General features: G+C 46.3%; 1 protein-coding gene across 1 annotated transcript; it reads right to left on the reverse strand.

Moving 5' to 3' along the window:
- Nucleotides 1-48,811: 48,811 nt before the first annotated feature.
- Nucleotides 48,812-55,378, reverse strand: LOC125528136 (transcription termination factor MTERF8, chloroplastic-like). Its single transcript, XM_087546238.1, has 3 exons — nucleotides 51,568-55,378; nucleotides 50,216-50,284; nucleotides 48,812-49,567 (listed from the first exon to the last, which is right to left on the reverse strand). The coding sequence occupies exon 1, from the start codon at nucleotides 55,254-55,256 to the stop codon at nucleotides 54,099-54,101; it is 1,158 nt and encodes a 385-aa protein (XP_087402364.1). The 5' UTR covers nucleotides 55,257-55,378; the 3' UTR covers nucleotides 48,812-49,567; nucleotides 50,216-50,284; nucleotides 51,568-54,098.
- Nucleotides 55,379-72,089: the final 16,711 nt, after the last annotated feature.

Below are 72,089 nucleotides of genomic sequence, written 5' to 3' on the forward strand. Positions count from 1 at the left end.
CAATCAATATAAGTGATATGATATGGCCATCATCATCTTGTGCCTTTGATATCCATCTCCAAAGCACTGTCATGATCACCATCTTCACCGGCTTGACACCTTGATCTCCATCGAAACATCGTTGTCATCTCGCCAACTATTGCTACTACGACTATCGCTACCACTTAGTGATAAAGTAAAGCAATTACATGGCGATTGCATTTCATACAATAAAGCGACAACCATATGGCTCCTGCCAGTTGCCAATAACTGTGTTACAAAACATGATCATCTCATACAATAAAATTTAGCATCATCTCTTGACCATATCACATCAAAACATGCCCTGCAAAAACAAGTTAGACGTCCTCTACTTTGTTATTGTAAGTTTTACATGGCTGCTACGGGCTGAGCAAGAACCGTTCTTACCTACGCATCAAAAATCACAACGCGGTATAGTGATTGCCTTTTGATCTTCAGAAAGAACCCTGTTCATTGAATCCGATTCAAATAAACTTGGAGAAACAGACACCCACCAGCCACCTGTGTGCGAAGCACGTCGGTAGAACCAGTCTCGCGTAAGCATATGCGTAATGTCGGTCTAGGCCGCTTCATCCAACAATACCGCTGAATTAAGAATCAACTAGTGACGGCAAGCAATATGTATATACCCATGCCCACAACTCCTTTGTGTTCTACTCGTGCATATAACATCTACGCATAGACCTATCTCGGATGCCACTGTTGGGGAACACAGTAATTTCAAAAAAATCTACGCACACGCAAGATCTATCATGGTGATGCATAGCAACGAGAAGGAAAGAGTGATGTCCACGTACCCTCGTAGACCGTAAGCAGAAGTGTTATGACAACGCGGTTGATGTAGTCATACATCTTCATGATCCGACTGATCCTAGTACCGAAAGTACGTCACCTCCGCGATCTCCACACGTTCGGCTCGATAACGTCCCACGAACTCTCAATCCAGTTGAGTGTCAAGGGAGATCTTCGTCAGCACGATGGCGTGATGACGGTGATGATGAAGCTACAGGCGCAGGGCTTCGCCTAAGCACTACGACGATATGACCGAGGTGGATTATGGTGGAGGGGGGCACCACACACGGTTAAGGGATCAATGATCAACTTGTGTGTCCTAGGGTGCCCCCTTCCCTCGTCTATAAAGGAGCAAGGGGGAGGTCGGCCGGCCCTTGGGGTGCGCCAGGAGAGGAGGAGTCCTCCTCCTAGTAGGAGTAGGACTCCCCTTTCCTAGTCCTACTAGGAGGAGGAAGGGGGGAAGGAAGGAGAGGGAGAGAAGAGAAGGAAAGGGGGGCGCCGCCCCCCTTCCCTAGTCCAATTCGGACTAGAGGGGGAGGGGCGCGCGGCCCTGCCTTGGCCGGCCCTCTCTCTCCACTAAGGCCCATGTTGGCCCATTAGTCCCCCCGGGGTTCCGATAAGCCCCCGACACTCTGATAATTATCAGGTGACCCCGGAACTCATTCAGTGTCCGAATATAGTCATCCAATATATCAATATTTATGTATCGACCACTCCGAGACTCCTCGTCATGTCCGTGATCACATCCGGGACTCCGAACTATCTTCAGTACATCAAAACACATAAACTCATAATACCGATCGTCACCGAACGTTACGCATGCGGACCCTACGGGTTCAACAACTATGTAGACATGACTGAGACATGTCTCTGGTCAATAACCAATAGCGGAACCTGGATGTTCATATTGGCTCCCACTTATTCTACGAAGATCTTTATCGGTTAAACCGCATAACGATATACATTGTTCCCTTTGTCATCGGTATGTTACTTGCCCGAGATTCGATCATCGGTATCTCAATACCTAGTTCAATCTCGTTACCAGCAAGTCTCTTTACTCGTTCCGTAATGCATCATCCCATAACTAAATCATTAGTCACATTGTTTGCAAGGATTATAGTGATGTGCATTACCGAGAGGGCCTAGAGATACCTCTCCGATACTCGGAGTGACAAATCCTAATCTCGATCTATGCCAACTCAACAAACACCATCGGAGACACCTGTAGAGCATATTTATAGTCACCCAGTTACGTTGTGACGTTTGATAGCACACTAAGTGTTCCTCCTGTATTCGGGAGTTGCATGATCTCATAGTCATAGGAACATGTATAAGTTATGGAGAAAGCAATAGCAAAAAACTAAACGATCATCGTGCTCAGCTAACGGATGGGTCAAGTCAATCACATCATTCTCTAATGATGTGATCCCATTAATCAAATGACAACTCATGTCTATGGTTAGGAAACATAACCATCATTGATTCAACGAGCTAGTCAAGTAGAGGCATACTAGTGACACTCTGTTTCTCTATGTATTCACACATGTATTAAGTTTCCGGTTAATACAATTCTAGCATGAATAATACACATTTATCATGATATAAGGAAATGTAAATAACAACTTTATTATTGCCTTTAGGGCATATTTCCTTCATAGGGTACACTAGTAGAAAAAGGGTCAAATGTGAGACACATTAGTCCCGGTTTGCATTGGAGCCGGCATTAATGTGTCCATTAGTGCCGGTTCAAACGGCTAGGCGGGAGGAGATATTTAGTACCGGTTAAGGGCAAACCTTTAGTACCGGTTCATGCCACGAACCGGTACTAAAGCGGCTGGGGCCGGGCCAGCCCCTTTAGTACCGGTTCATGGGATGAACCGGTAGTAAAGAGGTTGTGGCAGGCTGTTTTTAGTCCCACCTCGCTCCCCTAGCAAGATTTTTACCACCTTAAATATGTTACTTCTCAAACTATCACAAGCACTTGGTCTTCATTGAACTCTATGTGTAGAATTTGTGGTCGCAATATGAGTCTTCACCGGTTTCTAAACCGTTGAGGACTCATGTTGACAATTCAGATTGTACACAAAAAGATCATTGATAATCAATGTATTTTTTATGTATATTTTTACATGTTTACGCCCTCACTCTCTGCACTCACTCGGTCTCCCCTCAATCCCCCGCACCGGTCTGCCCCCGCCGGCCGCCCCTCACTCTCTGCAGACATCATTTACTCTTTTTCAGTCATTACCGATTTGTTTAGAGAGCTAAATGACCGTGAAATTGAAAATCACTACAAAATGAACTCTGGAAATGTTGAAACTTGGCATGGTATCATCATTTCGCCCACATAGCATGTGCAAAAGAGTAGAGAGGGTTACTACAAAAATTGGACGCAGTTCGTGTACAAACTGGACAATCTCTTTCGGAGTATCAGGGTTTCGGATGAGAACTCATCTGTTACACGGGCACTTCATTTTTTAAAACTTCTTTGGACTCCAGACTTTTTTTGCGTTCAGTATGCACCATTCAAAGCGACGTCATCAGTTTTCAACCCTTTCTAACATCATTTGCTCTTTTCAGTCATTTACCGATTTGTTTAGAGAGCTAAATGACTGTGAAATTGAAAATCACTACAAAATGAACTTTGAAAATGTTGAAACTTGGCATGGTATCATCATTTCCCCCACATAGCATGTGCAAAAGAGTAGAGAGGGTTACTGTCAGGGATATACCCCGCGATATAACCCGGCCGGAAGTATGACCCGGCCGCACTTGGCGCTTCATCGTGGCCCGCCGAAGGATTGGCGACTCATGGGTCTAGCAGTTCACTGGTGTGACGACTCACGAGCCTAGCGACTTTCTGATGGCCCCGATGGCGGGTCAGGCGGATGACAAGGGCCCAAGGCCCAGTAGGCCGGCTCATGTTATAGTGGGCCGGCTTAAGATGGAAGGCATGAGGAATATTTCCTTTACGAGGAAGCAAGACCCGTACTTGTATCCGACTTGTAATGAGAGAATAAGTTAGTTCTAATCCTACTAGGACTCTACATGAAAGCCACCCCTTCAACTTATATAAGAAGGGGCAGGGCTCCTCAAAGAGGGACAAGCAAGAAGAAACAATCGCTAGGGCTAGACAGAAAGGGGGAGCCGGCTTATGCGGCGACTCTCTCATGAGCATAATGAGATCTAGCCACAAACAACATGTAGGGCTATTACCGAACGATGTTTCCCGGGGCCCGAAGCTTTCTAAATCCTTGTGTTGTGTTGCGTCTCTCGATTCCGCTCAACCCCTCTCAAGCTACTACAAAGATGCGTTGGCCTCACGACTAAGTCCTCACACTAGGACATCTGTCGTGACAATTCCATGACAGTTGGCGCCCACCATGGGGCTCGTGCATGGTGGTGTTGAGTTCTTGAAGGGATCTTTCCTAGGGATCAAGGAGCTTGCAATTTTCCGGATGAAGAAGAGCCGGTTTTGAAAGGATTTGTATCAGTTTCAAAGTTCATCGGATGAGATTATAATCTGTGAGGTTTAAAGGTTAAACAAAAAAATTAGGGCTGGACCATGAGCCGCCACCTTTGCAAGTCAAATCTGAGAGGAGATCAAATTCTACTACTTCTACCGCACATTGGCGAGTCTGACAGGAGTTCAGGGATCTTTCATTTGATTAGGCGGCGTGCCATACGTCGTGGAATCGGTCCCATGGCAAGTTTCCACCGAGAAAACAAATCCCTGCCGCAACCGGGTAAACTAGTTTGGCTTTTCCGCTGATGCGTCATGGATTGCAAGTCCCACATATTTAAAAGACCAAGGGAAGCGACCGTCATTACTGATGTTGCTTTTTCTGGCGTGAGTATCGAGCCAAGTCCAAAGAGTCCTCAAGCACCTCCATTGTTCCCCACTTCCGTACATGGCAAAGGAAAGGAGGAACTGCAGACCGTTCCAAAGTACTACTAGTATCATGAAAAAAAGAGTCAAACCAACCACGACTGGAAGGAGGACACGGACGAGAGTCGATTAAGCTGGCCACGACACGGAAAGCGGACGTGGATTCGATCCTCCGCCAGAGTCGCTGCTGAGGGAGTCCTAGATTAGGGGGTCTCCGGACAGCCGGACTATATCCTTTGGCCGGATTGTTGGCCTATAAAGATACAAGATTGAAGACTTCGTCCCGTGTCCGGATGGGACTCTCCTTGGCGTGGAAGGCAAGCTTGGCAATACGGATATGTAGATCTCCTTCCTTGTAACCGACTCTGTGTAACCCTAGCCCCCTCCGTTGTCTATATAAACTAGAGGGTTTAGTCCGTAGGACAACAACAATCATACCATAGGCTAGCTTCTAGGGTTTAGCATCTACGATCTCGTGGTAGATCAACTCTTGTAATACTCATATCATCAAGATCAATCAAGCAGGAAGTAGGGTATTACCTCCATCGAGAGGGCCCGAACCTGGGTAAACATCGTGTCTCCCGCCTCCTGTTACCATCCGCCTTAGACGCATAGTTCGGGACCCCCTACCCGAGATCTGTCGGTTTTGACACCGACATTGGTGCTTTCATTGAGAGTTCCATTGTGCCGTCACCATAAGGCTTGATGGCTCCTTCGATCATCGGTAACGATGCGGTCCAGGGTGAGGTTTTCCTCCTCGGACAGATCTTCGTATTCGGCGGCTTCGCACTGCGGGCCAACTCGCTTGGCCATCTGGAACAGATCGAGAGCTACGCCCCTGGCCATCAGGTCAAGTTCGGAAACTTAAACTACACTGCCGACATCTGCGGAGACTTGATCTTCGACGGATTCGAGCCCATGTCAGGTGCGCCGCACAATCACGGCGAGCATGACGTAAATCTGCCGTCGGACAGTGTTCGGGAAATCACACCTGCAACTACTCTGGCCCTCATTCCGAAGCAAATCCCGCCATCCGAGGACGGAGGGATAGACCCCGCCATGGAGGCCGCACTCTCAGTGGCGATGGAGCCAGATACTGACTTCACCCCTCACAAGAGCCGTGTTGCCGAACCACTGGATTCGCCTCCGGCCACGGACTCCGAGCCGCCTGCGTCTGTGCCTATCGAATCTGATTGGGCGCCGATCATGGAGTTCACCTCCGCGGATATCTTTTAGCACTCACCACATGACATATACATGGTGGATACACCCAAAGAAAACAATGATGAAGAACAGCAGGATGCAGCGAAGAATAGCTCCCTCGAGAAGCAAGCAAAGAATCGGCATAGGCGCCGCTCAAAATCCCGCCTCGGCAAAAACAGCGATAACAACGCAAGAGAAAATAACACTCCAGTCGACTCCAGAGGAAACGACGACCACATTGACCCAGCGGCAGAGCATGATGAAACTGCAAACGGCGAACATAGTACGAATCCGATGTCCGAACACAGCGACGCCAAGGATAAACCTCATCAAACCCCCTCTGGGGAGGAAAACAGTCCGGAGGAAGATGCACACATTCTCCCGGAAAGGCACTTGGAACAAGAGAACCTCCGCAGAGGCTTATTGCCACAACGAGGAGTCTGAAGAAGCAGAAGCAAAGGCTTAAGGCTGCACAAAATACGCTCAACAGCAGGTGGAACAAAGTGCTCGACAACGAAGAAAAGTATGGTGGAAGTTACCACACAAAGAGCTATCCAAAGCGCAAGCTATTACCTGAATTCAACGATGAGGTCGTAGAGCCCACACAGCCGAAAAATAAAACGGCCAACCGGCCGGATCAACCACCTTGTGGCCGCGATAGAGAGGCTAACAAGGCCGCACATAAGTCAACACACGATCTATGTGAGGACTTGCGCCAAAAATCCAGTATGACCAGATCCATCTATGGATCTAGGAAGCGCGCTCCGGCACAAAATCAAAACCGAATACTACAACCGTCCGAATGCCATGATACATCCAAATACAGGGGTGTCGCACACCCCCTATGTTTCACCGATGAGGTGCTGGACCACGAATTTCCAGAAGGATTCAAACTAGTGAACATAGAGGCGTACGACGGGACCACAGACCCTGGGGTCTGGATGGAGGACTTTATCCTCCATATCCATATGGCTTGCGGAGACGATCTCCACGCCATCAAGTACTTGCCCCTCAAGCTTAAAGGACCAGCTCGACACTGCCTGAAAAGCCTCCCCGAAAACTCAATTGGAAGTTGGGAGGAGCTCGAGGATGCTTTTCGGGCTAGCTTTCAAGGGACCTATATCCGACCTCCGGATGCAGACGATTTATGTCATATAATTCAACAGCCCGGAGAGTCAGCCCGAAAGCTATGGAACAGGTTTCTCACTAAGAAGAACCAAATCATCGACTGCCCAGACGCTGAAGCCTTAGCAGCTTTCAAGCACAGCGTCCGAGACGAATGGCTCGCCAGACACCTCGGCCAAGAAAAACCGAGAAAAATGGCAGCCCTGACAAGCCTCATGACCCGCTTTTGCGCGGGCGAAGATAGCTGGTTAGCCCGCAGTAGCACCAGCGACCCAAGCACATCCGAAGTCAGGGATGGCAATGGAAAACCACGACGCAGTAAAAGCAAGCGTCGAAATAAAGAAGACAACCCAGATAATACGGCGGTAAACGCCGGATTTAGGGGCTCTCGACCAGGTCAGCGGAAAAAGCCTTTCAAAGGCAGCAGAGATGGACCGTCCAGCCTATACAAGATTCTAGACAAACTATGTCAGATTCATGACACCCCCGATAAACCTGCAAATCACACCCACAGAGAATGTTGGGTCTTCAAGCAGGCCGGTAAGCTAAACGCCGAACACAAGGGGAGGGAGACACCAAGCGAAGGCGAGGACGAACCTCGCCAGCAAAGCACTGGAGGACATAAAAAATTCCCACCAAAGGTTAAGACAGTAACATGATCCACGTGACGAAAAGGAGAAGCAAACATGCACTCCGAGACATATGCGTCGTAGAGCCCGTCACCCCTAAGTTCAACCCCTGGTTGGCCTGCCCGGTCACTTTTGATCGCAGGGATCAACCGACAAGCATCCGGCATGAAGGATTGGCTGCCTTGGTGTTAGACCCAATAATAAACAGATACCATCTCACACAAGTCCTTCTGGACGGCGGCAGTGGTTTAAATCTGATATATTAGGACACAGTCCGCAAAATGGGGATAGACCCGACAAAAATCAGCCTTAGTAATACTACCTGCAAGGGAGTAATACTAGGCCCAGAGTCCCGCTCCACGGGCTCTCTAATACTAGAGGTTGTATTTGGTTCACCCGACAACTGCCGAAGTGAGAAGTTAGACTTCGACATTTCTCCATTCTGAAGCGGCTATCAAGCACTACTCGGAAGAACAGCTTTCGCTCGTTTTAACGCGGTGCCACATTACGCTTCTCTTAAGCTTAAGATGCCTGGTCCATGTGGCACCATCACAGTTAGTGGAAATATTGCGCGTTCTCTACGCGCGGAAGAACGTGCGGCGGCTTTAACAGTCGAGCACTAGACGGCCTCACCAACCAGAATAAATGACAGGTCGTCAAGACCATGGACACAGTTAGACGAGTCCAGCGCATCAGTAGATATACCTGAGATTGGCTTGATGGTTAAACCCTCATAGACGGTACCAGGGGCTTCCAACATGTAATCAGGGCTAGTTCGGCTCAACTTGACTTATCTTGAATTTTAATGGTTTATCGAGAATAACCAATTTTTTGGCACGACAACTTTCACCTAAGTTCTTCTCTTTTACAAATGACAATCGTGCTGCACCCATCTAGGACACGGCACAACGGAGATGTAGGCGCAGATGTGCAGCAGGGACCCACTCAAAGGTTTCTTTTCAGATTAAGACCCTGCGTAAACCTTTTTTATTGTCTCTTGTTGTTCACATCCTCCGGATACTCAATACAACCGAGAAGGATGCTGACGTTATTGGCATTTCGCCACGTCAGAATATTGCACGTACCTGGACACTCGGGGTTTATTATTAAGGGCATTGTTCAGCCCGGCATATGTTATAAAGACCGAATACCTTAGGGAGTGTTCGGCGTCGCGAGTTTGGCCTTATATGCATCAGCTCCGAATCATGTCTTTGGTCAAATGTTGGGTTTGCCCGGCTCCCGTGTTTTGCTACCTTACGTTCCGCTCTATCGGCTAAGGCGGCACTGGGAGAACTACTGCGATTGTGCCCTGGTTCATCCAGATGAGCACCTCAGTAGAGAAAGCCGAAAACTGACCGTCATAATAAAGTGCGAGACTGGTCAACCACTCGATGACTTAGCGGAATATTCTGGATTCCTCCGCATTAACGGAGGGCCGTTTCCCGGTCATGTACGTACGCGCACGGTATTCGGATGAGCGCAGAGGTACCAGGGGCTATATAGTAGTCCCACCGTCAAACTCATATGGCTAAGTGAAAGTGTTAAAGCAACATAGTCCGATTGCCTCATTCGCTGCGCTACCACCTCCTTAATGGACCAAGACGTTGGATCAAGTGTGAATATGCATTTTTTGCGAACACCCCCGCATTATGTGCGTGGGGGCTGAAGCCGACGACTGCAAACTTTCAGGTTATATACATATATACATAAACGGCCGCACAGGAGGCATCATAATACTTTCAGGCAAAAGTATAAACACAGCCTTTATAATTCAATAAAACATTGTTTTTACAATGGGAATACATGTCACTAGAACATAATATTCTTCGAGCACTGAGCCTCTATTGAACGAGCGCCTTCAAGGACTTCTTCAAAGTAGTGCTCAGCAGATACTCGGCCTGCGGCCGAACTCTGGGTTGCAATAGCGGTGGCCTCCATCTCTGCCTAGTATGTCTTAACACGGGCAAGTGCCATACGCGCACCCTCTATGCACGCCAACCTCTTCATAGCGTCGATGTGCGGCACAGCACCAAGGAACTGTTGCACTAAACTAAAATAACTATTCGGCCTTGGCCCTTCCAGCCACAGATGATCCACAACAGACCTCATGGCAAGCCCGGACAACCTATGGAGCTTGGCCCACTCGGCCATTCGCTCATTCAACAGCAGCGTACGCACTTGAACATGGAACTGTGACCAAAATAGCATTTCCACTTCACGATCTTTTTGATCCTTGAAGTACTCGGCCGCATCAGCAGCACTGGCTGCCAAATCCACGTATGCGTCTGCAAAACTCCATAGTTGATCAAGAGGGGCATACTTCGGATCTCCGAACTTCGTCCGCAACAAAAAGGGCTTCCCAGCCGCGATATCTCCAGCTTGACGCAGCTCCTCCTTCGCCGCTCTGATTTTAGAGAGGGCTTCCTTGGCTGCTACCATGGCCTTCTCCAGGTCCGCCGCCTTCGCCCGGCTCTTTTTTCAAGAAGCTGGTAACGGTCGGCGGCATCTTTCAACTCAACGGCCATCTTGGATATTTTTTTCCTTGCTTCGGCAATGCGCAGCCTGTTCGGCCCTCAGCTCTTCGACCGCCTTTCGAGCGGCCGCATCACTATTCCTGGCTTGTTCCTTGGCTCGAGCAAGTTCTGCCCGAAGGGTCTCCACGACGGCAGCTCCATCTGTAGTCACAACATATTAAAGATACTACCATCATGCTCCTCTTACTATGTCTTGATCACCGGAGAAATCACATACCCTGTGCCTTGTCGAGCCGCTTGTTGACAAGCACGATGTCGGCATCTGCCGCATCAAGTTGCCGCTTCAGCTCGGCAAACTCACTAGTCCGACTAGCCACCGGAACTTCAGCCACCTGCACATGAAGGTGGCCTGATTATTACCTGGGACTATGATCCTCTGAAGAGAATAAGTTAGTTCTAATCCTACTAGGACTCTACATGTAAGACGCCCCTTCAACTTATATAAGGAGGGGCGGGGCTCCCCAAAGAGGGACAAGCAAGAAGAAACAATTGCTAGGGCTAGACACAAAGGGGGGTCCGGCTTATGAGGCGACTCTCTCATGAGCATAATGAGATCTAGCCACAAACAACATGTAGGGCTATTACCGGACGATGTTTTCCGGGGCCCGAAGCTGTCTAAATCCTTGTCTTGTGTTGCATCTCTCGATTCCGCTCAAGCCCTCTCAAGCTACTACAAAGATGCGTTTGCCTCACGAGTAAGTCCTCACACTAGGACATCTGCCGTGACAATTGCATGACAGTTACGGTAAAAACTGAACGCACTTCGTGTACATACTGTACAATCACTTTCGGAGTATGAGGGTTTCGGACGAGAACTCGTCTGTTACACGGTTACTTCCTTTTTAAAACTTATTTGAACTCCAGACTTTTTTGCGTTCAGTATGCATCATTCAAAGCGACGTCGTCAATTTTCAACCCTTTCTGGCATCATTTGCTCTTTTTCAGTCATTTACCGATTTGTTTAGAGAGCTAAATGACCATGAAATTGAAAATCACTACAAAATGAACTCTGAAAATGTTGAAACTTGGCATGGTATCATCATTTCACCCACATATCATGTGCAAAAGAGTAGAGAGGGTTACGACAAAAACTGGACGCACTTCATGTATAAACTGGACAATCTCTTTCGGAGTATCAGGGTTTCAGATGAGAACTCATCTGTTACACGGGCACTTCATTTTTTTAAACTTATTTGGACTCCAGACATTTTTTGCGTTCAGTATGCACCATTCAAAGCGACATCATCAATTTTCAACCCTTTCTAACATCATTTGCTCTTTTCAGTCATTTACCGATTTGTTTAGAGAGCTAAATGACTGTGAAATTGAAAATCACTACAAAATGAACTCTGAAAATGTTGAAACTTGGCATGGTATCATCATTTCACCCACATAGCATGAGCAAAAGAGTAGAGAGGGTTACGTCAAAAACTGGACGCACTTCGTGTACAAACTGGACAATCTCTTTCGGAGTATGAGGGTTTCGGACAAGAACTCATCTGTTACACGGTTACTTCATTTTTTAAACTTATTTGAACTCCAGACTTTTTTTGCGTTCAGTATGCAGCATTCAAAGCGACGTCGTCAATTTTCAACCCTTTCTGACATCATTTGCTCTTTCTCAGTCATTTACCGATTTGTTTAGAAAGCTAAATGACCGTGAAATTGAAAATCATTATAAAATTGAAAATCACTACAAAATGAGCTATATAAAAAAACTACTTAGAAATAAATAGAAGAAAAATAAATAAATCAGAAAAGAAAAAAATATAAAAAACTACTCAGAAAAAATAGAAAAAATAAATAAAGCAGAAAAAAACTATATAAAAAATTGTTGGGGCGCTATCCAGTGGGCCTGCTAGGCCTTGGGCATGTAAATTCAGGCCCACAAGGCCAATCAGGCTCACAGGATAGCGCGTCATAGTTAGGCCCGGAAGCCTGGTTTACAGAGGAGTTCGATAGAGCAGCCGCAGCTGGATTTATAAACAAGTGCGGCTGCCCTTCGCCCGGCGAGGTGGGACTAAACTTTGTGCAGTGCACCGCACCCCTTTAGTACCGGTTCGTGGCTCCAACTGATACTAAAGGCCACCCTTTAGTACCGGCTGGAGCCACAAACCGGTACTAAAGGGGGCCGCTTCCCGCCGCTTGACCTGGCCTTTAGTACCGGTTGGTGGCTCCAACCGGTACTAAAGGCCCCTCCTATATATAGAGCACTTACGAAAAATTCAGTTTCACCTCCCATCTCCAACCTCTCTCCCGTCCCGCACGCGCCGTCGCCCTCGCCGCCCCCGCCGCCCGTCGTGGCCGTCTCGCGCCGCCCCCGCCACTCGCCGTCGCCCTCGCCGCCCCCGCCGCACCCTGTTGTCCCCGTCGTTGCCGTCTCGCCCCCGCCGCCCGTACGCCGCCGCCCTCGTACACACACACAAACACAAACATGTACATGCACGCGTGCGCGCACACACACACACAATTTTTTACTTATTTTCTGTTTTCTATTTTTAGATTAATGCATGTTAAATTGTTAATTAGATGATCGAATTAGATGAATTACCTAAATAAGAATGTTAGAATGTTAATGTTAGATGAAGTAGATAGAAAAGTTAAATATTAATGTCAATTGTTAGATTAATTAGCTAGATATTAATTAGGTATATGAGATTCTTTGAACTAGTTGAATTAATATAACTAGTTTATTTTTAGTAAATGCTTAGTTGAACTAGCTAGTTGAATTAGAACTAGTTTATTTTTAGTAAGAAATTTTAGGTATATGAGATTTGATGATCTAATTAAAATATTACTATATATAGCTACTTTATATATTTTATTAAGAAAATTAATAGAACTAGTTTATTTTTAGTAAATTATTAGTTGAATTAGTTGAATTAATAGAACTAGTTTATTTTTAGTAAGAAAATTTAGGTATATGAGATTTGATGATCTAATTAAAATATTACTAGTAAGTGTTTAATGTTTATATGTTAGATATATATTTAATTTAGTTATATGAGATTTTATCATCTAATCAAAATTTTACTATATAGAACTAGCTACTTTATTTTTAGTATGAAAATTAATAGAACTAGTTTAGTTGAATTAGTTGAACTAGTTAGTTGAATTAATAGAACTAGTTGAATTAGTTGAATTAATAGAACTAATAAGTGTTTAATGTTTCACCTATGAACATAGGAATGTCGTCTGACGACGAACACGGTTTCATTATGTGTGAATACTACGAAGACCAGCGTGACCTGTGTGACAGAAATTTTCTAGTTAATGATAGGCGCTTCAGCATCAAACTGAATGAGAACTTCGAAGTGGATACAGTAGGTCACAACGACAATTCTTTTTTCATAATTAAGCATGACTTATGCTTCATTTGCTTCAACTTATCATTTTAATTTTTCACTATTTTACTAGCGTATCCCCTGCCATGCAAGAATTTTTGTTTTGGATTAGATAGGTTTCAGTCCTAACAAAACTATGGAGGTAAAAAAAGTTTACTTAAAGACCGAGCATGGTTATACCTTCAACGTCAAATTATACAATGCAGACACATACACCTATTTTGAATGCAAAACTTGGCAAGCACTATGCAAGGCTTATGCATTTGAGCCTGATATGGTTATCACCTTTGATATTCGTCTGGAAGATGATATTGAAGGTAATAGAGACATCTGGGTCGATGTGCAGACGCCTCCAGTTCTACCATTATGTGAGTTTATCAACCATATTTATGTCTTCGATATTGTTTATTCAAAAACAGTTGACAAGTAATTTTTATTGACAGCTTATTTCTATTCAAGCAAACATGTCCGGCGCTTGGTAGACAGTACCGTCCACTGTCCCGGGGCTGAACTAAACTGCGAGGAGACAAGTCATTTTATTTCATGGCTTGAGAATCTTGATGCTGTTAAGAGAAATTATTTTCCCGAATTTGAAAATCTTAGTACTCAAAACGTGCGACCATGTAACATCCCAAATTTTCAATTTGAAATGTTATACATTAGATCATCATTGCATATCATATTTTATTGCATTTTGGTTGATCCGTGAAATTCTACGCAACTCAAGGACCCACGAAGAGAGTTGGAGATTTCATTATTTTCATATTCGAGTTTTCTTGATTTTGAAAAGAGGATCGTTTGATTTTAATTATTTTCTCTTCGAATATTTTTTTATAAAAATAAAAGAGAGAGGATAAAATGACTTCCTCAAAATAAAGAAATATCGGAGATTTAATATTAAAAAAAATAAGATTTTTATTCAGAGTTTTCTCGCTATTTTATTCGAATTGGGAAAATATGCGTTTTTCAAAATTGCATTTTAGGCCCAAATAAATGTTCACCTTGTCCGACCTATTTTTAGAGGACGGGGAAAATTTATTTCGGGATTTTTGGAGTCGTTTAGTACTTCTTTTCTTTCTTTTTCTGCATGTCGGAATTATTTAAAAAAAGGAAACCGCCTAACGGGCCGTGTCCGACTGGGACTCCGCCCGGCCGGCCTTATAAGCCGGGGCCCGGACCCCGAGCCCACCAGCTGTGCAACCCGCTCGAACCCTAGCGCCGCCCGAGCCCGCCGCCGCCGCCGAGTCCACCGCCGCGCAGCGCCACACTTCCACCGCCGCCGCCGCGCCTCCCCACAACCTGCCGCCCGTGCCAGAGCCGCCACCTGCCGCCGCCCGCCCCCGCAGGGACACCCGCCCGTCGCCGCCGCCATCTCGCCGGACTTCGCCGGAGGTAGCCGCCGTCTCCGCCTCGGTTTTCACGAGAAAACCGATCGATTTTTTCGAAAACCCTAGATTCCGTTTTTTTATATTTTAGATCAGTTTTTTTCGGTTTAGTTATTTAACGGACGTTCGTCCGGACGTTCGTTTTAATGAACGGTTTTCACCGTTTAGATGCAGATAGCGAACATTCGTTCCTTAGCCTGTTCGTAAGTTTATCTTTTTCTCGGATTTTCCGCGATTATTTTTGATCGCGATTTCTGATCCGATTTTCGTTTTAGTATAACTTTTCGCTTGTTCATCAGAATCAGGTGATTCAAGCGCTTAGAGTTTCGTCTCGAAGCCTTTTTCTGTTTAACCAACTTAAACAAGATTTTTCTACTGTAAAATTTGACTTTATCCAGATTAGTAAACGAAGCTTGTTTCTTTCGCCGTTTTAGTTTTGTTGCCTCGTTTAATTTGATTCCTTTTTGCAAACCGGAGTTCTTAAGTTGAACTTTCTGGTTAGATCTCTTATTTGAGTTTTACCCGTGCCCTTGTTTGATTGCTTATTGTTTGCTTGTTTGTTTGCGGTAGTGTACCCAGAGTGTGAAGCGTGGTACTACGAGTCTCTAGGTTTCACGGATCATCAGCAAGGCAAGTAACACTTTGATCATATCCCTTTCATACCCAGTTTTTATGCATTAGTTTCAACCCTCAAACATTGCATGAGTAGGATTGATAACATGTGGGTATTGGGAAGTAGTTGATGAGGTAGGAACCTATTGCCCTGCACTCAAACCTTGGGAGTTACTTCTACGTTGTGCTTATATTGCCATGCTATGCTCGTAGACGTGCTATGGGTTTGAGAGTGTCCATGACAGATGTGAGTTGTTAATTAATGGTTAACTTAAGTTGGCAACTTTAATACACATCTGGGTGGATTGAGGCACCTGGGGAACCCAGTGATTGCCTGTATTTTTGGAAATCCCACGTACCGTGTGATTCTCCTATGGACTGCCACCCAGGCTCAATAGGATCATAAGATTATTCATGCTGGAAACTTCTATGTGCGCCACATGCCAATATGGTCTCTGGCATAGTTGAGTAAGTTGTGGGAAACCTTTCCATGATAGGCTAGCAGATGTAGGGGATTTAGGTGTACATGCCTATCTATCGGTTAAGGGGACCTCTTCGGAAAGACTGTGTCTCGGTCATCCGTTTCTCAAACATCATGAAGTGCGAGAAATCCAACGGAGGAGATCGAGTCTTGTGGTGAAAAGTGCACAAACCTCTGCAGAGTGTACAAACTAATCATGGTTAGCCGTGTCCCCGGTTATGGACATCTTGAGTATCTAGTTCTTGGATTATCATGTGGATCTCATCACTCTTAATATAAATTGGATTGGGTTATTAATTACTTTTAATTTGGATTGAGAGGGGGTTTACCTTCTCAATGTTTTTCAACCAACTTTGTAGTTAAAAATATATATTCCTTTGCAGTAGGGAAAAATTGGTTTTTCGCAAAACATTAACCCTACAGCCTCCACCAGCCATATATGCATGTAGTGATAGCATTATTCGGTTCATTACTCTCTTGTGTTACACTGCCAGCATATTCCATGTGCTGACCCATTTCGGGATGCAACGCATCATGTTGCAGACTTTTCAGACGACGAGTAAGGAGCCTTAGGTCGAGGTCTTTCACTCAGTGATGCCGTTGGAGTTGATGGACTCACTTTATCTTCCAAGCCTTTCACTGTTATCGTATTAGATGGCCTTAAGCCATATTTATTGTAATAAGTCCTCTTTTGAGACATTCGATGTAATAAGTGTGTGATTGCTACTCTGTTATAAATCCTCAAGTACTGTGCGTGTCAGCATTACCGATCCAGGGATGACACTAATGCATAGATATCAGACTGTTTGAGGTTTGGTCGCTACAGACCAATAGTGATCGTATTGAACTGCGGTCACGTCTATTTAGGAAAGATGGTATGATTTTTACCATTTATCCTTAGTGCATCTTTTGCATACATTATTTTTCAAGCTAAACTTTCATTGCTAAGTATATTACTATACGATGTTCTTGAACAGGGACTACCGATGACAGTTGTGCCTCAGTGGATCAAGACTAAAGGTCGCATGTCAATGGTTAGCTTACGGCCAAGACATCCTACATTGCACATGAGTGCATTTAGGATTTCTAAAAGCGAGGAATGCTTAATAGTGAAAGATTGGAGCAAAATTGTTAATGATCGCAGAGAAGTACTAGGGGGCAGCAATCAGAAGCGCAACCCACGATTAGGAGACAGGTTCATCTGCATGCTCCAATATGATGAATCAGGAGAGCTATACATGTTCTATGATATTTTACCTGAGAGAGAGCAGTAGGAGTGATTAGCTAGTTCATTCTCTTAGTACTTGTCCTCTCATGTCCGTGTTCTTCGTCCTGAACTTAATATCAAAGAGTGATTTGCTTTTGTGGTGTTATGAACGCTTATAATATCATGACCATGTTGAACTCGATGATATCTTTGCTTCTAGTACAAGTGAATGTTTCTTCTTTAAGCTAGTTTTGGTGGTGATTAGATAGCGGTAATGACTATGATTATTAAAAAGTGGTAATGACGACTATGATGATTTTTAGCTAGCTAGTATATACTGTTGTTGGTGATGATATGATGCAAGAGTTTTTATATTAATATGATGATGATGTTGATGAGTTATTATATCATTTATGAAAGAAACCGCATATTAGTTTCAACTGGATGGATCCTAGCTAAGTGATCAAGTATATGCCATATCCATATTACCTTGATCACCTAAGTGATCAAGTAATATGGACATGGCATATACTTATCACTTAGCTGCCAGGATCCACATGCATCCAGTCGAAACTAATCTGCGGTACTTTCACCTAATGATTTAACAACTCATTATAATGTAAAACAATCACTAAATTAAATTGAAAACACAAAATTAAAAGAAAAATAAAAAATAAAACAAAAACACCCCAAACATTTAGTACCGGTTGGTGTTACCAACCGGTACTAATGATCTACCCGCACCCGGGGCCAGGCTCGTGCTACGTGGTGGCACTTTAGCGTCGGTTCGTGCCCAACCAGTACTAAAGGGGGGCTTTAGTCCCCACTCTTTAGTGCCGGTTGCAGAACCGACACTAAAGGCCCTTACGAACCGGCGCTAAAGCCCGGTTCTGCACTAGTGGTAGGAGAACTAGATATTTTCATTTATAGTTTCAGACGAGTTTCTTCTAACATCCAATTAGGGGAGCCCATCTTCCACTGCAAAGGATGTGAAAAGAAGTCCTCCATGCTGGCATTGGGGTGCATCACCCTATGATATGAGTTTAGGATAGGTTGAGCGATCTTCGGGAATTGGAGGTGGGGGGGGCTCAAAAACATGAAGAATGAATGAACTCAAACACAATAACTACCATGGCCTATTTGGCGAAGCACAAACCCGGCAATGGGAACCAAACATGCAAATCTACGGATCAAAAACCAAGTCAACACACACTCTTGCTGGCTTTACTTCCTCGGTTGAGCAGAATTGATCCACCAAATTCAAGACAAAAGGGAGCAAGATAGTTTTACTTCTCCAGCCCTAGGGCAAGGGGGTCTTGTACCTCACCATATATGCTGGTGTTGAATACATACATCTCCACATGGAGGCTTTGAATCACAAAGGGATGATAAGTTGACCAAATTTCTCTTGGTTTTATTCTAAAATGTTTTGCTAACTCTAGATCTAGAGAGGGGTATGACTTAAATCCCATGAAGGGGTAGGTGGAAGGGGGAGTCTCATGGGTTGGGCCTAAACTCATGTGTGCAGCTACAAACTAAGGCTTTAAGGTGACTCGAGTGTTCTAAGATGCCTAGAGGGTCTGAGGCAGCTCTTGACTAACCATTAGAGTTGTGGGCCTGGCCCAGAGATCGTCCCGAAGGCTACTGGACACTCTCCAGGGTAGACCAGAGAGCTTCATGAAGGAAATATGCCCTAGAGGCAATAATAAATTTATTATTTATTTCCTTATTTCATGACAAGTGTTTATTATTCATGCTAGAATTGTATTAACCAGAAACATAATACATGTGTGAATACATAGACAAACAGAGTGTCACTAGTATGCCTCTACTTGACTAGCTCATTGATCAAAGATGGTTAAGTTTCCTAACCATAGACATGAGTTGTCATTTGATTAACGGGATCACATCATTAGGAGAATGATGTGATTGACTTGACCCATTCCGTTAGCTTAGCACTTGATCGTTTAGTTTGTTGCTATTGCTTTCTTCATGACTTATACATGTTCCTATGACTATGAGATTATGCAACTCCCATTTACTAGAGGAACACTTTGTGTGCCACCAAACGTCACAACATAACTGGGTGATTATAAAGGTGCTCTACAGGTGTCTCCGAAGGTACTTGTTGGGTTGGCGTATTTCGAGATTAGGATTTGTCACTCCGATTGTCGGAGAGGTATCTCTGGGCCCACTCGATAATGCACATCACTATAAGCCTTGTAAGCATTGCAACTAATGAGTTAGTTGCGGGATGATGTATTACGGAACGAGTAAAGAGACTTGCCGGTAACGAGATTGGACTAGGTATTGAGATACCAACGATCGAATCTCGGGCAAGTAACATACCGATGACAAAGGGAACAATGTATGTTGTTATGCGGTCTGACCGATAAAGATCTTCGTAGAATATGTAGGAGCCAATATGGGCATCTAGGTCCCGCTATTGGTTGTTGACCAGAGAGGTGTCTCGGTCATGTCTACATAGTTCTCGAACCCGTAGGGTCCGCACGCTTAACGTTCGTTGACGATATAGTACTATGAGTTATGTATGTTGGTGAACGAATGTTGTTCGGAGTTCCGGATAAGATCATGGACATGATGAGGAACTCCGGAATGGTTCAGAGATAAAGATTGATATATGGGATAATAGTGTTTGGACTCTGGAAGGGTTCCGGAATTCACCGGAAGGGGTTCCGGATGTTTCCCGAAATGTTTGGGTATGAGAACACTTTATTTGGGCCAAAGTGGAAAGCCCACAAGGTTTTTGAAAAGCGCAAAAGGAAGTGTTGCGGAGTCCAGGGGCCAGACGCCAAGGTCCTTGGCGTCTGGCCCTAGAGTCCGAGAAGGACTCTTGCCTTTCGGGTGAAGCCGACTTTGTGGAGGCTTTTACTCCAAGTTTCGACCCCAAGGCTCAACATATAAATAGAGGAGTAGGGCTAGCACCCAAGACACATCAAGAAACACCAAGCCGTGTGCCGGCAAACCTGTCCCCTCTAGTTTATCCTCCGTCATAGTTTTCTTAGTGCTTAGGCGAAGCCCTGCGGAGATTGTTCTTCACCAACACCGTCACCACGTCGTCGTGCTGCCGGAACTCGTCTACTACTTCGCCCCTCTTGCTGGATCGAGAAGGCGAGGACGTCACCGAGCCGAACGTGTGCAGAACTCGGAGGTGCCATGCTTTCGGTACTTGGATCGGTCGGATCGTGAAGACGTACGACTACATCAACCGTGTTGATAAACGCTTCCGCTTACGGTCTACGAGGGTACGTAGACAACACTCTCCCCTCTCGTTGCTATGCATCACCATGATCCTTGCGTGTGCGTAGGAACTTTTTCAAATTACTACGTTCCCCAACAGTGGCATCCGAGCCAGGTTTTATTTGTAGATGTTATATGCACGAGTAGAACACAAGTGAGTTGTGGGCGATACAAGTCATACTGCTTACCAGCATGTCATACTTTGGTTCGGCGGAATTGTTGGATGAAGCGGCCCGGACCGACATTACGTGTACACTTACGCGAGACTGGTTCTACCGACGTGCTTTGCACACAGGTGGCTGGCGGGTGTCAGTTTCTTCAACTTCAGTTGAACCGAGTGTGGCTACGCCCGGTCCTTGAGAAGGTTAAAACAACGCTAACTATCGGTGTACAAAAAGAGGGGTGCACTTTTTGTACCCCTATAACTGTGCACGGGCAGTCTGAGGCACAGGCACCACCACACCAAGCAAGGCAAGGGAGGTGAGCCAGGGTAAGACCGAAGCTCAAGAGAACTAGAACGACGCCAAGGCCAAGACCACGAAGAGCAAAGGGGACGAAGCGGACTCCCCTGGATCCTTGTCGGGGGACAGTTCTAGCATTCCCGGCAAGACCCTTGCCGCGGCGACTCGTCCCGCGCCTACGGAGCAAATCACCCTTGAGTCCACTACCCCCAAAGGGCAAGGATTCGGGAGACATCCCCGTGGCGGCATGCAGATCTTTGTGAAGACATTCAAGATCAGATACGCACTAAGGAGATGACAACCCTTGGCGGGATCCCAGCCGAGGAAGACCACAAGGCCCCCGGCAAGCGCCTTGCCGGGGATGACAGCAGGCGCCTTGGCAAGACCCTTGCCGGGGCCCCGGCAAGGCCCTTGCCGAGGACACCCGCAGGGCCACCATCAGGACCACGCCGACTAAACCTCCACCACCGCATGCATGCAGCTGCCGACCCAACCAGCTGGGCAGGCACCTGCGTGGCGGCATGCAGATCTTCGTGAAGACCCACCACTGCGCCACCTCAGTTGCCTGCCTACCTACGTGGCATCGCAGGCATCGCTGGCCAGGGCGCGTGTCGACACAAGAAGGAGCGGCGACGGACGAGACAGGTTTCTCCCCCGTCCCCGATAAAGCAAAGACACCTAAGCAAGACGCATTAAATGCGCCTTGTCATGTAATGCGAGGGATAACCTCGCATCACTGGACCCTTTCCACCTCCTATGTGCCACTGTGGCAACCCCTTTTTCTATAAAAGGAGGCCCGAGGTGACCAGGAGAAGGATTCGGCTTTTTGGAGCTCCTCACGCCCCATAGCTAGCTCAAGAACACAGATATACAATCCACCAAAGCAGGAGTAGGGTTTTACGCATCCTCGCGGCCCGAACCTGGATAAATGAACCGTGTGCTACCTGTTAGATCTGCACTTCTCACGACCCCGCGCCCCGCTAACCGTAGTAGGGATTCTTGTGATCCCATAGGTGTTGTTCCACACCGACATCTTTGGCGCGCCAGGTAGGGGGCGCAGTTGTGAGAATCGGCTTTACCAGTTAGTTCGGCGCTTCTTCATCATCATGGCGCCCAAGAAGAAGACGACGGTGGCGGTTGGCCAGTCGGAAGCCGGACAGCCCGTCCCGACGCGGGCGAGCAGCGGACCGGTCGCAAAGAGGACCTGGGGCGCTGCTCGCAAACACCAACACCATCCCAGGAGCCGGAGTTTGGGAGGCGGCGATTTTTGTGCGCCTGGTAATGGGCCACACGTCGCCAAATCCAAAGGCGGAGCCAAGTCCTTCGCGGGTGGAGCGGGGTCTTCCAAGGTCATCGTCACCCCGCCCGAAGGCGACGCGAGGGCCTCCAAGACTCCCACGCCGGCATCAACAGCGTGCTCCTCCCAGGTAGCGCGTGACAAACGGCGTAATCACGCCGAAGATCCCGGGCGTCTCCGCGGGAAGAGCCCCGAGCGCCACTCCCGGGACATAGAAGACCTGCCCACTCGCCGAGGCGCTGGTGAAAACGGCATGCGACCGCAGGGTCATGATAGAGCTCCTTCTGACATGGTCAGAAGTCGAAGTGCATCGCGATCCGTGCAGGTTTCGCCGCCACCGACGCCAGCAGAGGCCCTGGCACACGCGCAGTTGCTCCTCGACTTTCCTCCCACTACGAGGAAACTCGACGAGTGGAGAGCCACTATCCGAAGCCTTGTTGCGGTGGCCAACAAAGACGAACCAAGTCCGGTGGGGCCCCGGGGACGACGCTCCAATGGAGTCCCATGGACCAGTGGCGGAAAAGCCGGCGGCGCCGCGACCACGGTGCATTCACCTCTTCCCCATCCGGTACCGCGGACGCCGGCTCGTCACGACGTCGCGGGCGACGCCATCTCCATAGCATCGTCTGACCCGCGGACCCACTGTGACCAGTGCCAAGTTCTTCGGGAATGAGCCCATGAAGACGCTCGAACCACTATCGAGCGCCGGTGCAGAGCGCGCCACCACTCAGACAGGCGAGCAGGGCCTGCTGTGAACCACCCGGCCCCGGAGAGCCCTGGAGGCCTACCTTACGAGATAGGCTGTCCGGCTTTTACCCGTGGGCTGTGGCAGTTCCAGTGGCCCACTCACCGCACCTTCAAACCTGACGTTGGCGAAAAGTACAGCGGCAAGACTCACCCGTCTGAGTTCCTCAGCATCTACACCATCGCGATGCAAGCCGCCGGAGCCCGCGACGATAAGGTGATTGAGAATTACTTTCCATTGGCTCTTAAACCCAACGCCATGTCGTGGTTGATGCACTTGCCGGTAGACTCTATTTCCTCCTGGTCGGATTTGTGCCATGAGTTTGTGGGCGCCTTTACTAGGGGTCACCAAGCCCATCGCCAAGCAAGCGACCTGCATGTCATTCCCCAGAAGGGAGGCGAGAGTCTGCGCAAGTATATACAGAGGTTCAGCCGGGTACAGTACAATATCCCTGATGTTCACCCTGCCGCCATCATCAGCGTGTTCCATCAGAATGTGCGTAACCGCAAGATGCGCGAAGAACTGGCAATGAACAAGGTGAAAGATGTGGCAGAACTCTATGTTCTTGCTGACAAGTGTGCCCGAGCTGAAGAGGGAAGGAAGTACCCCGACGAAGATGCCGGCGGGGAAACCGGCTCCTCGGATGAGGATACTGCCGCCCTGGTGAAGAAAGGCCGGCGCCGCAACAGGAAGCGCAAAGGTAAAGCTGTGCTTGCCGTCGAGGGATCTGGCGACTCCGGCTCCACCAAGAAAACCAAGGCAGATGACCCCGGCAAGGAAATTGCCGGATGTGTCGCCTGCCGGGCCTTGGCGGCTGCCGAGAAGCCAGGAAACTCCGACAAGCAATACTGCAAGATCCATCGCACCAAAGGCCATGATCTCTAGAACTGCCGACAGGTTGAGCTCCTTGTTGAGAAGCAGAGGGCTGAATATGAGAGGCGGGACAAGGAGAAAGGCCAGGACGGTGCTGAGGGGTCCGGCAAGAAGCGTGACGGCCAGGCGGGCCGTCGCGGCAAAGATAAACAGCGGGAGAGGCCCGCCTGGGGCCGTGACAAGAAGCCAGAAGACGATGATCACGAAGAGGATGCTGAGTCTGGCGACCAAGAATTTCAGAAAGCTACAGAGGCCATGTGTGTCGATGGCGGTGCCTGCTGCATACCTCTCACCGCCAGCTTAAACAGTGGGCGCATGAGGTTACAGCGGCGGAACCGTCGTTTGATGCCCAAAGGCCACTGAAGTGGTCCAGCACACCTATCATTTTTGACACTGAGGATCACCCTAATCGCACTACTGCAGTCGGGTGCTTGCCATTGTTGGTTTCACCAACAATACGCAACCTCAAGGTGACAAAGATGCTAGTCGATGGCGGGGCCGGTCTGAACTTAATCTCGCCTGCCGTGATCGAGAAATTGCAGATTCCTGATGAAGACCTCGAAGAGATGGGCACGTTTCAGGGGGTCAACCCGGGAAGAAGTCAACCAAAGGGAAAGGTCACGTTGCCCGTGACCTTTGGAAGTGATCTGAACTACAGGACAGAAAGGATCGTGTTCGATGTTGCCAAGATCCCCTTGCCCTACAACGGGATCCTTGGCCGCCCAGTGCTGGCCAAGTTCATGGCGGCGTCACATTACGCCTACAACACCCTGAAGATGCCAGGACCTATGATGATCATCACCATCCCCTCCGACAAGAAGGATGCACTAATTTGCGCTGACCAACTCTACCAACAAGCAGTTGCAGCAGCCGCCACTGCTAAGGCGCTTGCTCCTGCCACTGGAGCCCCGGGAAGGCAAAAGAAGAAGACCGGTGAGACCTCAGGCACCCACTCCGGCAAGCGCACCTCTTCGGAGTGTAGCGCTCCCGTCGAGGACGTGCCAGAGAGCTCCGCCAACAGAAACAAGAAGTCCAGGGCCACACCGCCAGGAACCAAGAAGGTTTCCGTCAAGGAGGACGGCACGGGAGGAGCTTTTACCATAAGCTCCACCCTTGATGACAAATAGGAAGACGCGCTCGTCACCTTCCTGTGGGCGAATGTCGATGTGTTTGCATGGCAAGCATCCGACATCCCCGGCGTTCCCAGGAAGGTGATTGAGCACCACCTTGTTGTCTGTCCTCATGCTCGGCCCGTCAAGCAGAAGGTCAGAAAGCAAGCTTTGGAACGATAAGAGTTCATCACAGAGGAGATCCGGAAACTGGAAGCAGTGGGTTTGGTAAGAGGAGTGCTCCATCCAACGTGGTTGGCCAATCCGGTGGTAGTGCGCAAGGCAAATGGGAAGTGGAGGTTGTGTATTAATTACACAGATATTAATAAGGCTTGTCCTAAAGACCCCTTCCCATTGTCATGCATCGACCAGATTGTTGACTCCACAGCTGGGTGTGATCTGTTGTCATTCCTCGATGCCTACTCCGTCTACCACTAGATCTTCATGACAAGGGAAGATGAAAAGGAAACGGCATTCATCACCCCATGTGGTACGTATTGCTTTATACGGATGCCTTTCGGGTTGAAGAGTGCTGGTTCAACGTTTGCAAGGGCGGTCCAGATTGGTTTTGAACCCCAGCTCCATAGAAATATGGAAGCTTATATGGATGATATAGTGGTCAAAACCAAGAACAGGGCAACCCTCATATCAGATTTACAAGAAACATTTGCAAACCTACGCAAGATCAACCTCAAGCTGAACCCTGAGAAGTGCGTCTTCAGCATCCCGTCTGGCAAGCTTCTCGGGTTCTTTGTGTCACAGCGTGGGATAGAGGCCAATCCGGACAAGATCAAAGCTATAGAGCAGATTGAAGCGCCCAAGCGAGTCAAGGATGTGTGTCGGCTTGCTGGTTGCGCTGCCGCCATGAGCAGGTTCATTTCCAAGTCCGCCGAGCGTGCCCTTCCCTTTTCAAGATTTTGAAAAAGGCGGGCCCGATGGAGTGGACACCAGAAGCCGAAGCAGCATTGCAAGATTTGAAGAGGTACCTCTCCTCCACGCCAATACTAGTTGCGCCTAGGCCACAGGAACCGTTGCTGCTGTACCTGGCGGCAACGAACCAGGTGGTCAGCACCGCACTAGTGACGCAGAGAGAAATTGATGATGAGGTAATAGCAGCGACGGAGCCTGATGCCACCGATGCCGAGACGACGCAGCCGGTTGGAGTGCCGCCAAGGAAGAAGATGATGCAGCACCCGGTCTACTTTGTTAGCTCCCTTCTGCAGGGGGCTAGATCAAGGTACTCCGGTGTGCAGAAAATGCTCTTCGGCCTTCTTATGGCCTCGAGGAAGCTGCGTCACTACTTCCAGGCGCACGAAATCACTGTCGTCACTCGCCTCCCCCTGCAACGGATATTGCACAATCCAGATGCAACGGGAAGAATCGTAGAGTGGGCACTGGAACTGTCCAGCTTTGGCCTCAAGTTTGAGAGAACCTCGACGATTCAAAGCCGAGTCCTGGCGGAGTTCGTTGCAGAATGGACCGCGACGCCTGACGAAGAAACCCAAGAGACTGCTCTCCCCGGCAAGGAGGCAAGTTGCGACTGGATCATGTACTTTGATGGAGCTTTCTCCTTACAGGGCGTCGGGGCTGGCGTACTGCTTGTCGCGCCCACCGGAGAGCACCTCAAGTACGTGATCTAGATGCACTTCCCCAGGGAGGTGTCAACAAACAATACGGCTGAGTACGAAGGGCTGCTTGCCAGTCTTAGGATCGCGGCGGACCTCAGAATCAAGAAACTCGTCGTCAGAGGCGACTCGCAACTTGTCGTCAAGCAAGTCAACAAGGATTACCAGAGCCCGTTGATGAAGGCCTATGTCGATGAAGTGAGAAAGCTGGAAGAGCGTTTTGACGGTATACAGGCAGAATACGTTCCCCGAGCGGAGAATGATATCGCCGATTACCTGTCAAAATGCGCTGCCCTCAAGCTACCTGTGGAACCAGGTACCTTTGTGCTTCAGCTAACTCAGCCATCTGTTGATCCATCAACAGAGCAAAACAAGAGAAGGAAATCAGGGCCCGGCAAGTACTTTCCCACCGAGCTCCCCGGAGCCGCCGGCAAGGATGTTGCCGGAGATACTGAGCCCGCCACGGGACGGCTAGCTCCAGCGGAGCATCAAGCTCTTGCCGTCGAGACAGCCGCTCCTGTAGCGGAGGAAATGCCTTTAGTCCTCGCCGTCGAGCCCCAGGCTCCAGCGTGGGCACAGCATGCCGTCCGATTCCTCCAAACAGGGGAACTTCCTGAGGAGCAGGAAGAAGCAGAAAAAGTAGCCCGTCGCTCTACTATGTACCAGTTCATCGATGACGTCCTGTACAGAAAGAGGCCGAACGGCGTGAAATTGAAGTGTATCCCTCGGGAGGAAGGACTGGGGCTGTTGGCGGAGATACATGGAGGCATATGTGGATCCCACATCGGGTCAAGGGCCCTTGCCGGCAAAGTGTTTCGGCAAGGCTTCTTCTGGCCCATCGCCCTCCAGGATGCGACGACACTAGTCACCAGGTGTGAAGCGTGTCAGTTCCATTCAAAGAAGCTTCATCAGCCAGCTCAAGCCCTTCAAACCATTCCTCTCTCCTGGCCCTTCTCGGTCTGGGGGCTCGACATACTGGGCCCTTTCCCCCGCGCTGTCGGGGGCTTTGAGTACTTGTACGTCGCAATCGACAAGTTCACAAAGTGGCCATAGGTGGAAGCAGTGAGGAAGGTCACAGCTCAGTCAGCCATCAAATTCTTCAAGGGACTAGTGTGCCGTTTTGGTGTACCCAACAGGGTCATCACCGACAATGGTACACAGTTCACAAGCCGCACCTTCATGCAATATACCCAAGACCTCGGCAGTAAAGTCTGTTTCGCTTCCGTTGCTCACCCACAAAGCAATGGTCAAGTTGAGAGGGCAAATGCTGAAGTACTGCGAGGCTTAAGGACACAGACCTTTGACAGGCTGCGCAAGAGTGGAAGGCGCTGAATTGATGAATTGCCGGCGGTTCTTTGGTCAATCAAAACGACACCAAATCGAGCCACCGGCCAGACACCCTTTGCCTTGGTATACGGGGCAGAAGCAGTTCTCCCCACGGAACTCATATACGGGTCACCTCGAGTACTCGCTTATGACGAGCTTGAGCAAGAGCAATTGCGGCAAGAAGACGCAATGCTCCTTGAGGAAGATCGTCTTCGGGCGGCTGTGAGAGCAGCGCGCTACCAGCAAACCTTGCGCCGCTACTATAGCCGCAAGGTTCATGCCCGAAGCTTTGAGGAAGGCGACCTTGTTCTTCAGCGCGTTCAATCAGCCAAGAATTCCAACAAGTTGACGCCGAAGTGGGAAGGCCCTTATCGGGTAATACGAGTCACCAGGCCCGCCGCAGTCCGCCTGGAGACCGAAGATGCCGTTCCAGTGAGTAACTCCAGGAACATTGAGCATCTTTGCAAGTTTTACCCGTGAGGCGCAGCATGCCGGCCCCCCGGCAAGCCACCTTTTGTAGGAGCCTTGTCGATGACGCATGTAACCCTCTGTACAAAGCTAGGCGCAGACCCTGAGTAGAAGTAAATGAAGCGCTGGCGCCCTGAGTTATAGCATGCATGCTAGGTCGAGTCTCGTCCTTGGTTAGGGTTGATAGTGCTTAGCGGCGACTAACCCCTAGCTTAGAGGTCGAGTATGCGTCTCTTTGTCTTTCTTTTGTCTTCTTTGGTTCACAGGACACACGGATATCCGTGCCAAACCACTTGGGGAGGAAAAAAAGAGGAACAGACCAGCATCTAGCCCCCGGCAAGCCAGTATTGCCGGGGGCTGCAAGAGCAAAGATTCACCCACGGCGAACCCGGGTTGCCGGGGACTGCAGCTTCAGATAAGTTCTTCATCCCTTATCATGCATTCCATTATGGACTGAGGTATGTGAAACCTTGTTTTCCCCTAAGCTACCGTGCTCCCATAACTCTAGGCCCTAGGGCTCATTCCTGCGGCCAAGTTTGGTCGTAGTCGCGGCAGGGAAAGGATGAAACAAGGAGCCTGAACCCGCCTCATCCCTGCCTCCGCCAAAGGCGTGAGGAAGGTCGAGCGAAGTGGGGAGACGGCAAGGCCTGCTGCCGAGCAAGGAAATGTTTATCTTAAAGATTTCAAGGATTTATTCCTTGCTGTGGGTTTCACCCACAAACAAATGACCCGGCAAGCATCCCTTTTTCATTAAAAACATTCCACTCAGGTGCAGTCCATAGGGAATGAAAAACATGAATGATGGGATTACAAGTTTTAAATTCAACAAAGGCCCGAAGGCTTACAAACTAAAAAGAGATAAGGTGCCCGTAATCCCTTTCTTGTCCCTCTCCTCAGGAGGCAGGTCAAGGAGGCAAAAAGGACAAAAGGAGCGCCTAGGCGAGCTACGGGTGGCAGAAGACACCAAGAGAACATCTTGGTGGCCGTCCAAAGGCTGGATGGTGATGGCGGCACCGAAAGCACAGCTCGAAGACGAGGCGGCATGATGTCAGCACGCGTCAAAGGCATCGGTGCCCACGTACTCCGACTTGACGGCCTTGCCGCCCGCCCTCTTCCTCTTCCGCAGCCTCCCAACGCCAGCCGCCCAAGGAGACGACCCCGAGAAGTTCAGGGAGCCAGTGACATGGATGATGGGGTCGCTGGTGCCGCATGGAGCGGCGCCCGACACCTAATCGGACCCGTCATCCTGCCGCCTACTACCCTCGTCGTCGCTGCCGCTGTCCTCCTCGTCACTCCCGCCCGAGGAGGAGTCTTCACTGTCAGAAGAGCTCTCCACGCAGCACCTTGCACGGGTCCCAAAGCACCCGAAGACCTTGACGGAGAGAAGGCCACCCTCCATCAGCTTAAAATGGAGAGTGAGCCCCTCCGTCAAGCGGTGGATATGAGCAAACGTCTTCCATCCCCGACAAAGATACATCACGTGAGGGGCGGGGAAGTCGACGCGGACCCGCGTGCCACTGATCCCGCAGCCCCTCATGTGCAGCCGCAACGACTCCGGCGGATCCAGCTCCATTTCCCGCGCAAATAGAGTCGGGAGACGAAGGCGACGGTGCGGCAGCCGGCGCAGCCTGATGAAGAACTCACAAGGGTCATCCCCAACATGGCCCTCCATTGGAGGAGGAGCTGCTGGCGGAGGCGAGGCTGGCGCGCCACCCCATCCTCCTCTTCCTCAAGCACCCCGGCCTCGCCCACGGCCTCGCCCCCTCCGCCTTCCCCTCGCGGCTGGCTCTGCCACCGCAGGCGTAGGAGAAGGAGGGGCGCGCTGTCGAGCGGCGACCCTCGCCGCCACTGTTGAAGGACCAGGATTCCCTCTCTCCATGACGGATGGAAGGGAGGAGCAGAAGCTGAAGGAAGAAGAAGATGAAAGAATGCGGGACGCCATCCCCCCCTTCCCGCTCTTTATAAAGGGTCGGGGTTGGGGCTCGTCCACCCCGCTCGGCCAATCAAGATACGGAAGGCGCAGGGAGCCAGGACCGGCCCGCCGCCCCAACCAGCGACGGCCCGGTTTCCCGCCTCCACCGTTTGCCACCCAGGCGCATGGGAGACACATGGCGGACGTGTAGAACCGAGGGGACGGGTGAGACGACCACTCCCTACCCCGTGATCACGGGTAGTGGACGCCTTGAAGACCGCGCCTCAGCCCCATTCAGTAAATGGGTCGCGCCTCCACGCCTCCCTCCATTTATGGGGAAGGCGCGAACCGCCCCTTGACAACGATGTGACGCATGCCTGCGGGAACCAACCCCACGCATGCTGCCCACGTCACACGCACATCCCCACGTCGCGCCACGCGCGGGAGTCGTGGGAAGCACAGCACGCGAAGAATCTTACCGCGGTAAAAACCACCCCGCCTGCCCGCGCACCGTGTTTGGGCCTAGCCCAACAACGCGTTGCGCTTATGTGTGGCCCAAGCCCGGGGCCTCCTGTCGGTGTACAAAAAGAGGGGTACACTTTTTGTACCCCTATAACTATGCACGGGCAGTCTGAGCCACAGGCACCACCACACCAAGCAAGGCAAGGGAGGTGAGCCAGGGTAAGACCGAAGCTCAAGAGAACTAGAACGACGCCAAGGCCAAGACCACGAAGAGCAAAGGGGACGAAGCGGACTCCCCCAGCAAGATCCTTGCCGGGGGACAGTTCTAGCAGCCCCGGCAAGACCCTTGCCGCGGCGACTCATCCCGCGCCTACGGAGAAAATCACCCTTGAGTCCACTGCCCCCAAAGGGCAAGGATTCGGGAGACATCCCCGTGGCGGCATGCAGACCTTTGTGAAGACATTCAAGATCAGATACACACTAAGGAGACGACAACCCTTGGCGGGATCCCAGCCGAGGAAGACCACAAGGCCCCCGGCAAGCGCCTTGCCGGGGATGACAGCAGGCGCCTCGGCAAGACCCTTGCCGGGGCCCCGGCAAGGCCCTTGCCGAGGACACCCGCAGGGCCACCATCAGGCCCACGCCGACTAAACCTCCACCACCGCATGCATGCAGCTGCCGACCCAACCAGCTGGGCAGGCACCTACGTGGCGGCATGCAGATCTTCGTGAAGACCCACCACTGCACCACCTCAGCTGCCTGCCTACCTACGTGGCATCGCAGGCGTCGCTGGCCAGGGCGCGTGTCGACACAAGAAGGAGTGGCGACGGACGAGACATGTTTCTCCCCCGTCCCCGATAAAGCAAAGACACCTAAGCAAGACGCATTAAATGCGCCTTGTCATGTAATGCGAGGGATAACCTCGCATCACTGGACCCTTTCCACCTCCTGTGTGCCACTGTGGCAACCCCTTTTTCTATAAAAGGAGGCCCGAGGCGACCAGGAGAAGGATTCGGCTTTTTGGAGCTCCTCACGCCCCATAGCTAGCTCAAGAACACATATATACAATCCACCAAAGCAGGAGTGGGGTTTTACGCATCCTCGCGGCCCGAACCTGAATAAACGAACTGTGTGCTACCTGTTAGATCCGCTCTTCTCATGACCCCGCGCCCCGCTAACCGTAGTAGGGATTCTTGTGATCCCATAGGTGTCGTTCCGCACCGACACTAACTTAACAAACTATCGTTCTGGTTTTGATGCGTAGGTAAGAACGGTTCTTGCTCAGCCCGTAGCAGCCACGTAAAACTTGCAACAACAAAGTAGAGGACGTCTAGCTTGTTTTTGCAGGGCATGTTGTGATGTGATATGGTCAAGATGTGATGAGATATAAGTTGTTGTATAAGATGATCATGTTTTGTTGAAGTTATCGGCAACTGGCAGAAGCCTTATGGTTGTCTCTTTATTGCATAAGATGCAAGCGCCAAATAATTGTTTTACTTTATCGCTATGTGATAGAATTAGTTGCAAGAGAAATAGTTGGCGAGACGACCATGTGACGACACATTGATATAGATCAAGATGATGGAGATCATGGTGTCATGCCGGTGACGATGGAAATCATGACGATGCTTTGGAGATGGAGATCAAAGGCACAAGATGATGATGGCCATGTCATGTCACATATTTTGATTGCATGTGATGTTTATCTTTTATACATCTTATTTTGCTTAGTTTGGCGGTAGCTTTATAAGATGATCTCTCACTAATTATCAAGGTACAAGTGTTCTCCCTGAGTATGCACCGTTGTGAAAGTTCTTCATGCTTAGACACCACGTGATGATCGGGTGTGATAGGCTCTACGTTCAAAGACAACGGGTGCAAAATAGTTGCACACGCGGAATACTCAGGTTAAACTTGACAAGCCTAGCATATAACAGATATGGCCTCGAAACACTGAGACTAAAAGGTCGAGCGTGAATCATATAGTAGATATGATCAACATAGTGATGTTCACCATTGAAACTACTCCATCTCACGTGATGATCGGACATGGTTTAGTTGATATGGATCACGTGATCACTTAGAGGATTAGAGGGATGTCTCTCTAAGTGGGAGTTCTTAAGTAATATGATTAATTGAACTTAAATTTATCATGAACTTAGTCCTGGTAGTATCAGCATATCTATGTTGTAGATCAATAGCTCGCGTTTAGCTCCCCTGTTTTATTTTTGGTATGTTCCTAGAGAAAACTAAGTTGAAAGATGTTAGTAGCAATGATGCGGATTGGATCCGTGATCTGAGGTTTATCCTCATTGCTGCACAGAAGAATTATGTCCTTGATGCACCGCTAGGTGACAAACCTATTGCAGGAGTAGATGCAGATGTTATGAACGTTTGGCTAGCTCAATATGATGACTACTTGATAGTTTAGTGCACCATGCTTAAACGGCTTAGAATCTGGACTTCAAAGACGTTTTGAACGTCATGGACCATATGAGATGTTCCAGGAGTTGAAGTTAATATTTCAAGCAAATACCCGAGTTGAGAGATATGAAGTCTCCAACAAGTTCTATAGCTAAAAGATGGAGGAGAATAGCTCAAGCAGTGAGCATGTGCTCAGATTATCTGGGTACTACAATCGCTTGAATCAAGTGGGAGTTAATCTTCCAGATAAAATAGTGATTGACAGAATTCTCTAGTCACCATCACAAAGTTAGTAGAACTTCGTGATGAACTATAATATGCAAGGGATAACAGAAACGATTCCCAAGCTCTTCGTGATGCTGAAATCGACGAAGGTAGAAATCAAGAAAAGCATCAAGTGTTGATGGTAAACAAAACCACTAGTTTCAAGTAAAGGGACAAAGGGAAGAAAGGGGAACTTCAAGAAGAACGGCAAGCAAGTTGCTGCTCAAGTGAAAAAACCCAAGTCTGGACCTAAGCCTGAAACTGAGTGCTTCTACTGCAAAGGGACTCGTCACTGGAAGCGGAGCTACCCCAAGTAATTGGCGGATAAGAAGGATGGCAAAGTGAACATAGGTATATTTGATATACATGTTATTGATGTGTACTTTACTAGTGTTTATAGCAACCCCTCAGTATTTGATACTAGTTCAGTTGCTAAGAATAGTAACTCGAAACGGGAGTTGCAGAATGAACAGAGACTAGTTAAGGGTGAAGTGACAATGTGTATTGCAAATGGTTCCAAGATTGATATGATCATCATCGCACACTCCCTATACTTTCGAGATTAGTGTTAAACCTAAAATAAATGTTATTTAGTGTTTGCGTTGAGCATGAATATGATTGGATCATGTTTATTGCAATACAGTTATTCATGTAAGTTAGAGAATAATTGTTGTTCTGTTTACATGAATAAAACCTTGTAAGGTCATACACCCAATGAGAATGGTTTGTTGGATCTCGATCATGGTGATACACATTTTCATAATATTGAAGCCAAAAGATGCAAAGTTAATAATGATAGTGCAACTTATTTTTGGCACTGTTGTTTAGGTCATATTGGTGTAAAGCACATGAAGAAAATCCATGCTGATGGGCTTTTGGAATCACTTGATTATGAATTAGTTGATGCTTGTGAACCATGCCTCATGGGCAAGATGACTAAGACTCCGTTCTTCGGAACAATGGAGCGAGCAACAGATTTGTTGGAAATCATACATACTGATGTATGTGGTCCGATGAATATTGAGGCTCGCGGCAGGTATCATTATTTTCTGATCTTCACAGATGATTTGAGCGGATATGAGTATATCTACTTGATGAAACACAAATCTAAAACATTTGAAAAGTTCAAAGAATTTCAGAGTGAAGTGGAGAATCATCATAACAAAAATAAAAGTTTCTACGATATGATCGCAGAAGTAAAATATTTGAGTTACGAGTTTGGCCTTCAGTTAAAACAATGTGAAATAGTTTCACTACTCACGCCACCTGGAACACCACAGTGTAATGGTGTGTCCGAACGTCATAATCATACTTTATTAGATATGGTGCGATCTATGTTGTCTCTTACCGATTTACCACTATCGTTTTGGGGTTATGCATTAGAGACAGCTACATTCACGTTAAATAGGGCACCATCTAAATCCGTTGAGACGACACCGTATGAACTATGGTTTGGCAAGAAACCTAAGCTGTCATTTCTTAAAGTTTGAGGTTGCAATGCTTATGTGAAAAAGTTTCAACCTGATAAGCTCAGACCCAAATCGGAGAAGTGCGTCTTCATAGGATACCCAAAAGAAAATGTTGGGTACACCTTATATCACAGATCCGAAGGCAAGATATTCATTGCTGAGAATGGATCCTTTCTAGAGAAGGAGTTTATCTCGAAAGAAGTGAGTGGGAGGAAAGTAGAACTTGATGAGTTAACTGTACCTCCTCCCTTATTGGAAAGTAGTTCATCACAGAAATCTGTTCCTGTGACTACTACACCAATTAGTGAGGAAGCTAATGATGATGATCATGTAACTTCAGATCAAGTTACTACCGAACCTCGTAGGTAAACCAAAGTGAGATCCGCATCAGAGTGGTACGGTAATCCTGTTCTGGAGGTCATGTTACTTGACCATGACGAACCTATGAACTATGAGGAAGCGATGATGAGCCCAGATTCCACGAAATGGCTTGAGGCCATGAAATCTGAGATGAGATCCATGTATGAGAACAAAGTATGGACTTTGATTGACTTGCCCAATGATTGGCGAGCCATTGAGATTAAATGGATCTTCAAGAGGAAAACAGACATTGATAGTAGTGTTACTATCTACAAAGCTAGAATTGTCGCAAAAAGGTTTTCAACAAGTTCAAGGTGTTGACTACGATGAGAATTTCTCACTCGTATCTATGCTTAAGTCTGTCCGAATCATGTTAGCAATTGCCGCATTTTATGAAATCTGGCAAATAGATAAACAAAACCACATTCCTTAGTGGATTTATTTAAGAAGAGTTGTATATGATGCAACCAGAAGGTTTTGTCAATCCTAAAGGTGCCAACAAAATATGCAAGCTCCAGCGATCCATCTATGGACTGGTGCAAGCATCTCGCAGTTGGAATATACGCTTTGATAAGTTGATCAAAGCATATAGTTTTATACAGACTTGCGGTGAAGCCTGTATTTATGAGAAAGTGAGTGGGAGCACTACAACAATTCTGATAAGTATATGTGAATGACATATTGTTGACCGGAGATAATGTAGAATTATTCTTCAAAGCATAAAGGAATGTTTGAAAGGAGTTTTTCAAAGAAAGACCTCGGTGAAACTACTTACATATTGAGCATCAAGATCTATAGAGATAGATCAAGACGCTTGATAAGTTTTCAATGAGTACATACCTTGACAAAATTTTGAAGTAGTTCAAAATGGAACAGTCAAAGAAAGAGTTCTTTCCCGTGTTACAAGGTGTGAAACTGAGTAAGAGCCAAAACCCGACCACAACAGAAGATAGAAAGAGAATGAAAGTCATTCCCTATGCCTTGGCCATAGGTTCTATAAAATATGCCATGCTATGTACCAGATCTATTGTATACCCTACACTGTTTTTAGCAAGGGAGTACAATAGTGATCTAGGAGTAGATCACTAGACAGCGGTCAAAATTATCCTTAGTGAAATAAGGATATGTTTCTCGATTATGGAAGTGACAAAAAGGTTCATCGTAAAAGGTTACGTCGATGCAAATTTTGACACTGATCCAGATGACTCTAAGTCTCAATCTGGATACATATTGAAAGTGGGAGCAATTAGCTAGAGTAGCTCCATGCAGAGCATTGTTGACATAGAAATTTGCAAAATACATACAGATCTGAATGTTGCAGACCCGTTGACCAAACGTCTCTCACAAGCAAAACATGATCACACCTTAGTACTCTTTGGGTGTTAATCACATAGCGATGTGAACTAGATTATTGACTCTAGTAAACCCTTTGGGTGTTGGTCACATGATGATGTGAACTATGGGTGTTAATCACATGGTGATGTGAACTATTGATGTTAAATCACATGGCGATGTGATCTAGATTATTGACTCTAGTGCAAGTGGGAGACTGAAGTAAATATGCCCTAGAGGCAATAATAAATTTATTATTTATTTCCTTATTTCATGATAAATGTTTATTATTCATGCTAGAATTTTACTAACCGGAAACATAATACATGTGTGAATACATAGACAAACAGAGTGTAACTAGTATGCCCCTACTTGACTAGCTCGTTGATGAAAGATGGTTAAGTTTCCTAACCATAGACATGAGTTGTCATTTGATTAACGGGATCACATCATTAGGAGAATGGTGTGATTGACTTAACCCATTCCATTAGCTTAGCAATTGATCATTTAGTTTGTTGCTATTGCTTTCTTCATGACTTATACATGTTCCTATGACTATGAGATTATGCAACTCCCGTTTACCGGAGGAACACTTTGGGTGCCACCAAATGTCACAACGTAACTGGGTGATCATAAAGGTGCTCTACAGGTGTCTTCGAAGGTACTTGTTGGGTTGGCGTATTTCGAGATTAAGATTTGTCACTCCGATTGTCGGAGAGGTATCTCTGGGCCCACTCGGTAATGCACATCACTATAAGCCTTGCAAGCATTGCAACTAATGAGTTAGTTGCGGGATGATGTATTACAGAATGAGTAAAGAGACTTGCCGGTAACGATATTGAACTAGGTATTTGATGTCTACTACACAACCTTCTTATTGTAGACGTTGTTGGGCCTCCAAGTGCAGAGGTTTGTAGGACAGTAGCAAATTTCCCTCAAGTGGATGACCTAAGGTTTATCAATCCGTAGGAGGCGTAGGATGAAGATGGTCTCTCTCAAGCAACCCTACAACCAAATAACAAAGAGTCTCTTGTGTCCCCAACACACCCAATACAATGGTAAATTGTATAGGTGCACTAGTTCGGCGAAGAGATGGTGATACAAGTGGTATATGGATAGTAGATAAAGGTATTTGTAATCTGAAATTATAAAAACAGCAAGGTAACAAGTGATAAAAGTGAGCGTAAACGGTATTGCAATGCTAGGAAACAAGGCCTAGGGTTCATACTTTCACTAGTGTAAGTTCCCTCAACAATACTAACATAATTGGATCATAAAACTATCCCTCAACATGCAACAAAGAGTCACTCCAAAGTCACTAATAGCGGAGAACGAACGAAGAGATTATGGTAGGGTACGAAACCACCTCAAAGTTATTCTTTCCAATCAATTCGTTGGGCTATTCCTATAAGTGTCACAAACAGCCCTAGAGTTCGTACTAGAATAACACCTTAAGACACAAATCAACCAAAACCCTAATGTCACCTAGATACTCCAATGTAACCTCAAGTATCCGTGGGTATGATTATACGATATGCATCACACAATCTCGGATTCATCTATTCAACCAACACAAAGGACCTCAAAGAGTGCCCCAAAGTTCTACCGGAGAATCACGACGAAAACGTGTGCCAACCCCTATGCATAGGTTCATGGGCAGAACCCGCAAGTTGATCACCAAAACATACATCAAGTGAATCACGTGATATCCCATTGTCACCACACATATCCACGGCAAGACATACATCAAGTGTTCTCAAATCTTAAAAACTCAATCCGATAAGATTACTTCAAAGGAGAAACTCAATTCATTACAAGAGAGAAGAGGGGGAGGAGAAACATAGGATCCAACTATAATAGCAAAGCTCGCGATACATCAAGACCGTATCATCTCAAGAACACGAGAGAGAGAGAGAGAGAGAGAGATCAAACACATAGCTACTGGTACATACCCTCAGCCTCGAGGGAGAACTACTCCCTCCTCGTCATGGAGAGCACCGGGATGATGAAGATGGCCACCGGAGAAGGATTTCCCCCTCCGACAGGGTGCCGGAACGGGTCTAGATTGGTTTTCGGTGGCTACGGAGGCTTTTGGCGGCGGAACTCGCGATCTAATCTCTGTTCTGGAAGTTTCAGGGTACGACGATATATATGGGTGCAGGAAGTACGTCGGAGGAGCCACGGGGGCCCCACGAGGCAGGGGGGCGCGCCCCCCACCCTTGTGAGCACCTCCTGTATCTCCTGACGTGGAGTCCAAGTCTATCTGGTGGCTTTAGTTCCAAAAATAACTTCTTCAGTTGATTTCGTTCCGTTTCGACTCCGTTTGGTATTCCTTTTCTTCGAAACACTGAAATAGGCATAAAACAGCAAATTTGGGTTGGGCCTCCAGTTAATAGGTTAGTCCCAAAATAATATAAAAGTGGAAAATAAAGCCCAATATTGCCCAAAACAATAGATAATATAGCATGGAGCAATAAAAAATTATAGATACATTGGAGACGTATCAAGCATCCCCAAGCTTAATTCCTGCTCGTCCTTGAGTAGGTAAATGTTAAAAAGGATAATTTTTGATGTGGAATGCTAGTTGGCATAATTTCAATGTAATTCTTCTATCCATAAGATTCAAGACAAAATTTCATATTGATATAAAAATAATGATACTTCAAGCATACTAACTAAGCAATCATGTCTTCTCAAAATAACATGGCTAAAGAAAGCTATCCCTACAAAATCATATAGTCTGGCTATGCTCCATCTTCACCACACAAAATATTTAAATCATGCACAACCCTGATGACAAGCCAAGCAATTGTTTCATACTTTTGATGTTCTCAAACTTTTTCAATCTTCACGCAATACATGGGCATGAGCCATGGACATAACACTATAGGTGGAATAGAATGGTGGTTTTGGAGAAGACAAAAAGGAGAAGATAGTCTCACATCAACTAGGCGTATCAACGGCTATGGAGATGCCCATTAATAGATATCAATGTGAGTGAGTAGGGATTGCCATGCAACGGATGCACTAGAGCTATAAGTATATGAAAGCTCAACAAAAGAAACTAGTGGGTGTGCATCCAACTCGCTTGCTCACGAAGACCTAGGGCATTTTGAGGAAGCCCATCATTGGAATATACAAGCCAAGTTCTATAATGAAAGATTCCCACTAGTATATGAAAGTGACAACATAGGAGACTCTCTATCATGAAGATGATGGTGCTACTTTGAAGCACAAGTGTGGTAAAAGGATAGTAGCATTGTCCCTTCTCTCTTTTTCTCTCATTTTTTAATTTTTTTATTTTTTTTATTTGGGCCTTCTCTTTTTTATGGCCTCTTTTCTCCTTTTCTTTATTTTGGCTTCTTTGGCCTCTTTTATTTATTTATTTATTTATTTATTTTCGTCCGGAGTCTCATCCCGACTTGTGGGGGAATCATAGTCTCCATCATCCTTTCCTCACTGGGACAATGCTCTAATAATGATGATCATCACACTTTTATTTACTTACAACTCAAGAATTACAACTCGATACTTAGAACAAGATATGACTCTATATGAATGCCTCCGGCGGTGTACCGGGATATGCAATGACTCATGAGTGACATGTATGAAAGAATTATGAATGGTGGCTTTGCCACAAATACGATGTCAACTACATGATCATGCTAAGCAATATGACAATGATGGAGTGTGTCATAAACAGAACGGTGGAAAGTTGCATGGCAATATATCTCGTAATGGCTATGGAAATGCCATAATAGGTAGGTATGGTGGCTGTTTTGAGGAAGTTATATGGTGGGTTTATGGTAGCGGCGAAAGTTGCGCGGTACTAGAGAGGCTAGCAATGGTGGAAGGGTGAGAGTGCGTATAATCCATGGACTCAACATTAGTCATAAAGAACTCACATACTTATTGCAAAAATCTATTAGTTATCGAAACAAAGTACTACGCGCATGATCCTAGAGGGATAGATTGGTAGGAAAAGACCATCGCTCGTCCCCGACCGTCACTCATAAGGAAGGCAATCAATAAATAAATCATGCTCCGACTTCATCACATAACGGTTCACCATACGTGCATGCTACGGGAATCACAAACTTCAACACAAGTATTTCTCAAATTCACAACTACTCAACTAGCATGACTCTAATATTACCATCCTCATATCTCAAAACAATCATCAAGTATCAAACTTCTCTTAGTATTCAACACACTCATAAGAGAATTTAATTATTCTTGAATACCTAGCATATTAGGATTTTAAGCAAATTACCATGCTATTTAAGACTCTCAAAATAATCTAAGTGAAGCATGAGAGTTCATCTATTTCTTCAAAATAAAACTACCACCATGCTCTAAAAGATATAAGTGAAGCACTAGAGCAAACGACAAACTACTCCGAAAGATATAAGTGAAGATCAATGAGTAGTCGAATAATTGTGCAACTATGTGAAGACTCTCTAACATTTAATAATTTCAGATCTTGGTACTCTATTCAAACAGCAGGCAAAGCAAAATAAAATGACAGTCTAATAATGGCAAACATTATGTGAAGAAGCAAAACTTAGGATCAACCGAAACTAACCGATAATTGTTGAAGAAGAAAGGTGGGATGCCAACCGGGGCATCCCCAAGCTTAGATGCTTGAGACTTCTTGAAATATTATCTTGGGGTGCCTTGGGCATCCCCAAGCTTGAGATTTTGTGTCTCCTTAATTCCTCTCATATCACGGTCTCCCTAAATCTCAAAAGCTTCATCCACACAAAACTCAACAAGGACTCGTGAGATAAGTTAGTATAAACCATTGCCAAAACCTTATCATACTCTACTGTGGCAAATTACTAAAATTATTATTCAACATTGCATACTAAATGCCTCTGCATATTTAATAGTGCTATCCTCAAATAGAATCATTAAAGAAGCAAACATATGCAAACAATGCAAACATAACAGCAATCTGCCTAAACAAGATAGTCTGTAAAGAATGCAGCAACATCCATAGTTCCCTAGCTCCAAAAATTATGAAATAAAATTCCTACTGTATTAAATTTATCAGATCTTAATATGCAAAAGGTTTCAACATTTTATCACATTCTGAATTTTCTAGGGAATTATTACAACAGCGGTAAACTTTCTGTTTTCAAACAGCAACATGTATACTTGTAACATAGGCATAGTAAAGGCTATCAATGCCACTTTTATTGAAATAAAAGATGCAAAACATTTTTCTAAATAACATCAATCAAATCCTAACAAAATAAATTGACACACCAAGCAAAACACATATCATGTGGCGAATAAAAATATAGCTCCAAGTAAAGTTACCGATGAACGAAGACGAAAGAGGGGATGCCTTCCGGGGCATCCCCAAGATTAGGCTCTTGGATATCCTTGAATATTACCTTGGGGTGCCTTGGGAATCCCCAAGCTTAGGCTCTTGCCACTGCTTATTCCATAGTCCATTGAATCCTTACCCAAAACTTGAAAACTTCACAACACAAAACTTAAAGCAGAAAACTCGCAAGCTCCGTTAGTATAAGAAAGTAAATCACCACTTCAAGGTACTGTAATGAACTCATTCTTTATTTATATTGGTGTTAAACTTACTGTATTCCAAATTCTCTATGGTTTATAAACTATTTTACTAGCCATAGATTCATCAAAATAAGCAAACAACACACGAAAAACAGAATCTGTCAAAAACAGAACAGTCTGTAGTAATCTGGATCAAACGTATACTTATGTAACTCATAAAATTCTCAAATAAATTGCTGGACCTGAGGAATTTATATATTAATCATATTAAAAAATAATTAACTAAATAGCACTCTACAAATAAAAATGGCAGTAATTCTTGTGAGCGCTAAAGTTTCTGTTTTTTACAGCATGATCAACAAGACTTTCCCCAAGTCTTCCCAAAGGTTCTACTTGGCACAAACACTAATTAAACACATAAAACCACATCTAAACAGAGGCTAGATGAATTATTTATTACTAAACAGGAACAAAAATCAAGGAACAAAGATAAAATTGGGTTGCCTCCCAACAAGCGCTATCGTTTAATGCCCCTAGCTAGGCATGATAATGACAATGATGCTCACATAAATGATAAGAATTGAAACATAAAGAGAGCATCATGAAGAATATGACTACACATTTAAGTCTAACCCACTTCCTATGCATAGGTATTTTGTGAACAAACAACTTATGGGAGCAATAATCAACTAGCATAGGAAGGCAAAACAAGCATAACTTCAAAACTTTAAGCACATAGAGAGGAAACTTGATATTATTGCAATTCCTACAAGCATATGTTCCTCCCTCATAATAATTTTCAGTAGCATCATGAATGAATTCAACAATATAACCAGCACCTAAAGCATTCTTTTCATGATCTACAAGCATAGAAAATTTATTACTCTTCACATAAGCAAAATTCTTCTTATTTGGAATAGTGGGAGTATCATAGGAAACTTGAATACTATAAATTGTTTCCACATTAAAAGAGTAATGTTCAGAGAAGGGGTAATCATAACCATGACAAGTTTTATAAATATAATCACTACTTTTTATAGCATAAGTATCATCACAATAATCATCATAGATAGGAGGCATGCTTTCATTATAATAAATTTGCTCATCAAAACTTGGGGGACAAAAAATATCATCTTCATCAAACGTAGCTTCCCCAAGCTTGTGGCTTTGCATATCATTAGCATCATGGATATTCAAGGAATTCATACTAACAACATTGCAATTATGCTTATCATTCAAATATTTAGTGCCAAACATTTTATAGATTTCTTCTTCTAGCACTTGAGCACAATTATCCTTTCCATCATACTCACAAAAGATATTAAAAAGGTGAAGCGTATGAGACAAACTCAATTCCATTTTTTTATAGTTTTATTTTATAAACTAAACTAGTGATAAAACAAGAAACTAAAAGACTCGATTGCAAGATCTAAAGATATACCTTCAAGCACTCACCTCCCCGGCAACGGCGCCAGAAAAGAGCTTGATGTCTACTACACAACCTTCTTCTTGTAGACGTTGTTGCGCCTCCAAGTGCAGAGGTTTGTAGGACAGTAGCAAATTTCCCTCAAGTGGATGACCTAAGGTTTATCAATCCGTAGGAGGCGTAGGATGAAGATGGTCTCTCTCAAGCAACCTTGCAACCAAATAAAAAAAGAGTCTCTTGTGTCCCCAACACACCCAATACAATGGTAAATTGTATAGGTGCACTAGTTCGGCGAAGAGATGGTGATACAAGTGGTATATGGATAGTAGATAAAGGTATTTGTAATCTGAAATTATAAAAACAGCAAGGTAACAAGTGATAAAAGTGAGCGTCAACGGTATTGCAATGCTAGGAAACAAGGCCTAGGGTTCATACTTTCACTAGTGTAAGTTCCCTCAACAATTCTAACATAATTGGATCATAAAACTATCCCTCAACATGCAACAAAGAGTCACTCCAAAGTCACTAATAGCGGAGAACGAACGAAGAGATTATGGTAGGGTACGAAACCACCTCAAAGTTATTCTTTCCAATCAATTCGTTGGGCTATTCCTATAAGTGTCACAAACAGCCCTAGAGTTCATACTAGAATAACACCTTAAGACACAAATCAACCAAAACCCTAATGTCACCTAGATACTCCAATGTCACCTCAAGTATCCGTGGGTATGATTATACGATATGCATCACACAATCTCAGATTCATCTATTCAACCAACACAAAGGACCTCAAAGAGTGCCCCAAGGTTCTACTGGAGAATCACGACGAAAACGTGTGCCAACCCCTATGCATAGGTTCATGGGCGGAACCCGCAAGTTGATCACCAAAACATACATCAAGTGAATCACGTGATATCCCATTGTCACCACAGATATCCACGGCAAGACATACATCAAGTGTTCTCAAATCTTTAAAGACTCAATCCGATAAGATTACTTCAAAGGGGAAACTCAATTCATTACAAGAGAGAAGAGGGGGAGGAGAAACATAGGATCCAACTATAATAGCAAAGCTCGCGACACATCAAGATCGTATCATCTCAAGAACACGAGAGAGAGAGAGATCAAACACATAGCTACTGGTACATACCCTCAGCCCCGAGGGAGAACTACTCCCTCCTCGTCATGGAGAGCACCGGGATGATGAAGATGGCCACCGGAGAAGGATTGCCCCCTCCGGCAGGGTGCCGGAACGGGTCTAGATTGGTTTTCGGTGGCTACGGAGGCTTCTGGCGGCGGAACTCCCGATCTAATCTCTGTTCTGGAAGTTTCAGGGTATGACGATATATATGGGTGCAGGAAGTACGTAGGAGGAGCCACGGGGGCCCCACGAGGCAGGGGGCGCGCCCTAGGGGGGGCGGGGGCGCCCCCCACCCTCGTGAGCACCTCCCGTATCTCCTGACGTGGAGTCCAAGTCTATCTGGTGGCTTTCGTTCCAAAAATAACTTCTCCAGCTGATTTCGTTCTGTTTCACCTCCGTTTCACCTCCGTTTGATATTCCTTTTCTTCGAAACACTGAAATAGGCATAAAACAGCAAATCTGGGCTGGGCCTCCGGTTAATAGTTAGTCCCAAAAATAATATAAAAGTGGAAAATAAAGCCCAATATTGCCCAAAACAGTAGATAATATAGCATGGAGCAATCAAAAATTATAGATACGTTGGAGACGTATCAATATTGAGATACCAACGATCGAATCTCGGGCAAGTAACATACCGATGACAAAGGGAACAACGTATGTTGTTATGCGGTCTGACCGATAAAGATCTTCGTAGAATATGTAGGAGCCAATATGGGCATCCAGGTCCCGCTATTGGTTATTGACCAGAGAGGTGTCTCGGTCATGTCTACATAGTTCTCGAACCCGTAGGGTCCGCACGCTTAACGTTCATTGACGATATAGTAATATGAGTTATGTATGTTGGTGACCGAATGTTGTTCGGAGTTCCGGATACGATCATGGACATGACGAGGAACTCTGGAATGGTCCGGAGATAAAGATTGATATATGGGATAATAGTGTTTGGACTCTGGAAGGGTTCCGGAATTCGCCGGAAGGGGTTCCGGATGTTTCGCGAAATCTTTGGGTACGAGAACACTTTATTTGGGCCAAAGGGGAAAGCCCACAAGGTTTTTGGAAAGCGCAAAAGGAAGTTTTGCGGAGTCCAGGGGCCAAACGCCAGGGTCCCTGGCGTCTGGGTCCAAACGCCGGGAACCCTGGCGTCTGGCCCTAGAGTCCGAGAAGGACTCTTGCCTTTCGGGTGAAACCGACTTTGTGGAGGCTTTTACTCCAAGTTTCGACCCCAAGGCTCAACATATAAATAGAGGGGTAGGGCTAGCACCCAAGACACATCAAGAAACACCAAGCCATGTGCCGGCAACCCCGTCCCCTCTAGTTTATTCTCCGTCATAGTTTTCATAGTGCTTAGGCGAAGCCCTGCGGAGATTGTTCTTCACCAACACCGTCACCATGCCGTCGTGCTGCCGGAACTCATATACTACTTCGCCCCTCTTGCTGGATCGAGAAGGCGAGGACGTCACCGAGCCGAACGTGTGCAGAACTCGGAGGTGTCGTGATTTTGATACTTGGATCGGTCAGATAGGGAAGACGTACGACTACATCAACCCCGTTGATAAACGCTTCCGCTTATGATCTACGATGGTACGTAGACAACACTCTCCCCTCTCGTTGCTATGCATCACCATGATCCTTGCGTGTGCGTAGGAATTTTTTGAAATTACTACGTTCCCCAACACTTCATTGCTAGCCTGGAGGCTCCGAGCCAGACTCTAGGTCATACCGGAGCATTGTACACCTTGCTCGGAAGCTCCACGACAGACTCCAAGGCAGCCCTTATCCTTCCCTTAGCCTTGCCTTCGAGATGTTGCCCTCGCATTCATACCTTCTTATTCATGGCCCATCCTTTCTCCTTCTTTGTGTTCCATACCTTCACATCTAAGCACATATAAGGTCCACGCCTTAGGTAGCAATGAATTCTCATGCAAGTCCAAAGGGAGCTCATTTAAGAAAAGAGTTAGCTTGTCATGTGTCACCTTGGCGCGCGTCCTTGTCATTGGTCCAATTGGATCTTTCCTTGATTTGCATGGTCATGTTGGAAGAACCTGATGTATCATCTCCCCCCCCCCCCCCCCCTCTTGAAAAGGAGCAGTCCTCGACTCTAAAGTCTCATCTCCATGATAGGGAGAGAGTTCAGTGAAGTTAAAAGTGTCTCTCATGGAGAACTTGTCCCTGAGAAGGCTAGTTTTGTAGGTGTTGTCATTGATGTGTTGGAGAACTTGGAAATGTCCTTCACCTCTTTGTAGAAGCTTGTATTTTTGTTGCTCGAGGAGTTACTCGGGAAGGTGTGCCCAAACAAGATCATCGGGGATGAAGATCATTGGACGTCGGTATTTTTTTCGACCTTGATGAATTGGCGTTGAACTTATTGCTTGATATTGGTCTCAATGGACTCATGGAGATTCTTGATGTACTTTGCCTATTTTTTTGGCATTTGTATGTGTCCTCTCTTTGAATAGTAGTCAGAGTAGATTGAGAGGAGTGAGTAGGTTGAAGTCGTACACCGCCTCAGTTGGACTCTTGTGCATCGCTCAGTGTAGAGTGCGGTTGTAAGAGAGCTCAACATGTGGAATGCAATCCTCCCATGACTTCAAGTTTTTGTTGATAAAAGCACAAAGACCACTTCGGTGTGACCATCGGTTTGTGAAGGGCAAGTGGTGGAGAAGTATATATTTTGCCTATCTTATCCCACAATTTCTTCCAAAGTAGATCATGAACTTGATGCTATGATCCGAGATGATGGACTTTGGGAATCTCATGTAGTCGCACAATGTCCCTAAAGAAAATAATTGGAGATATGTGAAGCAGGGCCACTCTTGTTGCAAGGAGTAAAATGTGTCATCTTAGAAAAACGATCTACAACTACAAATGTGCCCATATTAATATGCTTCCAAGGTACGGTAGCTACGAGCAATGGAGCATAGTGAGGCTAGGAGGATGTAGTCGAGACTTAGCTTTGTGTCATGCTTTGCATCACTTGACTAGCATTCTGATCAAAAGAAGTGATCGGAGAGCATGTCAAGGGTCTTGCGGTCGCCAAAATGTCCCATGAGGTTGCCTCCCTTAAGATTCTTGCAAAAGGAGCAAACACGAGGACGACTTGGGATGCACAGTTTGTTAGCTCAAAAAGGAAAACCTTCATGCACATGATATCATTCCCAACCTTTACCTTCTTTACTGAGAAAAGGCAGTTGCAAAATAAAGACCATGAGCATATAACCTTCACATGTTCACCCAACACATGAATCTCAAGTTTGTTTAGAAGCATCACTTTGTGGGAAATAGCATCCACAATATAAGTGGGAGAGCAATGAGTTTAATTCCTGGCCATGTGGTCAATGTGCTTTTATAGTTCTTTGTTTCATGTAGTGCTTAACTGCTTTGTATCATGAATTAATCCTCACTACTTAATTGAGCAGCAAACTTCGTTTTGCGAAAATGATTTTATATGGGTGCAACTTTATCATGACTTTACTAGAATACGCGGATTAGTTTTCGTCGAACGCTTAGGGGCGAGACTCTGGACATGTGGCTGGCCATGCATAATCCAGGCCGTTCACTACTCTGGTTCCGCCCTGTGATCGTTTGCTATCCAGACGGCATGCATCCCATTTCTTGCACACAATGAACGTTAATCGTTATGATCTCCTTACTTTTCCTTTTTTTTTGCTTATGTCTGGCTGGTTGATCACACCATTGACTTTTCAGAAATTGTCGATTGACCGCGTCATTTAAGCAGTGCACAATTATGAGCAGGAAATGGAGGCATGTCTGTATGACATTCTATCTCTTGTGTACTTCCATCTGTATTTTTAGTGGTCCCAGTAACATCCGTGTGAACAAGTTACTTCTTCACATTTACACCTTCTGTTCATGTTTCATCATAGATAATTTGCCAAGATAGAGATGTCTGATGTGGATTCCATCCGGTATTTTGGGGCAGTTATCTTGGTGTTTAATTAATGAAATGCAAGGGGAAGAAACCAATAAAAATGTTGTCAGGGAAGAAGAGTGTCAGCTAACACTGTTTACTATTCCCTCCACCCCATAATATAAGAGCGTTTTTTATACTACACTAGCATAAAAAATGCTCTTATATTATGGGATAGAGGGAGTAATTTTAATGGAACAACATGAAAGAATGTAAAGTCATCAGTATGCTGCCCCAGATACAACATGTTTCCTCTGAATCTTTTCTCCAATTTGGATCCTCTGTTCAGAGATCAGCATAATGAGAGCTATAAACATACTCTATGAGACGAGATGATTTTCTGAATTGTGCTTTTATCCTAATTTCATTTATATTTATCATAATTTCATCCATAAGACGCCAGAATCTACCACAAGCGTGAACCAAAAAGCATAAAAAGGATACAGTTACATGCTCAATTGAGACTCAGCAGCTAGCACCAAATACATAGCTCCCTCTACCATCCGTGTGAATGTTAAGTACATCCATGGGCCAACTCCCTATTATTGCCGATGTTCAGGCAATTCCTCCCTCCCCTGTACATGCAGAAGCTGTCCACACCACTAGGAGTGCATGGATCAGACTTAACTAGCGGAAAACACTCCAGCACATCACTGGACTCTGCAACCAGTTACCATGGAGCTGATCAACGAACTTTTTGTAAGCTTCAGACCTATGTTTCAAGAGAACAAAATACGATTGTAGATGCTCTAGCCAAGGCTGCGTCCATCCAGTTAAACAAACTCTCGGTATTCTTTTAAGATATAACACCTCAGATCTGAATCGATCTGTACTAGACTCCCAACTTTTGCTCCAGGCCTTGTAGAGCACTAGGTAGGGTTCAGGCGACATACAAACAGATCCAGCAGCTCGCATGATCTTGAATACCTAGAAAAAGAATGTAGCAAGTGTTTATGCTCTGAATCATATGCAAGACAGTGCATCTTCTTTAACAAGAACAGACTGATAGAGAGATTTTCACACCTAGGAAATTATTATCAAGGAAAGTAAGAGGAGTACTTCATACGAAACAGTAATTTGTCCAATGATATTTTCAAGGGCCAAGAAGGCAATCGTCTAATCATGGAGCACAAGAAAAGTTACTTTAATTAGCATATAATTGCTATATAAAACATCATCTATACACAACCATCAGTTTGCTTTGACTACAAAGCTGTACATGGTAGGCTGGTGTTGTCATTGGACCAGCATGTCCATCAGTCAGAAGTTTTCAAGCAAACTTATCTAACTACTGTGGATTCTATCTGGAGTAACAATGCATAATATAGACAAAGCCAAGTCAGAGAATGTTTTCGAGTCCCAAAATTCAAGATAATCTCTAGAGTATATAAGCCATCACAGAAAGCAAACATGTTGATGTATACCCCAGATAACATAACTGTAAAGTTGCATATTTTAGCAAGGATGTAAAAAAGGAAAACCATGAACAAAAAATTAGAGAGCGTATGCAATGGAGATCTCAAAAAGGAGAGTTCCTTCATGAGTGGTATGTTTCCAAAATTACCATGCACCGACCTTTATAAACTCTCTAGGAAATCGTAATGGATGCAAATCTCCCTTGATGTCAAGAGGAAGGGATGAGAGCTGTAAGAGACAGAATAGGCTTTTGTCAGATCCTGCAAGCACTAACCAAACAGAAGGTAAATAGATGTTTTAATGAACTACACAAACAATACAACATACACATTTCTATTCTTGTATTGACATATATCAATGTGTCAGTAAATAGTATAAAATGTTGCCATCGGTCCGGTCTAGACCATTGTCTCAATAAATAGTATAAAATGCTAAAGCATACACTTCGTAAAGACATTAGATTCTCACTAAATGGTGAGCCGCATTTTGAGCCAACCTCCTACATAAAATTTACTTCTCAAAGCATTGTCAAAAGGTAACATGGGTAACCAATTATTGTGTTAAAACATCCTAGTTGAAATTAGTTGTTACATATAACTTTCTCCCAAAAATCAGCCTGACGACTTAAACTTATTTTCCATATTCCAGTTCGGCCTATATACCACAAAAATGAGGAATGTTATTGGAACCTGTACCACAGACCATAACCATGCATCTGATTGTTTACTTTCTTAAATAATGCCAATGCTTATAACCCAACTCTATGTGATAGTTCAAAGTTAGTGAGCAGCTCTCTTTCGTAGATAACATGTACAGATGTGAGTCCTGCCCATTTATCCTACAGCCCAGCAGGTATTTCCAGTAGGACCAATGGCTCCAAACCGTTACATCTGAACCAAGTAAAGTCGTACTACTCCGTCCCATAATGTAAGACGGTTTTGAAAGCTAACATAGCTTGCAAAAAACGTGTACAGATGTGAGTCCTGCCCATTTATCCTACAGCCCAGTAGGTATTTCCAGTAGGACCAATGGCTCCAAACCGTTACATCTAAACCAAGTAAAGTCATACTACTCCGTCCCATAATGTAAGACGGTTTTGAAAGCTAACATAGCTTGCAAAAACGTCTTCCATTATGGGACGGAGGGAGTATTGTTTTAGCATAACCTAGTGAACTCACTTCCAGAGACTTTCAATAGCTGATAGCTGAAAGACTACATCTATAATTAATTAGCTAATTAGAGCAAAAGTGGATCGCTGTGAATCTGCATATGAGCAAACCTAAATTATTTTTAGAGCAAACAACAACTGAAAATAAGATTAAGCCAGAGACAGGTTAATTGATACTCCTAAATACAAATCACTAACACCAGGAGGCAACATTCCCTTCAGTTGCTCCCAGAAAAGACTATTTACCTAAATAAGATCCTCCAATTATCCACTATGAATTGCAAGAACATGAATAGAACATTAGGAGTTCAAAGTTCATTACCCGCAATGAAGGAGACCTTACCTTGGCTCACAGGGGCTGTTTGGATGCCGCCCATACCAGCCTTGCCAAATCGGGGCTCGCCAAAAAATTAGCGCACTATTTTGCCGTGTGGATTCACCAACAACCTGACGCTAGAACTGAACAGGCAACCAAAACTTTGGCGCATAACCAAAAAATCTGCTTCCAACCAAAGGCCAACGAGCCAGACAATGCTTTTCGTAAGGCTGTTGCTGGCTGTGATGCAAACAGGCCCATAGTCTCAAACTCTCAATGCACCAGCAACTAACTTGAAAACTGAAATTTTAATTTGCATTGCAGAATGGCTTCATCTCACACTTTCTTAGTTCCAATACATCTGTTTAAAATCATTAATGCGGACGAAAAAGTTCATAACGAAGCCATGGTTTCTTCTCAACTGAATGATGGCACTACATATCATGTTTGAAGAAATAAACTATCAGTTTCATCACACATTAGCAACGACTAGCCCAGGATATCTATACACAACCATCAGTTTGCTTTGACTACAAAAGTTGTACATGGTTGGCTGGTGTTGCCATTGGACTAGCATGTCCATCAGTCAGAAGTTTTCAAGCTAACTTATCTAACTACTGTGGATTCTATCTGGAGTAACAATGCAGAATATAGACAAAGCCAAGTCAGAGAACGCTTTCGAGTCCCAAAATTCAAGATAATCTCTAGAGTATATAAGCCATCACAGAAAGCAAACATGTGGATGTGTAGCCCAAATAACATAACTATAAGGTTGAATATTTTAGCAAGGACGTAAAAAGGAAAACCATGAACAAAAAATTAGAGAGCGTATGCAATGAAGATCTAAAAAAGAATAGTTCCTTCATGAGTGGTATGTTTCCAAGATTAACATGAACAGGCCTTTATAAACTCTCTAGGAAATCGTAAATGGATGCAAATCTCCTTCATGTCAAGAAGGGATGAGAGCTGTAAGAGGCAGAATAGGCTATTGTCAGATCCTGCAAGCACTAACAGAACAGTAGGTAAATAGATGTTTTAATGAACTACACAAACAACACAACATACACATTTCTATTCTTGCATTGACATATATAAACGTGTCAGTAAATAGTATAAAATGTTGCCATCAGTCCGGTCTGGACCATTGTCTCAGTAAATAGTATAAAATGCTAAAGCATACACTTCATAAAGACATTAGATTCTCACTAAATGGTGAGCTGCATTTTGAGCCAACGGCCTACATAAAATTTACTTCTCAAAGCATTGTCAAAAGGTAACATGGGAAACCAATTATTGTGTTAAAACATCTTTAGCTGAAATTAGTTGTTACATATGATTTTCTCCCAAAAATCGGCCTGATGACTTAAAACTTATTTTCCCTATTCCAGTTCATCCTATATACCACGAAAATGAGGAAATTTATTGGAACCTGTACGACAGAGACCATAGCCATGCATCTGATTGTTTACTTTCTTAAATAATGCCAATGCTTATAACCCAACTCTATGTGATAGTTCAAAGTTTATTTAAGTGAGCATCTCTCTTTCGCAGATAACATGTACAGATGTGGGCCTGCCCAGTTATCCTACAGCCCAGTAGGTATTTCCAGTAGGACCAATGGCTCCAAACCGTTACATCTGAACCAAGTAAAGTTGTACTATTTTAGCATAACTTAAGTGAACTCACTTCCAGAGACTTTCAATAGCTGATAGCTGAAAGACTACATCTATAATTAGTTAGCTAACTAGAGCAAAAGTGGATTGCTGTGAATCTGCATATGAGCAAACCTAAATTATTTTTAGATCAAACAGGAACTGAAAATAAGATTAAGCCAGAGACAGGTTAATTGATACTACTAAATACGAATCACTAAAACCAGGAGGCAACATCCCCGCCAGTTGCTATCAGAAAAGACTATTTACCTAAATAAGATCCTCCAATTATCCACTATGAATTAAAAAAACATTAATAGAACATTAGGAGTTCATTACCCACAATGAAGGAGACCTTACCTTGGCTCATCGGGGCTGTTTGGATGCCGCCCATACCAGATTTGCCAAATCAGGGCTCGCCAAAAAATTAGTGCACTATTTTGCCGCGTGGATACGACAACAACCTGATGCTAGAACTGAACGAGCAACCAAAACTTTGGCGCATAACCAAAAACTCTGCTTCCAACCAAAGGCCAACAAGCCAGTCAATACCCAAATATTTTTGGTAAGGCTGTTGCTGGCTGGATGCAAACAGGCCCATTGTCTCAAACTCTCAATGCACCAGCAACTAACTTGAAAACTAAAATTTTAATTTGCATTGCAGAATGGCTTCATCTCACACTTTCTTAGGTCCAATAAGTGTGTTTAAAATCATTAATGCGGATGGAAAAGTTCATAACGAAGCCATGGTTTCTTCTCAACTGAATGATGACACTACATATCAGGATTCAGAAACAAACTATCAGTTTCATCACACGTTAGCAACGACTAGCCCAGGATATCTAGCAGACATACATCAACGGACAACCAGCACACAGTTACGAATTTTCATAACCCGTTCATGGCTCATGTGAATCTGAAATTAGTCGGCATTTCCCCTTTGCAAGCGGCATCATAGTCTTTTGTGAGGTGCGGCGCAGCTTCCTTATGAGGGCATATGAACTTCTCCATGAATACCTTCTCTGCCAGCATGACTGCATTATAGTAATCTCGGTCATGACGAAGCAATCCATTTTCCTTAAGAAACTTTAGAACATAGTACCGGGGTTTGATCCGGCCCTCCAGGCTGTACAAGAGCAATGCCGGCCGATGAGCGATGTATGCCGGTTCCAACCCCGCCTCAGAGATCAGGAACTCTGAGTTGCTCTGCACCATCTGGTCAGAACTTATCAGCACAAATGGAAACTTGGACACAACAATGCGGACCTCAGCATCCGACCACCTAAACGTCGTCTTCAAGTAATCCACTTTGGCAGCGATCTTCTCCTTGCTGAGGCGTGCAACAGCATTCAATGCGTGTCTGAACATCCTACAGCCACGAGGCACACCTATACCTTCAGCAAGTGCCACCACTTCCCGGACGCGCTCCAAGTTGGAGGCGAGCAGACATGGCTGGGTGACGCACAACTTGGCAATGTCGGAGTCACCTAGCCCGCACTCCTGCAGGAACGCGACATTGGGCTTGACCACCGTCTCGAGGTTGGCCGAGAGAAGGCATAAGCCACGGCTGACAGCACGGAGGAGGTTCTCGAAGGAGCCGAATAAGCCCAGGTAGTACTGCACATTGGAGACGGTGGACATACGGCGGAATCTGTCACGGGAGAGCGAGACGAGGCGCGCGATCCCGGAGCGCGACAGGCCGAGGCCGGTGAGCCCCGCGACGACGGGGGCCAGGGTCCTCTCCACTTTGGCGCAGAGGAACAGCGGGTCCTTGGCGACGATGGAGGCGACGTCGGCGCCGGAGAGGCCGAGGCCGGCGAGGAAGGCGAGGACGGCGTCGGGATTGGCGGGGGACTTGAGGTGGGAGAGCTTGGCGGAGGCCTCGAGTGCCTGGGGCCGGGCGAGGCCGCAGGTTTCGACGAGGTAGTCCTCTACGGCGAAGCTGGTAGGGTTCGGGGAGATGGCGGGCGCTGCGGCAGAGATGAGGCGGCGGAGCTGGGAGGCGGGAGACGGGGGTGGAGAAGAGAGGAGCTGGGTGAGGACGCAACACCGGAGCCGGAGCATGGCGGCGGCGGCCGCGGCGGCAAGGGGATGGGGAAACGAGCGGCGGCGGCGAGCGAGCGAGACTCTAGTTGCGTGGTAGTGGGCCTTGAAGCCTTGCCACTCCAAAAAATGGAACCCTTGCCGTCTCAGGGACGGTTGGTTAGCGCCCATTCAACTTGTACCCCTAAAAAAATCGAAAAATGATTAGAATCATCCAGCCGATTCTACGCTCTTCGACCGCCTCATTAAGAGTCAACCACATATCGGTTCAGTCTCACGCATCGCAAGTCTTAACATTTTGCAACATCACCCGTAGCAACTCGACGGTGGAGAGGTTTTTTTTTTGCAGCAGAACCTCTGTTGTAACAAAAATCTCAAACATAATCTCTGTTGTAAACTTTTTTTCCTATAACACAATCTTTGTTACAAATATTTTCTGCAACATGACCTCTGTTGCAAAATAGTTCTGTAAGGCTGGTGAGAAAAGATCTGTCGACCAACGCTTAGCACTCCCAAAAATAATCTAGTCAGCTTGTACCCCTAAAAAAATCTATTCAACTTGTCCTGGCACTTTATATACAGCTCACATACCTCAAATTCAAAGTGAGAGTACAAGAATATATTGGAGAATCAACAATAAGCACACCACTATCATCATTCACTCAATCCAAAAACTAATGAAATTAGAATGCAACCTTGTTTTTTCTCTGTAGGTGGCCCAAACAGGGTGCTTGTTTGAACTCTGAACCCTTCACGAAAAGCAACACATAGAAAGCAACAACTTTGCACTCCAGCATTCAACAACAGAAACCTCCCATTGTCCGACTCCGATCAAAGGGCTCCGTTGCGCTTCAAGATAGGTGAAGGATGAGCAGCTGGTCTTGCAAATATCATGTCGGTGATTCTCATCTAATCTTTTAAGCATCTGCATCACTGAGACAAATATCTTCAGGGTTACCGACTTACCTTTATCTCTTTATTAATAGGTGGCACTCTTGTGTTGTAAGAAGAGTAACTGGTTTCACGTCGGTTGGTAAGAATGAAAATAATTTTAAGTGGTTTTCCTACAAAGCAAGTGAATTTTCACAAAAGGGCTAAAACCCATAATTGTTTACAGCATTATTTGAGGGTTAAGGGGGCAACAGTAGGTGGAGCACCAACATACATACAAACAGAGAGAAAGACCAAGGACAGGCGACGCTCAAGCCGCAAGGTGCGCAGCCGCCTTCGTCGCCTCGAGGCCGCGAAGACAAACGTCAATGTGGCAGCGCTGATCTACCTTGCACCTCCCATGCCACAACAATGCGTCATCCCGGCAACACTTGAGGACGTGGGGTAGGGAAGAAGAGAGGCCATGGAACACAACAGCATTCCTATGTTTCCACATGTACCAGCAGCAAAGCATCACGAAGGCTTTCGGAGAAGCATCGCAGACGGTGGTACAGACATCAAGTAGGTGGAGCTCCCGCACAGACGCACTGATGACGGGCACCCCAGCTTAGCCCGAAAAGCAAGGGCGAAGCGGCAGCAACCGAACATGAGGTACTCTGCCGTCTCAAGGGGCTCCGATCACACAGGACAGCCAGCCTCAGCAGCGGTGACGATCGTCTTCCTGAGAAGCACAAACCAAAATATTAATAATAGCAAGCTTTAAATCAGAAGACTTTCAGCATTTAAAGAATAAATGCAGCAGGAATAGAGTAACTTTTTCTGAGCTATTTTGCTCCCTCACCTGTCTAATTATAGAGTGATCCATCCGGGAAGATATTCCGGCCATCTGCACCAATCGTTGCAACATGGACTAGGACGCCTTGTTCTTCTGAGAGGCACTTCCTGAACTCTTGCTCGTGCAGGCAGTCAACCATGTACAATCGTCTCAATGAGCATAGGTTCTTTGCCTGATCCAGTGCTAGGCAGTCCTGGGCAAGCAAGTCCTGAAGCTTACAGAGATTGGAGATTATCTTCAAACATGTGTTGTTCTTCACTTTGAGCCACACGACTGCGGGAAGGTCAACAACTTCTTGCAGCTTGTGAGCACCTTCTATGTGGATTCTCTTCAAGTTAACAATCTTGGACATATCTTGATGGAGAGTTCTCAGTTTTGGGCAATCAAGAAGCAACAGACGCTTAAGGCAAGGCATCAGAGAGATATGATGAGCGCTATCGCTGGGATTCCCAGTTTTGAGGGACCAACTTCTCAAACTGAACATGCCAATGACCTGAAGCACTTCAAGCTTTGGGAAAAAGGCTGCTGGAATTCCCACTCCTTTTCCCGGGAGTTCTTCGCCAATGGACTCTATGGCATCTGCACCTTTAATCTTAAGAAATTGCAGTTGTGGCATCTGACCTGCAGGTGGAAGCTCTGAACATGATATGCACTCATCGAGGTGCATCTGACGCAAGCTTGGCATGTTAAGCTCCGGTTTCGATCGTAGCCATTCTAGGAATATCACTAGTAGAAAAAGGGTCAAATGTGAAGCACATTAGTGCCGGTTTGAATTTGAGCCGGCACTAATGTGACCATTAGTGCCGGTTCCAACAGCTAGGCGGGCGGGCATCATTAGTACCGGTTCGTGGGCAACCTTTAGTACCGGTTCATGCCAAGAACCGGTACTAATGAGGCTGTGTCAGGCTATGGTCAGGCTGGGGCCCCCACGAAGACCTTTAGTACCGGTTCATGCCATGAACCGGTACTAGAGTTTCTTAGTAAACTGATTTTTAGTCCCACCTCGCCAAGAGAGAGGCAGTATGAGCGGTTTATAAGCCGTGAGTGCACAGACAATGATGAAGAGTTGCAATGCTCACCTGCATGTTGATTAGCTTTAAGCCTTGCGGAATAGCATAGATTGCACTGAGCTATGTGCAGTGCAGTCTACACTATTCCGAAAGGCTTGAAGCAAATTAACCAGCATTGCACCTCTTTTTTATTTTTAATAACTTATTTGAACTCCGGATTTTTTTGTGTTCAGTATGCAGCATTCAAAGCGACGTCATCAATTTCCAACATGTTCTGACATCATTTGTTGTTTTTCGGTCATTTACCTAATTGTTTAGAGAGCTAAATGACCGTGAAATTGAAAATCACTACAAAATGAATCCTGAAAATGTTGAAACTTGGCATGGTATCATCATATCACCCGCATAGCATGCGCGAAAGAGTAGAGAGGGTCACGGCAAAAACTGGACGCACTTCGTGTACAAACTGGACAAACTCTTTCGGAGTATCAGGGTTTCGAACGAGAACTCATCTGTTACACGGCCACTTCAATGTTTTTTAAACTTATTTGAACTCCGGACTTTTTTTGTGTTCAGTATGCAGCATTCAAAGCGGCGTCATCAATTTCCAATATGTTCTAACATCATTTGTTGTTTTTCGATCATTTACCTAATTGTTTAGAGAGCTAAATGACCGTGAAATTGAAAATCACTACAAAATGAATCCTGAAAATGTTGAAACTTCGCATGGTATCATCATATCACCCGCATAGCATGCGCAAAAGAGTAGAGAGGGTCACGGCAAAAACTGGACGCACTTCGTGTACAAACTGGACAAACTCTTTCGGAGTATCAGGGTTTCGGACGAGAACTCATCTGTTACACGGCCACTTCAATGTTTTTTAAACTTATTTGAACTCCGGACTTTTTTTGTGTTCAGTATGCAGCATTCAAAGCGACGTCATCAATTTCCAACATGTTCTGACATCATTTGTTGTTTTTCGATCATTTACCTAATTGTTTAGAGAGCTAAATGACCGTGAAATTGAAAATCACTACAAAATGAATCCTGAAAATGTTGAAACTTGGCATGGTATCATCATATCACCCGCATAGCATGCGCGAAAGAGTAGAGAGGGTCACGACAAAAACTGGACGCACTTCGTGTACAAACTGGACAAACTCTTTCGGAGTATTAGGGTTTCAGACGAGAACTCATCTGTTACACGGCCACTTCAATGTTTTTTAAACTTATTTGAACTCCGGACTTTTTTTGTGTTCAGTATGCAGCATTCAAAGCGACGTCATCAATTTCCAACATGTTCTAACATCATTTGTTGTTTTTCGATCATTTACCTAATTGTTTAGAGAGCTAAATGACCGTGAAATTAAAAATCACTACAAAATGAATCCTGAAAATGTTGAAACTTGGCATGGTATCATCATATCACCCGCATAGCATGTGCAAAGAGTAGAGAGGGTCACGGCAAAAACTGGACGCACTTCGTGTACAAACTGGAAATAGAAAAAAATAAATAGAAGAAAAGAAATAATACAGAAAATAAAAAAACTATACAAAAAAAATACTCAAAAATAAATAGAAGAAAATAAATAATGCAGAAAAGAAAAAAACTATATAAAAAACTACTGAAAAATAAATAGAAAAAAATAAATAATGCAGAAAAGAAAAAAACTATATAAAAAATTTGTTGGCGCACTGCCCAGTGGGCCTGCCAGACCTAGGGTGTGCAAATGCAGGCCCAGAAGGGCCAGCAGGCTCACAGGGCAACGCGCCCTAGTTAATTAGGCCCAGAAGCCTGCTATATAGAGAAGCTCGAAGGAGCAGCCGCGACTAGGTTTATAAACCAGTGCGGCTGCCCTTCGCTCGGCGAGGTGGGACTAAACATTGTCCACCGCCGGTGGCAGCGCACAACCTTTAGTACCGGTTGGTGGCTCCAACCGGTACTAAAGGGGGGGTCTTTAGTACCGGTTCATGGCACGAACCGGTACTAAAGGGGCCGTTTCCCGCCCCTTGGCCTGGCGAAAATTGGCCTTTAGTACTGGTTGGTGGCTTCAACCGGCACTAAAGACCCCTCCTATATATATGGAACCTACGAAAAAATCAGTTTCATCGACCACCAGTAGTTCTTCTCGATCCAACTTCTTCGCCGCGCCCGTCGCCCCATCGCGCGCCGCCCTCGCCGCCCCCGCCGCCCGTCATCGCCGTCACCGCCGTCGCCCACGCCACCCGTCATCGCCGTCACCGCCGTCGCCCCCGCCACCCGTCGTCGCCGTCACCGCCGTTGCCCCTGCCACCCGTTGTCGCCGTCACCGCCCGGCCCGTTGCCCCCGCCGCGCCCGTACATCGCCGCCGCCTCTCGCCCGCCGCGCCCGTCCCCGTCGTCCCCCGCCGCCGCCCGTACGCCGCCGCCCCCCCGGTCGTACACACACACATACCCACACACACACACACAGAGACACACACCACACACACACAGACATACACACACACATTGTTTTTACTTATTTTCTATTTTCTGTTGTTTAGATTAATGTTAGATAAATTACGTAGATAATAATGTTAGAATGTTAATGTTAGATGAATTATATGGAAAAGATGTTAAATATTAATGTCAAATATATTTTACATGAATTAGAACAAGTTGAACTAGTTGAATTAGTATAGCTAGATATTAATTAGGTATATATATGAGATTTGAACTAGTTGAATTAATATAACTAGTTTATTTTTAGTAAGAAAAATTTAGGTATATGAGATTTGATGATCTAATCAAAATATTACTATATAGAACTACATACTTTATTTTAGTAAGAAATTAATAGAATTAGTTTATTTTTAGTAAATGCTTAGTTGAATTAATAGAACTAGTTTATTTAGTTGAATTAATAGAACTAGTAAGTGTTTAATCTTTCACCTATATATGAACATATATGTTAGATATTAGATATAAATTATATGTTAGATATATATTTAATTTAGTTATATGAGATTTCATTATCTAATTAACATTTTATTATATAGAACTAGCTACCTTATTTTTAGTAAGAAAATTAATAGAACTAGTTTAGTTGAATTAATTAGTTGAACTAGTTAGTTGAATTAGTTCAATTAATTAGGTATATTCTTCGTAAATGCTTAGTTGAATTAGTTCAATTAATTAGTTGAACTAGTTGAATTAACAGAATTAGTTGAATTAATAGAACTAATAAGTGTTTAATGTTTCACCTATGAACATAGGAATGTCGTCTGACGACGAACACGATTTCATTATGTGCGAATATTGCGAAGACCAGCGTGGCCTGTGTGGCAGAAATTTTCTAGTTGATGATAGACGCTTCAGCATCAAGCTGGATGAGAACTTCGAAGTGGATACAGTAAGTCACAACGACAAGTCTTTTTTCGTAATTAAGCATGACTTATGCTTCATTTGCTTCACCTTTTAATTTTAATTTTTCACTATTCTACTAGCGTATCCCCTGCCATGCAAGAATTTTTGTCTTGGATAAGATAGATTTCAGTCCTAACGAAACTATGGAGGTAAAAAGAGTTTACTTGAAGACCGAGCATGGTTATACCTTCAATGTCAAATTATACAATATAGACACATACACCTATTTTGAATGCAAAACTTGGCAAGCACTATGCAAGGCTTATGCATTTGAGCCTGATATGGTTATCACCTTTGATATTCGTCTGGAAGATGATATTGAAGGTAATAGAGACATCTGGGTCGATGTGCAGACGCCTCCAGTTCTACCATTATGTGAGTTTCTCAACCATATTTATGTCTTCGATATGAGATTATTTGAACCAGTTGAATAATTAATAGATCTCAATTTATATTGACAGCTTACTTCCAATCAAGCAAACATGGCCGGCGCTTGGTAGACAGGACCGTCCACTATCCCGGGGCTGAACTAAACTGCGAGGAGACAAGTCATTATGTTTCATGGCTTGAGGATCTTGATGCTGTCAAGACAAATTTCTTTCCTGCACTTAGAAATGTTAGTACTTAAAACGTGCGACCAATAGTGTTCGTACTGAACTACGGTCACATATATTTAGGAAAGATGGTAAGATTTCTACTATTTCTCCTCAGTGCATCTTTTGCATACATTATTTTTTTAAGCTAAACTTCATTGCTAAGTATGTTACTATACGATGTTCTTCAACAGGGACTCCCGATGAATGTTGTGCCTGATTGGATCGAGACTAAAGGTACCATGAATATTGTTAGCTTACGGCCAAGATATCCTACAATGCACTTTAGTGCATTCAGGATTTCTAATAGCGAGGAATGCTTAATAGTAAAAGACTAGAGCAAAATTGTGAACGATCACAGAGAAGTACTAGGGGGCAGCAATCAGAAGCGCAACCCACGATTAGGAGACAGGTTCATCTGCATGCTCCAATATGATGAATCAGCAAAGCTATACATGTTCTATGCTATTTTACCTGAGAGAGAGCAGCAGGAGTGATTAATTAGCTAGTTCATGCTCTTAGTACCTGTCCTCTCATGTCCGTGTTCTTCATCCTGAACTTAATCTCAAAGAGTGATTTGCTTTTGTGGTGTTATGAATGCTTATAATATCATTACCATGTTGAACTCGATGATATCTTTGCTATGAAAACCGTTGGTGATGATATATATGATGCAAGAGTTTTTATATTAATTAATATGATGATGATGATGATGATGATGATGATGAGTTATTATATCATTTATGAAAGAAATTGCATATTAGTTTCAACTGGATGGATTCTAGCTAAGTGATCAAGTATATGCCATATCCATATTACCTCGATCACTTAAGTAGGTGATCAAGTATATATAATATGGATATGACATATACTTGATGACTTAGCTAGGATCCACACGCATCCAGTCAAACTAATCACCTAATGATTTAACAACTCATTATAATGTAAAACAATCACTAAATTAAATTGAAAACACAAAATTAAAGTAAAAATAAAAAATAAAACCAAAACACACCAAAACATTTAGTACCGGTTGGTGTTACCAACCGGTACTAATGTCCTACGCGCCCACGGAGCTGCCTCGTGCCACGTGGTTGCCCTTTAGCACCGGTTCGTGCTGAACCGGTACTAAGGGGGGGGGCTTTAGTGCCTACAATTTAGTGCCAGTTACCGAACCGGCACTAAAGGCCCTTACGAACCGGTGCTATTGCCCGGTTCTGCACTAGTGTATAGTACCCAGGAACCCAACAAGAAAAATGTATTCTAGGCTTGGCGACGAGATGAGCATATCGTAGACTTGCTGAATTTTCTGAACCTTGTCATGCTCATAGCGCGTTCTATCATGAGTTCCCATCTTCATTGTGAAGTGTAGTCCCAGTTCTTTAAGATTACGACTGTTCTTCAATACAAGTTCGCTACTGACAATCATTTGTACCATGTCCTCAACTGCCTGTTTGATTTCTGTTCCAACAACCTCTAGTTCATCTACAGGAGATGTCTGCTTTCTATCCACAATTGTTACATGGAATTATTGACGTGTGGTTCTGTCCAAGTTGAACATCTATGTGTTCATTTTTATCTCATCAAGCTTTTCATTTATGTCCTTAATTCTTCTAGCCACCTTATGATCAAATGAAAGCTTTCCAAAACAAGAGACCATGGACTGATTGCAGCATACCGATCTAGGTGTCAGTAAAAGCTTTTCCGAATGAACCATAACAAGATCTATGATGACATCAACATCAAACATTACATTGCTCATGTTCTTCCACCATGCCTCTATCCGTTTATCTTCCATGGCCAGAGCTTCAGCATCCTCCCGAATTGCGCTAAAATGTTCCAGATTATTCTTTAGCCTCTGAGAAAAAGGGTTTCCCCCCGCTTTGTATTACAAAGCAACCAACCGATACAACCGACGATAGGGGCTGGGGCGGAAGCAACACAAACACGCCCAAAAGAAAGAAAAGAGAAAAAATAAAATAAATAAATGCCGATAACGACGGATCGACAAAAATGACGAAGCCTCGCGACCGCTGCGACCACCGGAGAACGCCCACCAAGCTCCGAAACTCCGAAATGCCAGTACCTAACAACACCTCCAAGAAGGGACGCGACGATGATGATGCTGCTGCCAAGGGTTTCCCCCGGTACACGACGAGGAGAGAGGAAGGGTAGCCCCGACGCCCTCCAGGAAGGTCCAGCGGCACCCTCAGGCACCACCGCGTCAGTGTCGGCCAAGCCAACAGAGATTTCTCCCGATCCCAGCCTCTACCTCAGGCACTCTGGAGCTCGCCACCAGACCGACCACCACCCTGCGCCAACACGGACATGAAGCTTCCCACGCTGTCTCACCACGGCACCGCGAAGATGGTCTGCACAACGGAGAAGAGGAGCCGGGACTAGGGCAACACCACCGTCGGCATACGGGAGGGCCCCACCTCCACCGTCCACGACGGTAGCTGACCGAACGCCATGGCAGGAGCCTACCGGGCCCATGGCCCCATGGGCCCGGCCGGGCCCTTAAAGGCCCGGACAGCTCCCGCCTCCACACAGCAACTGGTACGCCGTCGGCGTCGCTGTCCCAGTCCAAGCCGCTCCCCTGCCTCCCCATACAGAGAGCGTCGCGGTCGCACCGGAGCCGACCCGCAAGGACCCAGAAGGGACCCTATGGGCCCAGATCTGGGCCGGGGACGCGCCCCCGGCCGGCCAGCACCACCGGACCACCCCGCCGCCAAGAGGCGGCACCATCCACGGCGAGCACCACCGGCCTCCACACCGGGACGCCAGACCACCACCAGCCGAGGCACACCGCCGCCGGCCATCACCGCTCGAGCAGGGGAGGACCGCGCGCGGGGAAGGGCAAGCCCACCGCCTCCAGCATCACGCGGCCGATGGCCGACGGTGCAGGCTGACGGCGGCGGGAGGAGGGATGAGCGCGGGAAGGGGCTGTAGGCGCACGGAGGAAGGGCCCCCGACCGCCTCGCTTGGGGAGGCGGCGCGGGGGTACGGGGACATGGAGGAGGGGCGGGGGGAGGAGAAGGGGAACGGGGGGAGGAGGGGGCTGGCGGCTCCGGCGGGCTCCGTCCACCGCAGCGGCGGCTCCGCGCGGAGGAGCCGGCGGCGGCGGCGGGGAAACCCTAGGGAGTGGGGGAGCGGGGAGAATGGACTATTGATAACCTGACCCAGCTTTGTCAAGAATTTGAACATGAGGGCATCCAAAATTGTGCCCATATTACCCAAACATATGAAATCTGACTAAGATGCAAGTATGCCTGCTTAATGTTTTGCGGGCCTCTTGATATCCTTCTTCACACTTAATGTCACCAAAACCTCATTCTCAATAACCTGACCCGGCTTTCTCAAGAATTTGAACGTGAGGGCATCCAAAATTGTGCCCATATTACCCAAACATATGAAATCTGACTAAGATGCAAGTACGCCTGCTTAATGTTTTGCGGGCCTTGTTATGGTGTGTGAGCACTGCTCTCAGTTGTTCCTCACAAGTTAATCGCCAGCACGATGCATTTCTCTGCACAAGTCAGTGACAGTTCATTTCATCAAAACAAGCTCAAGAAGCTCCAAAAGATATTAACTCTTAGAAGCAAAAACACTGGGAATTTCTATGGTTTTTCCATAACAAAATACCATCAGCATTGCAAACAGAGGCTCTGTAATCTAGAGCTTCAGGTATTTCTAAATCGATAACAAATAAGAGAATAAATTTGCAGAGGTCATGATCTGACAGCACAACACCTGGAGCATCCAAACTAGAGCTTGGAACGACAGGGAACAAAGCAGAACTAAAGGTTGTACCTTTATACTCTGCCTGGCAGATGAATGAAGGGGCTGAGTAGGAGGTGGCGGAACAGTCTAGGACAGTGGCCGAAGCGCGATGAGGCTAGCAAGGGGGCATCTGGATCAATGAACAATGAATGGTTATCTCAAGCCTGGACCATATAAGAAGTCAGATGTGCAACTCGGTACCGAGGGAGAGAAGAAGATGGCATACTCATACCTCACTGGTGACCCTGTTCTTGCTGTGAAGTGGAAGGGGAATCTTGTGTCTAGCTTGCCTCGTTGGATGCTTGCTCACACCTCAAGGCTGCTTCATAAACTTGGAAGGTGGGAAAATAAGACCAGTCAATTTGGTTGTCATCAAGACTGACTTAATAATAAAAAGGCTTTCGCCCTGCTTTATAAATAAAGAAAACCGCCAAAGAGCACACATACAAAGTCAAGTCCACACACACACCCAGGTCCCACAACAAAGTATAGAAGTTCAGCTAAGGGCACAACTCAACAATCCCAAAGAAAAATAAAGGAACAGAACACGCCGGACGAAGAAAATGCCTAGTCTGGTTCCGGCGGGGGCGGCGGTGACAGGCGGACGGCCAACGAGCGAAGATCGGTGATGAAGGCTGAGATGGCGTCGCGGTCCCAAGGGCGGGTAAGCGGCCACCAAAGCTGCAAGAAACCCGAGAGTTTGAAAAGAGCGACATAAGCCCGTCGGAGAGGCGTGCGCTGAATCACAAGCTTATTGCGGACAGTCCAGAGGGTCCATGCAAGGACCCCGATCTCGAGCCATCTAATGTGGCGAGAGGTCACGGGGGACATCTGGAGTTCGGCAAATAGGTCAGGGAAGTTGGTGTGGCACCAATTTCCACCGACCGCTTCGCGAAAGCAGCTCCAGAGGAACTGAGCGGACACACAGGAGAAGAAAATGTGGTTCGAGTCTTCCGGGACCCCACAAAGCGGGCAGATGCCCGTACCCGGGCCATTCCGCTTGCGCACCTCCACCCCAGACGGGATCCGACCGTAAATCCATTGCCACATGAAGATACGGATCTTCAGGGGTAGGTGGATGGACCACACCATCGATAGGGGGAGAGGGGCGGAAGATGGGGCGATGGCCATGTATAGCGACTTGGTGGAGAATTGGCCCGAAGGCTCAAGGCGCCAACGCACCAGGTCAGGGCCACAATCCACCATCGGTTCGTGGAGAGCAACACAGTCAAGCAACTCACGCCAGGCAGCGGATTCCATGGGGCCAAAGGCCCGCCGGAAAGCAAGGCGCCCTAAGTCAAGAAGGGCCCTATCCACAGAGATCACGGGATCGGCGGAGATGGAGAAGAGGCCGGGACAGCGAGCCGCAAAGGGAGTGTCCCCGGCCCAGCGATCAAACCAGAACAGCGTCGATGTCCCGGATCCCACCGAGATGGAGGTCCCAATACGAAGGACCGGGAGAAGCTGGACAATCGACTGCCAGAACTGAGATTCGCCAGACTTCTGGCAAAAGGCGAGGGGTTGTCCGCGCAAGTATTTGTTCCGGATGATGTCCAGCCAAAGGCCAGCATGCCCTTGCGAGATGCGCCAAAGCCAGCGGGAGAGTAGGGCGATATTCATCCGTTTAGAGCACATGATGCCAAGGCCACCTTGCTCCCGGGGTTTGCAAATGTCAGGCCAACTGACCATATGATACTTCTGCTTGTCATTGTCACCCGCCCAGTAAAAGCGGGACTGGACCTTGGAGATCTCCTTGTGAAGGGTCTTGTGGAGGCTGTAGAAACTCATGAGGAACAAGAGAAGGCCGGAGAGGGAAGAGTTGATGAGGATCGTCCGGGCCGCTTTGGAAAGCCACCTCCCCTGCCATGGCTTGATGCGCGTTTGGAGCTTGGCCACGGAGGGGCGCAAGTCTGCGACAGTGAGCCGGGAGTCACTAATGGGCGTCCCCAGGTATGTTGTGGGGAAGGAACCCATGCGGCAATTAAGCCTGTTGGCGATGGCCAAAGCCTCCGTGGGGGAGTATCCCATCACCATCACATCACTCTTGGCGAAGTTGATCTTGAGGCCCGACATCTATTGGAATCAGAGAAGGAGGAACTTGAGGTTGGAGATATCCGTCTCCGAGCCTTCGACCATGATGATAGTGTCGTCAGCATACTGGAGGATGGAGATCCCGGAGCCACCGGCGAGGTGGGGAGTAATCCCATGAATATGGCCCGTGGCTTCCGCCTTATCAAGGATGGACGCCAGCGCGTCGACGACCATATTGAACAAGAACGGGGAGAAGGGGTCACCTTATCGGACCCCACAAAGGGTGGGGAAGAAAGGGCCGATCTCACCGTTTATGTTCATGGCCGTGCGCCCGCAAGTGACCATTTGCATTACTCTCGTGATCCACCGATCGTCGAAACCCTTCCGAAGAAGGACTTCCCGAAGGAAGGGCCAGCTAACCGTGTCATAAGCCTTATGGAAGTCAATCTTCAGAAATACTGCCTTGAGGTTTTTGGTGCGAACCTCATGGAGGACTTCATGAAGGACTATGACCCCATCCAGGATGTAACAGCCCTTAATGAAGGCCGACTGGTTGGGACGTGTCACATGATCAGCCAGCAGGGTCACCCTATTGGCGTACCCTTTGGCCAGGATCCGGAAGATCACGTTAATGACAGTGATCGGGCGAAATTGACGGATGTCGGACGCCCCAGGGACCTTTGGGATGAGAGAGATGATCCCATAGTTGAGGCGTCCGAGATCAATGGCGCCAAGGTAGAACTCGTCGAAGATAGCCATGACCTCTGGTTTAATCACGTTCCAGAAGGTCTGGAAGAATTTAACAGGGAGGCCATCCGGACCAGGCGCTGAGGAGGGGTTCATGCCCTTGATGGCTTCCCAGACCTCCTGCTCGGAGAAGGGGGCCGTAAGGGCCGCGTTCTCCGACTCAGACACCAACTGGGGACCAGCCCAACAATCGGGGGCAAGAGAGAGGCCGCTCCGAGGAGCGGCAGAGAATAAGGTGAAGGAAATATGCCCTAGAGGCAATAATAAAGTTATTATTTATTTCCTTATATCATGATAAATGTTTATTATTCATGCTAGAATTGTATTAACCGGAAACATAATACATGTGTGAATACATAGACAAACAGAGTGTCACTAGTATGCCTCTACTTGACTAGCTCGTTGATCAAAGATGGTTATGTTTCCTAACCATAGACATGAGTTGTCATTTGATTAACAGGATCACATCATTAGGAGAATGATGTGATTGACTTGACCCATTCCATTAGCTTAGCACTTGATCGTTTAGTTTGTTGCTATTGCTTTCTTCATGACTTATACATGTTCCTATGACTATGAGATTATGCAACTCCCGTTTAGCGGAGGAACACTTTGTGTGCTACCAAACGTCACAACGTAACTGGGTGATTATAAAGGTGCTCTACAGGTGTCTCCAAAGGTACTTGTTGGGTTGGCGTATTTCGAGATTAGGATTTGTCACTCCGATTGTCGGAGAGGTATCTCTGGGCCCTCTCGGTAATGCACATCACTTAAGCCTTGCAAGCATTGCAACTAATGAGTTAGTTGCAGGATGATGTATTACGGAACGAGTAAAGAGACTTGCCGGTAACGAGATTGAACTAGGTATTGAGATACCGACGATCGAATCTCGGGCAAGTAACATACCGATGACAAAGGGAACAACGTATGTTGTTATGGGGTCTGACCGATAAAGATCTTCGTAGAATATGTGGGAGCCAATATGAGCATCCAGGTTCCGCTATTGGTTATTGACCGGACACGTGTCTCGGTCATGTCTACATTGTTCTCGAACCCGTAGGGTCCGCACGCTTAAGGTTTCGGTGACAGTTATATTATGAGTTTATGAGTTTTGATGTACCGAAGGAGTTCGGAGTCTCGGATGAGATCGGGGACATGACGAGGAGTCTCGAAGTGGTCGATACGTAAAGATCGATATATTGGACGACTATATTCGGACATCGGAAAGGTTCCGAGTGATTCGGGTATTTTCGGGAGTATCGGGGGAGTTACGGGAATTCGTATTGGGCCTTAATGGGCCATACGGGAGAGGAGAGAAAGGCCTCAAAGGGTGGCCGCACCCCTCCCCATGGGCTGGTCCGAATTGGACTAGGGAGGGGGGGCGCCCCCTTCCTTCCTTCTCCTTTTTCCTTCCCCTTCCTTCTCTCCTACTCCTACTACTTGGAAGGGATCCTAGTTCTACTAGGAAAGGGGAAATCCTACTCCCGGTGGGAGTAGGACTCCCCTAGGGCGCGTCATAGAGAGGGCCGGCCCCTCCCCTCCTCCACTCCTTTATATACGTGGCCAGGGGGCACCCCATAGACACAACAATTGATCTCTTGATCTCTTAGCCGTGTGCGGTGCCCCCCTCCACCACAATCCATCTTGATCATATCGTAGCAGTGCTTAGGCGAAGCCCTGCGTCGGTAGAATATCATCATCGTCACCACGCCATCGTGCTGACGAAACTCTCCCTCAACACTCGGCTGGATCGGAGTTCGAGGGACGTCATAGAGTTGAACGTGTGCAGAACTCGGAGGTGTCGTGCGTTCGGTACTTGATCGGTCGGATCGTGAAGACGTACGACTACATCAACCGCGTTGTGCTAACGCTTCCGCTTTCGGTCTACGAGGGTACGTGGACAACACTCTCCCCTCTCGTTGCTATACATGACCATGATCTTGCGTGTGCGTAGGAATTTTTTTGAAATTACTACGTTACCCAACATAAGGATCTATAGAATCCGTCAACGTGGGATCGGATGTCGCGAGGGTCATGAAGGAGCGTCTCACTATCCCACCAAAGAGGGATGGTGTTGCGTCTACGGCGGCCGTTGATAATGGCCTGAAAGTACGCCGTATTCGTGTCATCCTTCAGGACCCATTTCTGAGCCCCACGGAGGCGCCAATAAGCCTCCTCATCGGTGTAAATCACGGAGAGCTGGTCTTCCAGGTCATACCGGGAAAGCCACTCGTCCGGAGAGAGCCCCACCGCATCAGCGCGCATGTCAAGGGCCTGGATCGTGGATAACAACGCCTTCTTGCGCTCCCGGAGGTCACGACCCAGGTTAGCACCCCACCCCTTCATGAACTGCCGTCCGCGCTTCGCGCAGAAGTGCCATGAGTCAATGGCCGAGGGGGGACGGGGGTGGGGGTGGGCGCGAGCCTCGATCCACCGAGCGACAACCGCATCGATGAACCCGGTTTGGGAGAGCCAGAAGGTCTCGAACCGGAATCGAGGGGTGATTGGCAGACGCTCGTCAGCCGAGGAGAGGAGCAGAGGGACATGATCCGAGCCAATCCGGGTGATGGCGCAAAGGGTGGCAAGGGAGCATCGGAGGTCCCACTCGGGGGACACTAGGACCCGGCCCAAGACGGACTGGGTCGGGGTCGCCTGCCGGTTGGTCCAGGTAAACCTGGCACCAATCCTATCAATTTTGCGGAGACCAAGGTCGGCAATGAAGTCATTGAACATTTGCATCCGAGCAAAGCAGACATTAGCATTGCTCTTGTCTTCCACAACACAAAGGAGGTTAAAATCGCCACCCACCACCACCGGAAGGGAGGCCGCGGAGATCTTCCAGTGGAGCTCCTCGAGAAAGGCAGCAGACCGACTATGGTCTGCCGGCCCATAGATGATGATGACCTCCCACTTGAAGTTGAGAGACCTCTCGAAAAGCTCCATGCTCACAAAGAATTCTCCCCGGTCCATGCTCCCCACCTCAAAGCTGGCATCCTTCACGCCTAAAAGGATGCCACTCAAGTGGCCGGCACTCCCACTAGAAGGGAGCCAATGCCACGCAAAGAGGTGGGAGCTCAGATAGTCAAGCTCAGGGAGAGAGAATTCAAGACGCATGGTTTCTTGGACGGCAACTATGTCAATGTGTTCCTCACGCATGTACTCTATGAGTTGACGGCGTCGGCCATCATGGCCGAAACCGCGGATGTTCCAGAACAGGGCACGCATTAAGGCGCCATTGGGGGGCTGCTTGACCCCAGGACACAAGAGTCACTTTGAGCACGGAGGGCCGTGGTGCAGGAGCGAGTGCGACCATGGATTTCGACCTCCCCCACCGGGGGAGGGGCACCTAACTGCCTCAACGCTGCCGGGGGAGGGGCCTCACCGGCTGAGGGCGGAACAAGAGGCAGAAGGAGAGCCGCACGGGCCTCCGCGAGCCTCCCATCAAGGATCTTGCGGGCGCGTATAGCCGCAATCTGGACTAAGGGGGGGCCAACTTCCCCCCTAAAAATGATCACCGAGTCAGAGGCCACCTTCGTGAGGTTGCCAAGAGGAATCGACTCAAGAGCAGAGAAGGA

Source organism: Triticum urartu, chromosome 3A, assembly GCF_056163025.1.
Source record: "Triticum urartu cultivar PI428250 chromosome 3A, HENAU_Tu73, whole genome shotgun sequence".
Lineage (NCBI taxonomy): Eukaryota > Viridiplantae > Streptophyta > Magnoliopsida > Poales > Poaceae > Triticum > Triticum urartu.

Excerpts from the sequence above, each read along its gene's own strand:
- LOC125528136 (XM_087546238.1), bottom strand. The coding sequence starts at position 55,256 with ATGCTCCGGCTCCGGTGTTGCGTCCTCACCCAGCTCCTCTCTTCTCCA.